Raw genomic sequence first — 72,056 nt, forward strand, 5'->3', positions numbered from 1 at the left:
CAGCTTTGGCCAAAAAGTTATAAAACGTATTGTGTGCAGCTTCTGGGGAAACCACTTTAAAAGCCAGCTGTCATGTGCCTTTTGATACCTTCTTGTTTCCTTCCTCAATCTGCTACCTAGAATGTGAATGTAAAGACTGGAGCTCTAGAAGCTACTTTGGACCATGAGAATGAGGACCACACCCTAAGAATGCTGGAGGGGAGAGCTAGAAATAGATGGGTTGTGATCACTTTGGAGGCACCATACAAGCTGTAGACAGCCTGTCGCTGGACATTTTTATATTAGAGAAATATCTTCCTTATTTACTATTTTATTTTATTTTATCATTTTTAAAATTTTGAATATCACTTTGTTTTTTAATTAATTAATTAATTTTTTATGGTGACATCAGTTAACAAAATCCAATAAGTTTCAGCTGTACACTTTAACAGTAAGGCATATATATATTTACACTGTGTGTTCACCTCCCATAGTTAGATTTCTTTCTGTCACCATATATTTGACCTCCTTTACCCTGTCTACTTATTTACTATTTTAAAATATTTTTCCCCTGGTAATTACAGCTGAAATGAATTCTGACTCACACAGTAGTTATCATTGGATTGTAGGAGTATCAGTAGTTTTTACCTTTTTAAAATATTTTTTGTATTATCTGGTTTTCCATTTATTACTTTTTTAGTCAGAAAAAGCTATTTACATGTAAATATATATGGTAATATTAATGTATACTAAAACATACACATATGTATTTAATATATAAGTATATAGATATAAAATACATATCATATTTGTATATATATTTATTCATAGACATTCATATACCTATATACATTTCCATCTTTTTATGTTTTGGAGGGTTGAAAGCTGTCTTATATATTATTTGGTCATACGTCAGATGGATGCAAATCAAGCAAATCAAGGATTCAGTCCCAAGACTTTGTTTCAATTGCTAGGGTAGGGAGAGGCAAAGATGAGCCAGAGCTGGAGATTATAATATGTGAGAGACAGAAGTGGATGGAGATTGGAGAAGTACATGCTGGTAAAATAAAGAGCACTGGCACATCGGAGGGAGGCAACCCATGCAGGTCCAGGGACTCTAATGTTATTTTAATGTTCATTGAATTTTTATCATAATTATTTTTCCTGCCTTCTCTGACTACTACATAATTACAACCAGGTAAGCCAGTTCTCCACCCAGAACCAGTAGGGAGGAGGCAGCCTGGAATCATCTTGAAAAAGAAATAAACATATGATTCAAGCTAGATGACTGTCATACTTGCCTCTGGGTAAAATATAAGAGAATATGGCTTAGCTGAGATTAGATACAAAAGATCAGAATAAGCATTTCTTTAATTTATTATGAGAATAAGAATTCTGAGCCTCTTTCTGGAACTTTCTATTACTCTCTCTCTAGAATGGCCATATCTTCCACTTTCTCTTTTCCTCATAGTTTGTTTTTATCAATTATATATGTACATTGTTAAGAATAAAATATTAAAAAGTTCAAAATCACCCCTCCTTGCCCTCCAATCCTTCTCTCTAAAAGCGACTACATTCAGTACTTTTATTTTATTCTTTTATTGGTTGCATATTTCTAAATAATATGCTTATTATGTTAATATTTGATTTGTCAAATTTAGACATAATTTATAGCCTTCTGAATCAGTCAGTTTCAAGTCAGAGAAATAAAACTGTCATCAGATTACTTAGTAGAATAAATATAATATACCTTTAAAGGGATTGGAACTATAATTCTCAGTTGGGGGTGATTTTGCTCCCAGGGAACATTTGCTAATATTCTGACAATGTCTGGACACATTTTGTTGTCACAACTGGGTGGAGGCTACTGGTATCTAGTGGATAGAGTCTCTCCAAGAATGTTGCTAATCATCTTGTAATACAAAGGACAAACCCCCACAACAAAGAATCATCCAGCCTGAAATGTCAATAGTGTTGAGGTTGAGAAATTTTGGATTATAAAGCCTGGAAAGATAACCAGGGGAGGGGGAAGCAACTCTAGGATTAGCAACTATAGGAAGCCACTATCACCTCCAGAGCCAACAGGTCAGTGGGAAAAGGCTGCATTAACAGAGGCCATCAGAGGAAGCAACGACCCAAGTAGGATGGTTTGGCAGGAGCAGGGAAGAGAATGTTCAGAGGAAGATGAAGCCATAGAAGAGAAACAGCCACCACCAGAGATGTTGCCCAAGGCAGAGAGAGTTGGAAGGAGAAATATCCTGGCTTCTCTTTCACTTCTACCCTCCAATTTCCTGACACTTGCATTGGCTGAACTCAGCCAGAAGCCAGTCATTGAGATCTGGGTAGTTTATAGAAGTAGCCCTGTGCAATAGGAGTCCAAGAGGGAAAAGGCAGGGAATGAATTAGAGAGTAAATAGGCAAATACCCAGCACACCTTCCCATTATGGAAGATGAGAATCAAACGCTATTTAATGGCCACTTCCTTTAGTACTTCTCTCTATATCTATATAGATATAGATACAGATATGGATAGATATACATATAATGTGTAAGAGATAAAACACATTTTATGTTTATATTTAGGTCACTGAAATGTAGAATGCTTAGTCATATTAATGTTGTTAATTATAACATAATGAGTAAATGTTATTTGTGTTGTAAATGTTGTTAATCATAGTTATGTTTCCTTTCTTATACAACCTTTTGATTTTTTTTTTTGGAGTTAATCATAGTTTCTTTTATAAACAATTTAAAAAAATTTTTCAATTACAGTTGACATACGTTATATTAGATTCCTTGCCTCTTTTTTGTTTGCTTAGTTTTCTATGCATAAAGCACTAATCATTTTCAAATTCCCCATTAGGTCTATAAGGCTTCTTTAATATATATATTTTTTTGATTCATTTCTTCAAACTCACTGTCTATTAGTTTTTGTTTTCTTTTTGTGATCTCTTTCCCATTATCCTCTCTCCTTTAGCCTCTGTCCTTTGAATATATCCATAAGTTTCCATATCTTTTTCTTTTAAAGAAAAGGTGATCTCTTTTTGCCTTAGCCTGCTTCTGGGAACCCAACCTAAAACAAAGGTCAACATTAGACATTTTTTGGCTTCCTAGCATTCATTCCCTGTTTCTACCAGCACCAGAGTTTCTTTTTGGGAAATGACCTCCCCGCCACTTAACTGTGGATAGTCTTGATGTGACTGTAAATCTAGGTACCTGCCCTCCTATCATAAAAGCTGAAGGGGGCTGTGGAAGCTCCTTCTAGTAGACACTTCCTCTCACTTCCTTAGTACAACAGACTCAGGCATGTGACCTAAACTCTGCCAATTTGACATACTCTCCAGGGATTATGACTGTTGAATGAGTAATTCAGATAGAATGGCTCACTGAAGTTTATTTATCTCATCACAGTCTCCTGGTAGCCTATTTCTCCTTCTTGACCTTACTGTGGTCTCTGCCTCTTAGCTTCCAACACCTTGGTTTTTGTCCATTTCTAAGGTATTTGGTTGGCCTTTTGTCAATGCTCCAAATCGTTCCAGTAATTTCCTTTTTGTGTAAGGTCTCTCACTCAGGTTCTCCTGCTTATAACCTAAAGAATCACGCATAGTACAGTTGTCTTACTTTCTTTTGTCTAAATGCCGAGTGAAAAAGGATCTGTGACTGGATTACTAATTCAGAAGAATTCAGGGCTTCTAGAGTTTAAGAGCCTACCTGGACAATTCTCCTCTTCAATGAAAAGGCAGGAGTTTACAAAGCATCTCTCAAATGAGTAATTTACATTTTGATCTTATGTGAGATGTTAATTAGTTTCTCCTCTTAGAAAGCTGGTGTCTGGCTTTCAGCCTCAAAACTATACATCTCAATCTAAAATCTCCTCTCAGTTGGCACTTTTCCTTTTCTTATATGTGGATGCATTTTTTCCATTTCTTGTCCTATATATTTATGCAACAATCTTGAAAATAGAGAAATTCAATTGCATGAATACAGCTCTACTTCCTAATAAAAATATCTTCTGGAGGAAAAGAGTCTTTCTTATCAGTGGAATTTTAACCCCAAAATTGTTCAGTTTTTTTATTGTAGTGAAGGAAATGAGTTCAACAGGAATCTAAAGACCACCTTCTGGCCTGAGTTACCAAGCAACTTTCTCTCTAAGAATGCCATCATTTTGATTTTATAGAATAAACAGGTGCCTGAATTTCTAACTCAAGAGATCATAGGAAAATAATGAATTCATATTTTATGATTTAAAAAATATATAAGCAGAAACCTCTGTCTTGTTTGGTACACATTTTGCTATTTTTTCTTTCATAGTTTCTTTATTCTGTGTCTTCAAAGCAAATAGGTTTTCATCTATTTGGGATGTTTTTGTTAGTTCCTGCTGAAAGTGGGAATGGATGGATGACCACTCAAGGTGCTGATTTTTAGCCACTTAGAATTCTGATTTTATGGTTATTAAGACATTTAATCTACAAGGAGCTAAAGAAAAAATTGCACATAAACATCACCTACAACAATAGTCATAGAAAATTCACCCTTATGCTTAGAAGCAAGGTCACTGCTTCTAAGTAGACAAACTATTATAGGGTAAAAAGCTGGACAAAGAAACAGTACATAAAAGAGCATTTTCATCAATATTTGGGGGGGAAAAGAAAAAAAAGAAGACTTGCAGTAACACAGTTGTCAGTTTGGGTACTTGTATATAAAATCTCAGAATAGAGTTTTAGAAAAAAAAACTGCATGCTAAATTTCCATTTTCTTTTTGTCTGTATCATGGTGTTACTTTTTATTCATTTCTCATTAGTGAAAGCCTAATTTGTGTAAAGGTCTCTGCTAGACACAAGTCTACTCCAGTGGAAGAGTCCACAGTCTCAGCCTTCAAGGCATTTACTCTCAAGAGATAGTAACTCTTGACTAACGATACTGGAGTAAAAATAGGATCTACAAGTAGCCCACTATCTAAGGCTTTTTGAAGTTGTTAAATATATTATTTATAGTGTGAGCTTGTTGTATTTTATCAGTCAGTGTTCTTGGCTGCAAATGGTGGAAACTAGCTAAGCAGAAACTAACTCCTCTAGTAACTACAAAAGAAGGATGTTAGGGGAATCAAGTCAGTATGGCCAGGCATGGAAAAGATACAACCTAAGAGACTCCAGGGGATTGTGTGTTGGAACCCCGGTGGCAGACACATTCTAGAAGAGTATAGACAGCAAGCTACTACTGCCTGTAAGGCATGACCTCCAAATCATCTCTACCTGCAGGTGTCAGTGTCATTCATTCCAAATCTCAAATGCTAGGAGAGAACACCTCATTGATCCAGAATGTCCAGCCCCTCTATCTGTGTTAGGCGATCAGGGAGGATCTTCCCTTTAGGAAGCTGTTGCTACTTTCCACCAAGACCACACATGTGGGGCATTGCCCAATAGAGATCAACAAATAGGAGGGTGAGATTAGATTCCAGAAACAAACAAAAAAAAAGCCAATTGTCCACTATGTGTATTATTTACCTCTGAATCTGCAAGTCTAGGTACAATCTAGACACAATGAAGACATTCTTAATGTTATTATGGGAGAAATTATAGATTAGAGGTAAAATCATCTACCTCAAATCTTTTATTTTATAGTTATGGAAACTAATGCCTTAGATAACTGTGACTTTCTACTGACATCCAGTTAGTTGGCTGAATAAAATGGATTACTACTCAGACTGTCTCACTCTCTGGTTGCCGTACGCTTCACTCCAACATATTCAGAGCTGACACATACTGGTTTGGCTGTATTGGTTGTTAAAATGTTGAAATACTTCTGAACCAATTGGTGAGCAGCCACTACCCCAATTCCACCAGTGTAGACGATAACAGTGTTCCCTGTGCCATCCCATTTTCTAGGTGGTTTTACCTCCAATAGCCAATACTTGCAGCTCTTCAGCAGCTGCTCAAACACAGGAGAGCTGGAAGCACTTAAGGAGTTATATCCTTGCCCGCTGAGGCCTTTAAACAGTGACTAAGAGGTGCTGGGAGATGACAGCCCAGGTCCCTTGCCTCTGGATGGGAGAAATCTGTAGCATAGCTTACACGCCAGAGCTCCTCTGTCGGATCAGGCCGAAGTTACCCTCTGTGAGACTTTACGTGTCAACTTGACTGAGACATGGGGTACCCGATATTTGGTTAAATACTATTCTGGGTATGTCTGCAAGGGAATTTCCAGATGAGATTAGCATTTGAATAGGTAGACTGAGTAAAGCAGAGGGCCCTGCCCAATGTGGCTGGGCATCATCCAATTTGCTGAGGGCTCGAATAGAACAAAAAGATGGAGAAAGGGAAAATTCAATTTCTCTGTCTCATTGCTTGAGCTGGGACATCCACCTTCTCTTGTCCATGGACCGGGACTAACACCATCAATGCTTCTGGTTCTCAGGCCTTCAGACTTTGACTAGAACTCATACCATCCATTCTCTGGGTTCTCAGGTCTTCGGATTTGGACTAGAACTACATCATTGGCTTTCCTGGGTCTCCTGCTTGCAGACAGCAGATAATGGCACTTCTCAGTCCTTATAATCATGTGAGTTAATCCTATCTATCTATCTATCTATCTATCTATCTATCTATCTATCTAACCATCCGTCCGTCATCTATCTATATCCCATTGGTTCTGCTTCTCTGGAGAACCATGTCTAATACGGCATCCTTGCTTGGTTTCCTCTCCTTTCCTGTTCTGCTTTGTATACTACTTCCCTAGGAACGTTTCCTTAGTAAGTCACTTCCATATGAAAATGCATCTCAGAGTCTGCTTCTAGGGCACCTGACCTTCTAGGAAAATTCCCCAAAGTCCTACTTCTCCAAGGCTACCCTGGCCCCTCCCATAGGATGTCCCATATCTCCCCATGATCTAGTAACTAGAGGGTTAAGGTCTAGTCCAGCAGGGGTCTTCTCAGAAGCTGCTGAATTGGTGGGGAGGGGGCGATACAGCAAATGTCAGTCCCTGTGTCATGGCAATTGTCAAATATTTTGACTATTAACCCTGAGCCTATTTAACTGTTAGGACTATATAATATAAAAACTAAACTAGAGTGTCTGCTCCATTTACAAAATCTCCCAGTTTCTGGGAAGACTCAAATATGTCAGGGCAGATCCTTCTTGGCCATGTTTGAGCTATTCGAACCTGCCATTTTGGCCATGGTTGCTTGGACTGGGGATGGACACCTCACCCAAGCTGGGCCAATCAGGTTCTTTCCCTAGAAATGTAAAACTTGAACAGCAGTTGAGTCACCATAATGGCATCATCACCCTAAGGGGAAGTCCATGAACACCTGGCCCTGCTCTGTCCAAGGCTTAGATATTTAACTCTTTCAGTAGCAGTTTTCCAATAAGTTCCCATTTTTTCTTACATTTGCTATAGTAAATGTCTATATTAACATCTGATAGCAAGCACTACTTGTTTGTCTGGTTCCCAGCCTCCAGCACCTGGCATAGTGCCCAACACAGATTAGGCACTTGGTAAATAAACAGCTCACTATAGGAAACAGAAAATTACCATGATTTGGGTACATATACAGTCTTGAAAATGGGAAAATTTAGGCAATAGACAGATTGAATTTAGATAGTTTTCCTTTTGATGACAAAAAAAAAAAAAAAAACCCCAAGTGATTTGTGTTTTTCAACAGTGTTATGGTCAGGAAAGATTTTAAAAAAGAGGAAAAGATGAAGAATTGTTGCAAATTAAAGGAGGCTAAAGTGTATGATCATGGACTTGATCATGAATGAGGGGAGAAGATTATTGCAAAGGACATTACAGGGCAATTTGAAAAATCTGAATATGTGCTGCATATTAGATAATATTGTTTCAATGTTACATTTCTGGAATTTGATTGTTATATTGTGGTTATTTGAGAGAATGTCCTTGTTCTTGGGAACTACACACTGAAGTTTTTAGGGGGAAAGCTGCATAATGTTGGCAATTTACTCTCAAATGGTTTATCAAAATTACTACTACTAGTAGTAATAATAATAGTAATAATAACCAATGTATATTTCATAGCTATATATGTGCATAGAAAGAGAGAAAGCAAATGAAACAAATGTTAATAGTTGGCGAACATAGTTAAAAAGTGTACAGAAGTTCTCTACTATTTCAATTTTTCTGTAAGTGGTATCATTTCAAAATAAAAGTTAAAAATGACCATTTGCAATGACATGGATGGACCTAGAGGTTATTATGCTGAGTGAAATAAGTCAGACAGAGAAAGATAAATACCATATGATTTCACTTATATGTGGAATCTAAGGAAAAAAAATAAAAACTAATCAAAAACAGACAAATACAGTGGACAATTTGGTGATGGACAGAGGGGACAGAGATTAGGGGGCTGGGAGAATGGGGTTAAGGGTTAAAGAAGTACAAATTAATAGTTGACAGTTGGTCACGGGGATGGGGAGCACAGCATAGGGAATGCAGTTAGCATCAAAATGATGGCTAGGTGGAAGGCCAGGGGAGGAAGGGAGCAATTGGGGGAATTGTTTTATGAACTATATAGATGTCTAACCAGTGTATTGTATACTTGAAACTAATTTAAATAAATTTTTAGAAATAAAAATAAAATAAAAGTTAAAAATGAAAAAAAGACTGTCTTCTAAGAGAGATCTCATTAGGGTGATAGAAATATTCTGAAACTGGATTGTGGGGATGATAGAACAACTTAGTAAATTTACTAAAAATCACTGAATTGTATACTCAAAGTGAGTAAAATTTATGGTATGTAAATTTTATTTTAATAAAGTTATTTTTATAAAAAGATTGCCTTTATCTCTCTTCCTTCCACCAGCCATTAATTCTGGAGCTTCTCACTAGAATTAGTCTCACTGATTAGTCACCTGTTGCACTGGACACTAAAATGATCTCTGATCATTGGTAGGCAGACCCGTAGCTGGACATTCTCATAGCAGTGCTTAGCCTTGACCCTTCTTAGAGACATCCATGGAAGCCTGTATTCCTGCTGCTGAATTTAGATCGTCTTCCTTTGGATGATATTAAAAAAAAAAATCCCACTCCTGAGCAATAGCTTTCTGATTGGCCTACCCACATCTACTCGGATGCCCTCCAACTCATCTTCTATACTGCAGTCTTCTGATCTTAGCACTCTCTTGCCTCAAAACTTTAATGCTTTCCATTTATATTTGCAGAAAACTGACTTAAAGCTATTTTAAACAAAAAAGGATTTAATACAGAGGAGTAGGACGGGCTAGGGGAAGTGGGTTCTAGGCTGGGCCCCCTTGAATGACTCTCAGAACATGATAGAATTGGCCTATCAAGAGAGTTGTCATCTCTACCATAAAGTGGGGAAACAAGGAGCTGCCACTGGTACTCTGGTACCCCATAACACACTCCCTTGGATGCAATCCAGGGATGAGAACATTACTACTACTTCACTTGGCTCAAGAGTAACTCTGTACCTGCTAGAACTACAATGACAAGGACCAAAAAAAAAAAAAAAAAAAAAGCTCCACACCTTCTTAAAACCTTGGACCTCTGGACACCAGAGTACCTCCTAGACCATGCTCCTAACCATACTTACTACCAGAAACTGCAGGAAAAGACAACATATGGTCTTACCTCAACTCTACCTTCCAAATCTCACATAAACGAATCTGATCGGCTGAACCTAAATTGCATCTATTACCCTGGTTGCAAGGGTGTTTGGAAGATGTAGGTTTTAGCTTTTTAGCTTCAGGAGTTCAGAGAGATACATTAAAGGGTACAGTGAATATTGAGCACTGATCTGTCACACTGTTGCTCTCAGTTTAGACATAGTTTGTAAGGCTTTTCATGGTGGGGCCTCTATCTACCTACTGCTTGGCCTACCTTTGCCCACGTTCCCCTTGCTCTCTTTACTCTGCCTTTCAGTCTATTATAGGGACCATTCTCCCACCACAGGGCCTTTGTGCATGCTGTTTTCCTTCCTGAAATACTCTTCACTCCCCCCTACACCCCACTTCCTGTGCCTCTTGACCTAGCTTATTCCTCTCTCTCCTCTGGTTTTCAGCTCAAGTGTCACTTCATTTTGGAAACCTTTCCAGCCTCCCCACCCCCTGGTCAGGTACTCCAGCAATAGGATCTCATACCACCTTGTACTTTCCTTGGTAGGCACTTTCCACAACTGCAATGTTATAATTGTTTGATCATTTTATTAATAATTGGCTCTTCTACTAGGCACTAGGCTCCATGAGGTCAGGAACCTTGTCTGATTCTGCTCCCTATATTCTAGAAATGTAGAGAAGAAACTCAACTTCCTTTGGGGAGAAGGTGAGGCGAGGAGGGAGGTGAAGGATTTTATGTTTCATTTTATATCTGTTTTACTTTTTTTTTCTTTTACCATGTGTATATATTTTAATATTAATCTTAAAATAAGTAATAGAATGGGGGGGGGCGGTATTTTCTTGGAGTGGTTTGGTTTCAGGGCCAGAATTAGATACTTTTGAAAATTTCAGAAGTTGAATTTAAAAGATTTATTGATTTATAGTAATTTATTTTCTGGAATTACCTAAGAGGAGCCTACAACAGTTATAATTTTCATAGGAGTCCTTCTCAGTGAAATTGAAACTTTTCTTGGGGTACTTCAAAGGGGTAGAATCTCAGTTAGAGAGAAATGTTGAAGAATGCTGCCAGCCCACTGTCTGTGAAATTCTACTAGAATAACAAAAATAACCCTCTACCTTAAGCACTAATGTTATTTTTGTCTTTACTATATTTTCTAATTACTCCGTAATAAATATGCACTAAAATAAGAAAAGTTAAAGTAAAAAGAGAGTTAATAACACCTATTCTAACATTTTTTTTCTATCAAATCCTTTGAAAAGCAATACATATAGATAGTAGCAAATGAAGGATGGGTCAGGAAGATAATAGTGAAACTACATAATTTACCTAATCTTACAAGTAGAGAGGTATGTGCTTCTCGGAGTTCTGGTGTTACTAGTCATATAAAATCACAATTCCAGGGAACAATAGGGAAGGACTTAGAATTTGCACTCAGTAGAAATATGGCCACTTCCTTTCATGAAAAGGAATGATTAATGTCAAAGCACCTTCTGGCCTCAGACCAGTAGCTCTGGTTAGAGGCAGCAAAATGAAAGGAACTGAGAACACCCCAGCACATCCGGGGCTGCACTCTAAACTGGAATGCTCAGGACTATGGGATAAAAAACCCAAGACCATTCTAAAGCCAAGGCTTTTGCTGAATCTTGAAGTTGGAAGGAAACTAGGGGGTCAGTATTCTAGTATAAACTGTCCCAATTTAGAAATGTCTTCCATCACATCCCCGCCAGATACTCATCCAGCACCACTGTAAACACTTAGAGCTCAAAGAACACAAGTCAAACAACCAGCATTAATAATAAACAAACACTTTAACAAGTTAATACTGAGGAGCATTTAAAAATTGGAAGTTGGAGGACTACCTGGGAGCGCTCAAATCAGAGAAAAGGACTCCAAGAATTCAGTAAAATTATGTCTTCCTTTGCTTTTCCTGTTGTACTGAATTTCTTCAATATCAATTGAGTATGTGTAGTCTCTGGAGGGAAAACAAATTTAAATGCCTCTTACTTTTGTTTATACTTTTTCTTCATCAAAGTTTCCTCCCAACTAATTAGCCTTTGTTTCCTAAATATAAAACATTAAATATACTAAAGCATTAAATAGCTTTAAAGTAAAAACTTTAATTCAACTTGAATTAGGAAGTCTTTGAGATATATATCAGGTTGGTGACCACATAGTCACAGCTGGTAAAGTGAACCATTTGGGTACCATCTCTGATTTCCCCAAGACATTATTCAGCCTTACTCCATTTATTTCCTTTCTTTCTTAACAATTCTATCCTCTACACCTCTCACTGCCTAATTTGGATCTAAGTTAGAAATTGTAGCAATTACGGTTTAAGAATTTTGCCTAAATGAAGAAAAAATGACTGCACTCAAGACACTAATTAAATGAATCGGTCCCATAAGTAAGAAGACACAAATCTGGGGATATAAGTAATGAATTAAACCATACACGCTGTTGCTACAACTCTTCCCAAGCATCTTGAGAGAGAAAGCCAGAAATTTCACCTCCAGAAATCAGGTTGTTGCCATCACCATATAAAATCAGGCCAGCAGAAAGGTGTTTTCAGGCACTAAACAACTGGTTTTGCTGGTGGTGGCTTCTGTTGTTGAATCATCAGGAAAAGTTAGACAACATGTGGGTGTAAACTGTAGCAGTCAAAACAGGCAAAAACCCAAAGGAAAAAGGTTGAGTATGTTTATCTCCTGCTTGTCAGCAGAGCAGCCTGTAGTTATTTTGAAGTAATTTTGAAAATTCAAGCAAAAAGAATAAGTCTTTTAAAGGAGTTGCAGGTATTGCCACTTTATTAGGAAGTCTTGGAAACCCCGAAGTTTAGGAGTGGGGCACATGGACCCAAAGAAAATGCTTTTGAGTGTGTATGAGAAGAAAATGGACTTGAATCCATAAGAACTGTGACATGTTTTCACTTTCTGTTATTCGAGAAAGATCTGTGACAAAGGTGTCACATGAATTTAATAATAGAAAAAGAGCCTATGAAAGACACCTTAACATTTGAGGGTGTGATGGCTAAAGAGAAAGAGGCCTTCTCTCCACCATTCCTAAGCATTACCTCATTTTGCCCTAAGGTGGCTCAAATGTATCCATCGAAGCAGAGAAACAGTATGAATATGGGGTGCACACCCACCAACACTGCTGCTTATTAATTTTGGACCTGTGAAGACAAAGCCACGTCTTCAATTTGAATATGGAAAAGCTGAAGACAGCAGGCTCTTCATTAGGTTTCTCGATTCTATCCCTTGCAACAGGGAGACATGGCACCATTTACTGAGGGCCTAAATGTGTCAGGCACTCTTCTAGGCCATCATATGCACTGTGTCACAAAATCTCCTGGACAATTTGGTGGGGCCGGTATTAACCCCACTTAATTTTTTACAAACGAGGAGACACCCTCAGAGTGGTTAAATGACTTGCCCAACACCAGCCAGTGGGTGGAGAGCAAAGATCAGAACGCAACCCCGTCGGACCCCGAGCTCAGGCTCTTGGTTGCACGGAAATGCCTAGAAAAACTGAGAGTCGTTGGCTGCCCCTCGGAGTTGCAGGAAGATGTCCGCAGCCTGTCCCTCGCTTTCCTCACTGCTTAAAAGCATTTCTTAGCTAAATGTGGTTTCTAAATGAGCAGCATCAGCCTCAGCATCTCCTGGGAGCATCTCAGACATGCAGAAACTCAGGCCTCGCCTCAGACCAACTGAGCCAGGATCTGCCCTCTGAAGTTTGACTGATCACCTTTCTCACTGGTACATCTATTACAGGCATTTAATAGTGTGCTAATTATCCTGTGGCAAAGTGCAACTCCGAGAAACTATTTCTGTGCCCTTCTTCAAATCTTTGACTTTTAAAGGATTCCTCGTAACTCAAAAAGGGGTGTCACTTCTAATTGACTCCTTGCCAGAACGGAAATCTCCAATAAACCAGCAGGAGGAAGAAACAAGGGAGATATTTAAAAAGGTTTTGCAGATAAGCCTGGCCAGCTGCATTTACTAGCACCTGTGTAGTACAAGGTAATGCTAAAAATTAACACCTAAGAAGATTAGTGGATTGTAGAAGGAAGATTCCCATTGGGTAAAAGGTCATTTACTCACAAATCTCTTCAGTTCAAGGGAGCCTAAAACAGTCCTTGGGGAGGGGCCTCATAGTGGAAGTGACAGTCTATAATATACATCATGCCTGGAGTCCAAGTCTCCATTCCACAAAGAAAAAACTAACTTCCCTCACAAATACGCTTTGCCTTTCCCAGGGTGGTTTTCATTGACTCGCTCTGACACAATGGGCTGTGTTCCTTCTGGTTTATTTTTGCTCCTAGGCACTCCACCAAACCTCGTGATTCTTCTAAATGTAGGAAGAGAGATATTTTATCTTATGTATAGTCAGCTGATAGAGAAGGAGGTATCCTTTCAGGCTCCCAAGCACCAGAAGAGCATAGCCTCCCTTCTGGCTGGGGAGCCCATCGTCTGGATCTTCCATCTTCTGTGTCATGATGTAATTTAATTTCTAAAAACATCCCAAGTCTGGAGTCTGATGGGCTGGCCAAGTCTGGCTCCATTTGTGCTGTGCTGCTCTGAGGCCTGTCAAGGGCTTGCTTGTATATGTGCCAGGAGATGTGGTAAATAATTGCTGAACATTACAAGTGACTTAACCTCTTTGAGACTTAGTTTCCTTATCTGTAAAACAACAAAGACCAGGTGGGAGAAGATCACCTCTAGGGTGATCTGAAAGCTGGTGGACTTTGATCTTGTATGTTGGTAGGTCTGGCCTGCAACAGCCAAGGAGAGTTATGACTATGTGACACAGATTTCCAACAGGGAGTGCTGGTAGGAGGCAGCCCCTTAACTCTGTTCTCAGGCTTTGGCTTTGTTGCCTTTTGACTCTGTAATACCACACCCGAAAGTACATCTCGACGAAATTCCCAGAGGGTCAAGTGTTCACCACAAATTCACAAGGGAATGGACAAATGGTTTATGGCACATCCAGGTGATGGACTATGATTCATACGGCAAAAATATTCTGAAGAACTGTCAATGACATACAGAATATGTTTGAGGCCACTGTGAAAGAATTTTAATCTAAACTGAAACTGGAGGATATTAAATGGAGAATCTCATAATGTGCCCTCAGAAGAATGAAACTTAAAAACCAAGAGACTAATTTCCTATAAATATCTGATTTATAAAAGACAGAGACTTTTCCTGGCCAATGAATACTCACCAAGAATCCCTCCTCGTCTTCAAGCCAATGAACTTACTGCTTGGGCTCTGGCTGAACTAACCCCTCTTTACACTCCTTGTCCATGAATATAGCCCCCTTAATCCCAGTCTCCCACTATACCATCAACAGACTCACTTGTATCTTGCTATAGCATGAATTTCCCAAATTGCAATTACTCTGCTATTCCCAAATAAATAGCAATTTCTGGTTATTTGAGCTTGCTTCAGTTTACCTCTTTAGGTTGACATCATTATATGATATATGAAAAACAGGAAAAAACCATATGTGTAGAAACTCCAACTAGTCTTGGTATAAAATTATATTACGATATGAAAGATCTGAATTTTATTTATATATTTATAAGCCTGTCTACTTTGTTTCTATATTTATAAAAGATCAGAAAATAGAATAGTTGATTTTCCCCTTCTTTACCTTTTTCTGTATTTTCTACATTTTCTACAATTACCAGAAGTATTTATTATTTTTATAAAGAAAAGGAAAGCAAAAGTGTTCTTTCTTTTTTGGAAGAAGTATTAAAACAGTACATAGTTAGTCCTTCTTATTTATCTACAAGAGCTCTAAGGTAGGTAACAGACACTATGCTAGACATCTTATACTCATTGGATTTAATTGTCATGGCCATCATAGGTAATCAACATTGTCCTGCATTGTCTAGATATAGATGATGGAATCTGAGCCCTGTTCTTTCTTGTTTCTTGCAAATGCTGTTGTCTCAGTTTTCTGCTGAGTGTCGATGGCATCATCTTTTGCCCAGACTTGTGCTGACTCTACAGGGAGAGGGTGACCTCATTTACTCTGAGTACAGTTAGAGAACAAGGATGAGAATTGCCAATGGCGAAGGCTTCAATTTGCTCTTGCTCCACAGCCAGTAGCTATAGCTGGATTTTTTTGCCAGGCAAACAGACCTTGTAAGGCAAAAATGGTCTTTCAAAAAAACGTACTCTATATTTTAAATGAAGAATGCATGGCTTGTTTATAAATCTGACTTTGACTCATGTAGCAGATGCTGTCAGTGCCCCACCCATATGTCATTTGCCTACCTGGAGGACTTTCTATTTAAGGCCATTCTCTAACCTTGGGGGTAGGGTTGTTCAGTCCCCTCTAAAGGACAGGCCAGAAGTGTTAGACAGTTAACGTCCAGGAGCAACTTCAATCGTTGAGGGATGGGAATTGGACAGTTTTAAGGCATGTTATAGCAGACACTCAGAGTCCTCAGCAGGATTAAGCCCCAATTGCCTACAAGAGAAACCTGCTAATCAACATCTGCTTTACTGGCTCCCCACCCTTCCCTTCTCCCTTACTCATGCCCTCATTGTAGTTCTGAATAAACGAATTGCACCAAATTTGTCTCAGGGTCTCCTTTCGGGGGAATCCAAACTAACAGAACCTCACTTCTTATGTACCTGACAATGTTCTTGGGCCATTTGGAACAAAAGATAGCACCTTTACACCCTACCCCAAAACCAAGGTGGTATTAGGGATGTTAAGTTCATTAACTACATAGGCCATAAAGCATGAAGGTGCCTTAAATTCTAGTGGTTTGAAACTCTCTAAGTTGAGTATGTTTAGCACCACTTAAAACCCTTCATGCCAGTAAGCAGTGAATTGTTTCCTGTTACTACAAAGAAAGAACTCATTCTGGACACTGGCTGCAAAAGAAAAGACAGAACTCACTTCATTCCCCTAAAGCTATAAAGATATTTCCCCCCAGGCAAGCATGAGCTTTTAAATTATTGTGCCCTAAAAATAACATTCTCACTCCAGAACAGGTTATAAAAACTTAAATGGTGGGTTATTTTCATCCACCTCCAGAACAGCTGCTCAGGAACTCTGAATGCTGGAGGGGATTATGCAATGATTTACTGCTGTCTTCAGCTTGGCAAAGCAAATCAAATCATTGCTTTATGATGGGCTTCCAAGATAATATAATAGGACATTTGAGGCTGTATGCAGGGAGAGAAGGAAAAGGATGAAGAGTGGAAAAGATAAAGAGAGGAGTGGAAGTCTGGATTACACGCAAGGCCTGTCTGTGCTCTGTTTACCTTCACGAGCCTCCTACCCTTTCTGCCAGCACCATGCTCAGGAAGGCCTTAATCCCCTCTGCCTTGTTCTTCCTGTCTGTGATTTTCCCCATGCTACCTTCACAATTAATCCCTGACCTAAATGCCATCACTGACCTAAAGTTAACCACTACCTACTACTGTCAATCATTAACCTAGAGTTGACCACTAACCTAAAGAGTTTACCGTTGACCTTGAGTCGATCACTGACAGGTATGTGGAGAACACAAAGACTTTAGAATTATCTACTCAAGTGGAATCAAACACCACCAGCTTCGTGAAAGAAGTCACTGAGGCCATAGTCTATTACAATTCAATTCACAGAGTTTTTTTTAATGAAGATTATGTAGATTTGCTGCTGTTTATATAACTAGAACACCAAATCAGCCTAGCACCTGACAGGAAGCCAGGAGTCCTTTTCAATGCTTGTTTAAAATGAAGCAACATCTCCATTAGCTGTGACCATCTCTCTGCAAACCGCCACTTTCTAAGAAGATTCTGAGCTCCTGAACGAGCCCGCCATTACAGTACAGCAGACTGCATAATTATAGAAAACTAATAAGAACGTGTGATGTACCCAGTTAAGGAGAAAGTACAGAGTGGAGGGAATTGTATACAGAGGAAAGGCATCTCTTAACCATTTCCCATTTAATATGGGCTCAATAAATGTTCATTTGAACGAAAAAAAAAAAAAGGGTCTGGATGGAACTAGGGCTTTGTGAAGCCTAAGAATATTTTCCAAACTACAATGATGTATGACAATTAACATTTGTATTTTGCCCTTATGAACAAGCCACCAAAGAGATAATTTGAAGGTTTTATTTTTTCTCATGCCCCTCAGATCACAAACAATCTGATTTCAAGGAAGGCCAAAGAATTAGCAAACTCAAAACTTGAAAAGAAAAATTTTGGGGGAAAATTTGGGGGGAATCATGTCTTTTGACAGTGTGTACTGCACATGTAGAACATGCAAATCAGATGGTTGTCAATGAAAACCCAACCATCACTTAGGGGTTTTCTTACCCTTAAATGTTTAGAAAACTTGGGTTGAATTCTCCTTCCTGAGGTCAGGCAGCTCCAGAGCCTCTCTAGGATTTCGGACTCTACTTCTTCATGCTTGTTTGGATCCTGGTCTCAGTGGTTACAGGGCAGCTTCAGTTCTACTGTCCTTGAATCATGTCTGGATATAAAACTCCACCTCCCTAGCAGTTCCTGCAAAAATATCAATGAGACCAAGCATGTGATTGTTTTCTATTTTTACTAAAGACACCTTAAGATACATAAGGGGGATCATATCACAGATTATGCAGCCATCCACCCTCTCATAAGGTCCCTACCAGGTCCTCAGGTCATACCTCTTTCAAAAATTTTTACACTCTCGATACACAGAACTTCAGGCGGGCAGTCCCCCAGCTTTCGCTGATTCTCTCAAGAGGAACAAGCACATCAAGCCGTCTGTTTCTCTAGCTTTCAGCCGCCTTTTCTCTTAGAATTCTGATAAATTCAAATTTCTCTATCTTGTTATAGTAAGAAATATTAAGGAAAATGGTGAGCTAAGATAACCTGATTACCATTACCTCACAAGAAAATCTACTTATAGATTAGCTATTGGAATGAATAAAATAGTTCAGCAAAATTGGTGGATATAGGATTGACATACAAATATTAATAGCATGCCAATACACCAGCAACCAGCAATTACATAACTATTTATTATTACTTACTAACAAATAATAATAATAAATAAATGAATTAGAATATATTTACAAAGATTTGATTTAGACTATTTGCGAAAAATATAGGGCATCTAGTGATGAGTCTAACAGAAGATGTCCAATAGAACAATCTAACTGTTCCTCTGAAACTGAAAGAGAGTGAATTAAATAAACTGTGGTTTATTCATACAATAGAATTCTATATAGCAATTAAAATGAATGATCTAAGGTCCACCTATGTTTCTATATGGCTCAAACTTGAAAATATAACATTGAGTGAAATGCAAACTGTACACATCATATATAATTCACATAAACATTTAAAACATAGAAAACAATTGAATGTATGAACATACATCTACATAGAATAAAATTCATCTATATTTAAGACAGAGACTACCATTAAAAAAGAAAAAATTTAAAAGGGATGGGAGTAGGCTTTCTTTAAAAATTCCGAAAGGAAAAGACTTTCTATGGTGATATTGCATTATTTTTATATAATGTTTATATTATTAATGTATATTAATGTATTGATAGTCTATTACATTTTTGTATTAATATATTTGAAATATTTTATAATTAGAAATTGAAGTGAAAATTTTATATGGATTCAGAAAAGATTTCAATAATATTGACAAGCCTGTCATATTCTTCAATAATTTTTTTCTTTTTGCTCTAAACATGTCTGTTTTGAAATGTCCAAGAGGTTAGCCCTTAGCAGGAAGTTAGAGAGACTAACCAAATGTAGGAAAATAACAGACAAAACTCCTCGATTGAAGTTTTATGGTGAAAGAAAGGTCAAATTAGATGTGCAATACTTTGCCCTCAATTTGAGAGCTTTTTAGGTAATCATGAGACAAGGCAAGTCACTTAACACTCCTGACCCTCAGTTTTCATATCTAGTGGCTGAACTATGAAGTCCCTTCTAGCTATGGTGTTTTATGAGATCTTTGAATTCTAAGCTCTTTGTGAGAGCTTAGAACTCAGTTCGGTTTGCTAGGAGCGGCCTGCTTCTGGCAAAAGTTACAAACAGTCTTTTTTTGTTAGATGGAGAAAATGAAGTGGGGAAGGCTCGGAATACAGAGGACAATGTGGAGAGGAAATCGACACCTAGACTTGGCAGACAAATTAGGAACCGGCTGGAGCAGTGAAAGGAGGGATGCTGAGAACGTCAGCCCTGCTGATAAGACAATGATTGCTCTGCCCTCTTTGACAACAGCAATGTTTAGGGAACAAGTATATCTACCTTGTGTTTAATTGTTGGGCTATTTTGAATTCTACTTTACATGTATATCTCATCACCTGTAGTAAAAATTGGTAGTAATTTAAATATATACTATAAATTCTACAGTTGCATTATTGTTTGAAATGATTAGTAGAATGACATCATGGTTATGTTTTTTTAAGTAAAAGAGTCCTTATTTTTTAAAAGATATCTACTGAAATATTTATGGATGAAATCACACCATGTCTTGGATTTGCTTTAAGATAATTCAGAGATGAAGAGAGGGGGTGGGAGTCAAACTAAAATAAGATTGGCCATGTGCTCTTAATTACTAAAGTTGAGTGATGGGTATGTGGGGTTTATTATATCTTCTCTCTACTATGATGTGGGTTTAAAATTTTCCATACTAAAAAATGCAAAAGTAATGCTAGTAAAATAAAATGCTTCATGAGCTAGTTTCTTTTCTCAGTTAACTGTACTTGCTGAAATTCTGCCCCCTCTGCCTTAAGCCCTACAACTTGCCTGGGGCATTTCCCCAATTTATTCCCACAGTGTCTAGTATGAACTGATTTGCTTGCCAGGCAATGATAAACTTATAAGTCAATGTTGAAGTTGATTTCATAATGACAGAATTCTAAGGAATTTCCAAAGAAAATTGGAATTCTTGTCTTTTTCAGGAAGGGAAACTATCAGTCTCCCATAATGGATGGACCAGAAAATCATTTCTTTTAGGAAAACTGAACTTAGATTTGTTAAGCACCCACAATATGTCAGGTACTGTTTGAGTACACTATTTATTGAACAAAAATTGATTTGATTAGGAATAAATATTATTATCTCTATCTTAGAGTTGAGGAAGCTTGACCTTGCCAAGGTCATGTCGCTAACATGGATTGGAGCCAGGATTTCAGTCCACGGGTGGATAAATCCAAAGCCTGTATTTTTCTACTTCATAACCTTGGTGTGTGGTCCAGCAGTATGAAAACACACCTGGAAGCTTTAGAGATGCCCCATCTCCAGTCCTACTAAATTAGAATCAGCGTTTTAACAAGGACCCATGGAATTTACGTGTACATTTAAAGCATTTAAACACTGAGAAACCTTGCTATACTAAACATTTTATAAATTTATCTCAAATAGGAATAACAATAAACCTTTCTGCTAACATTTATTGAGTCCTTACTATATATCAGATTTTATTTGTTTATTTACTCCTCATAACTCTCTTAAGAGCTGAAGAAACTAACTTAGGCTCCAGTTAAATAACTCTAAGGTCACAAAGTTAATAAGTGGCAGAGTCTAGATTTGAACTCAGATTGGTCTGATTCTGGACCCATTACCCTAGGTACCTCACTCCAAACATTAAATCCAAACATTTTATTTCATCTAAATAAAGCAAATTAGCTGTCTATATCACTCAATTTATCATTAACACTATTTAATCCAATACTTATTTTTGATAATGTGAACAGAGTCTCAAATGTCAGACTTAACATGATATTGCTGCTATTTAAAACAAAATTTTAACCCAAGAGATCATATAGCCAATATACTTCTTAGAACCAGTGTAGCCAAATAAAAATATATCAGGGTGAAAATTATATCAGGTTTTCTTGCTAGTCCTCACTTATCAAAGGGTGAACTGAAATAGGAGCTCGACTCCTCAAAACAATCCTGAGATGTATTGAGGAAGGATCAGAAAGGACATTTTGCTTCTCGGTTTCACTTTTACATTACCTGGCTACTCTAACCTTATGTAGTAAAAGGTTTAGGATCATTAGAATCTCCTTATACACCTTCAAATAAACAATTCTTTAATTTTACACGGTATAAAATAACTGATTTGTTTTGCTTATAAGAAATTTCCCACTGGATAACTCCTTTGTCCTCTTTCATATGTGGGAGTAAAAAAGAAACATACGTAATGTTTCTGTTGGTGCAGAATATAATAGTTTATAATTCTAGGCTTACTTTAGGTAAAAGCAGTAAGAAACTGTAATTAAATCTAAAGTAGACTAAATTGTTATAAATATTAAATCACCTGCAGCTACAAAAGACAGTACACTTCTAAAAGTACCAAGAAATTTCATATTTTTTCCATTTTGCCTCACACAGAGACCCAAAAGCAGAAATCTTAATGACCTTTATGACCGAGTGTTGGCAGATCTCAATCTATAAAATCAGTTATTGGACATTGTCTCTTTTAGGAAGTAAGGAGGGTGGCAGAGTTTAACACTGGAAATCTAAGAAGAAAGCTGCATTAAAATCACTATTTTTTTTAAAAAAGGTAATGGACTTGAACTTGTATTTGATTACAAGGAAATAAGATCCTCCATAAATATGTGTAATAAATATTCAGCTAACAATACATTAACCAGTGAATCCTTTTCTTTCTTTTCAGTGGTAAAGAACAGATTAAAACAATGATGACACTAAGCATTCTAAAAATCCTATTTACTCTGTATTTAAAAATGTGTAAGTAGATAATTAAAACACTTAGATAAGGAATAAATAGTCTTCTAGCCTAAAGATAGTCTCTTTGTTTTCCCTGTGCATTTCACTGGTTGTCTACTTAAGCTGTGAATGTGAATTGATTTATAGGTTGTTACCCTTTCATTCATCACCTATTTTCCAGGAATGAATTATAGTGTGATGAGAAGCTCAGTCTGAAATGAAAAGACAATTCTAATTATTACCTCATCCAGGAATTTAAAAAATATTCAGGAGGGACTATTTTTCAATGATACATTTCTAAGCAAATAAAATCTTTTTTCTTTGTAAAATTTAATCCCAAAGTATGCTTACACACAAACACATATGCATACACATATGCATACACTTGATTTTTTTTAAGAAGCCCAGGAGTGGATTTCATTTTAGACCTACAAATAGAAGAGATTCTTTTTCTAGTGTTTTCTAGGAAGGGGGAAAAAAATGTACCAAAAAAAGCCTGTTGCTTTCTTCTGCCAGATATGTCTTTTCTCTTTCTTTCCCTCCCTCCCTCTCCCTCTCCCTCTCTCCTCTTCACAAGCATCATATTAATTAGAGGGCCATCAGCTTGCTTAGCCCAGAGAAAGAGCTGCCACCAAGGACTTTCTAGAAGCCAGGGACCTGCTCCCTGTGCCCCCTTCAGGAATCCGGGTCTGCAGGGCATAAGTTGAGTCCTGCCTGCTCAAAGTACTTGTGACAGGCAGATGTGAGTACAGCCACAAGCACTGAAGTCGACCTTGGAATCTCCGCTAGTGTCCAGGTCCTTCAGCAGCCTGTCTGCAATATTCTTGTCCTTTCCACTCTGCAGGAAGCCGGGAGCTCTTTCTCCACAAGTACCTTCAGCTCCCCCTTAGTCAGCATCTGCTTGTGGCCCTGGACACCCAAGTACCTGGCAAAGATGTCGATGATCATGTTCATGGCCATCTCCAGTTTTGCGATGATGCTGGATTTGGACCCACGTTCTTCCTGGCTGCTGGCGTTGCTGAGGAAATGCCTTTTTTTCCCCCTATCTAAGAAAATGAAGTTCTGTAAGGGCTCGCTTGATCAAAATTCTAGATGAGGAGTAGGAGAGAGATTAGGTCTGTAATTAAAGGGAGTAGCGACTGAAATTAGATATCTATCATTTCATTCATTCTAAGGAGGCACTTAGAATAAGATAAACAGGACTAAAAGGAAAGCCAAAATAAGGAACACTGAGAGTCTGTTTTCTCTCTAATTGGATCCCTGGATCTCCCATGGGGAGACATTGTAAGCAAGGACTCTGCCAATCCTAACCTTACAGTTTTATCTCAAATGTCAAGGATGTTAGTGCTGGCCCCCGCCACACACACAATTCAATGTATCATGTATGAGAGAGAGCTATTTAACCTCTAAAGTTCTTTCCTACACCATTTTATTATTTACTCATAAAGTCAAATGTTAATGGTCCACTCATCTCCTTATTTCCTTTTTCTTTTGGTTTTGGTTTTTCAGTGGGCATTTATATCAACTATGATTGCCAGCATTTGGCACAGTGGGTGAAGTAAATCTTATTTGAAAATCTGTTGGAGGCAGCCTTTGGGAACTGGTACAACAGGAAGCAGCTCGAAGGGTGGCTGCCTTGTCCCAGTTCTCAAACAGAAGGAGGCATCCCCAATAGAAAAGGGAAGTGGCCTGTATTCCCCACCTCAGCCCTACAGAAGATTCTCCTCCTAAACCAGTTTTCTGCAGAGCTCTTGCACCTGCCAAATGATTGCTTTTCTTCAGATAAAGAAATACCCAACTGTGGCCTTCATGAAGCTCATGAGTAAGCAGAGGATGATGGTCAACTGAGAGAGATGTATAGCTCCCAGGAGATGGAAAGCTGGAGAGGGGAAGGGCTGTCTTTCTTCTGCCTAGTGTTCCATTTCCCACTTCCAGGTCCCAAGGCTCAGCTGAATTAGAAACAAAGCTGAAAAAGACCTTTGGGGTACCCCTGCCCCGGGAGCATCCCAATCAGATCTAAGCACTTCTCCTTATAACAACTGGGGATTATTACTGATGAACCCAAGGAAGCCCAGAGCCTCCATTAAGATAAATCTGTATTCTTATAATGTATTAAAGTAGCAGGAGAATGAGTAATACATTTTAGAAGGATTTATTTCAAAAAATAGTTAAAATATTGTAAACAAGAGCTCCTGCTTTCAGGTGTTGGAGTGAAGAATTTCTTTGTACCCATTTCTTCTCTTAAAACACACACACACACACACACACAACACACACACACAATCATCATCATCATCATCACCATCATCATCATTCTGAAGTTTTAGAACCCTGGTGATAAGAAGTAAATCTGTTCATTCATTCATACCTTTAACAAAACATTACTGAATGTCTGCTATGTCCCAGGCACAAAGTGCTTGGTGTACATTAGTGAGGACTTCACAGAGCTTAAGTTCTAATAAATAATTGTATACTATGTTAGAAGGTAATAAATATTACAGGAAATAATAAGGCAAGCAAAAAGAATCTGGAATTCTAGGGATGAAGCTTCAAGTGGTAGTATTAAATAGGGTGGTCGGGATAGACCTCATGGAGAAGCTGGGAACTGAGCCAAGACATTGCAGGAGGAGAGGGAGTTAGCCAAGTGGCTATCTGGAAAAAGATATTGGTTTGGACAGTTCCTTACTGCCTTCAAGGAACAGCAAACAGCTAAAACAAAGGGATACACAATATGTTTAAGAAACAGTGGTGAGACCAGTGAGGCTGGATGGGAGAAATTGAGGGAGAGAGTGGAGCAGAAAAGTTCAGAGAGGCAGTGAAGCCAGATACTGTACAGCCTTGTGGGTCTTTGTAAGAATTTGGCTTTTTACTGATTAAAATGAGGAGCCACTGTAGGTTTTAGGTAGAAGAGTGACATGATCTGGCTTATACTTTAAAAAAATTCTTCTGGTTGCCATGTTGAAGTGCCTTTTACAGTAATTTAGGAAAGACAGCTCAGGCTAAGGGGGTACCAGTGGATGAATGATAAAAAGTTGGATTGTGGGTATATTTTGAAGGTAGACACAGGATTCCCAATGGATTCAATGTGGGGTATGAGAGAAATAGAGAAGTCAAGAAGAAAGACTTAGGCAACCCATGAGTTGCCACCTAGTGGGAAAGGCCATGAGTAGAGCAGCTGTTGCAGGGAAAAGTCAGTTCATTGTGAAGCACACTGAGTTTGAGGTGTGCTATTAGACATCCCTGTGGAAATATGGAATTAGCGGCTGGATTTATTAATCTGGATTTCCAAATGGAGCTCTTTGCAAGAGAGATAAATTTGGGAGTTTTTATCATATGGATGGAATTTAATAGAACTGGATGAGATCACCAAGGGAGTAAGTATAGATAGAGAAGAGGAACAAAGACTGAGCTCTTGAGTCCTTTAACTTTAATTGTTCAGGAAAAAATGAGGAAATGGTGAAGTAGACTGAGAAGAAGCAGCTAGTGAGGCAGGGTAAAATAAATAAATAAATAAATAAAAGACAACATGGTGACAAGGAAACCATGTAAAGGATATCCAGAACTGATTAACTATATCATGTGCTGCTGACAGGTGAAGAAAGACAAGGATGGAGAATTTATCATTAAATTTAGCAACAAAGAGGTCACTGATGACAAGGATTAGAGCAGAACCTGTGGAGTCATAGGGGTAAAAGTCTGACTGAAGGCAAGGGGGAAGAGGTATTGAAGATAGCCAATAAAGACAACTATTTTCGAGAGTTTTGTTGTTAAAAGGAGGAAAGAAATGTAGCAGTAGCTGGGGAAGGAGTAGGGTTAAGGGAAATTTCTTTTTTTTGAAGATGGGAGAATTAATAGCATATTTTTGTGCTAATGGAAATGATCCAGTGGAGATCAATAAATGATTAGAGAAAAGGGGGGAAGAATTGTTGGAGCAATATCTTTTGAGTTGAGGAGAGGAGATAAAATCTAGGGCATAAGTGGAGAGATTGCTTTAGTGTTAAGAGTATGGATTATTCTATGATAATTGGCAGGATAATTGGTATGAAAGCACAGATACTGAAATGGGGGTAAATGTGTTAGTGGAAATCTGTGGAAGTCCTGAAGGCCTCCAAGGAGGAAAAAAAACCCCACATACACACACAACAAAGGATTAGGAATCAGAATGGCTTTGGATTTCTCACTGGCAACACTAAAATCCAGGAGACAAGGGGTAGAATAAGGCCTTTAAAAACCTACAGGAAGATACTTTGCAACATAAGAATTCTATACCCACCTGCACTATAACTAAATGAATATAGACTAAATGCACGTTCAAACATACAAGGTGTACTGATATCATCTGTTTGCCTCTTCAGATCCACTCTACACCCTTCTCTAGCCTTTCTGCTCAGGGAGGTAGACCTGCATGGACTCTTTCACTTGAGTTCTTTTGCCCTCTGGCTTCTGGTTGGGTTTGGCCAATGTGAGACACTAGCAAGATATCAGGGGACAGAAGGAAAGAGGTCAGTCCTGTGTTCCTTCACTGAAAGCCACAGATCTTGTTGGGCAACTCTTTCCTATAGCTGCAGCTCTCTTTGGATTCTAGTAAACATTCCTTCCTCTTTCCCCTTCAGGCCTAAATCTTCCTGCTGTTGTGAGCTCCATATATTAACAATGTTCACACCATTATAAATAGTTCCTTCAGTAAGTTTTCATCTAGAATCCCCTTAATAATGCCTTTTTTTTTTTTTTCTGGCTAGACCTTGCCTGGATATGCAGGTCTCTAAAAATATGGCCAATACCTTTTCTCATAAAACTATTGGAGGAACTTCTCCGCTAAATAAGAAAAAAAGAAACGGATGACAGAGGAATGAGGCAAAGGGAACAACATGAAAGGAGATCCCAAGATGACACCTGTGTATTAGGTATACAGAACCACCGATTTAAGTTGGCACAGGCTAGAAAGTTCTTAAAGACGTCTTGAAGATGAAACTGTTAGACTATCTAATGAGGAATTTTACACAACTGGGATAAAAATTTGAGACTGAATTAGAGTTAAGGAAATAAAAATCTAAGGAAATGAAAACCAGACAGTTAATTTTAGTTTTAACAAAAAGTTGAGCCAGTAAGAAAGGTAATAATAACAGGAAAATAGCTCAACTGTAAACGGCATTTATGCAACAAAAATTTCAAGGAACTGCTAAATTCTTTCCTTTTATAGATGTCCTTATAATACATATTCTCTATTTTTGTTATGCAGAGATTTCCATAGAAAGTATTTATCTTAACAGCATCTAAAGCTACCAAAACTTTTATTCTAACTTGATTTAACCTGGGCCTTTAATACAGTGGAAAGTTAAAATCTCAGTTTCTACCTCTGAGCATGAGACCTGGGATAAATTACTTAATTTCAGAACCCTTACAAAGTATGGGTATTGCAAATCACACCACGTAGAGTGCCTGGCACATAGTAGGCACTCATAAATGACCACTCTTGTCAGCAATCTTAATGAAATAATGCTGGATAGAGATATTATAAAACCACAAGGAATACAACTTTGACCTCAATGTAAACGGGTAGTTAGGCACCTAGAAGTGATGAGGCATTGGAAGCCTGATCCTATTATAAAATTAATACTTCCCAGACTAAGTGAATATTATATGGAACTGACAACTCTGTATATAAACAAAACTAAGGAAAAAATGCTGAGGAAAAAAGATGAAAAAAGATGACTGAAGGGACAAAGTACAGAGAGTCAATCAACTCTTGGAGGGACCAAATGCTGTATATAAGTTCTCCTTTACAGTAGTGATTTAAAGTCCTAGATTCCTCTGGAAGTCCCTGTCCTGCTTGTCAACATAGAAAGTCTGGGATCCCAAGACAAGGTTCTGCCGCCTTTCCTAATCATACAAAAAAAAAAAAATGAAGCGTTTTAGCTGCATGATTTCTTTGCGCCCATCAAGTCCAGGGGTTGGTCAGATATTAATGGTTTGAAAGCTAAAGGAAAACATCAGCTATTAATAATAAACATGTATCGAACACTTACGATGTGTCCGTCCCTGTTCTAAGCCATTTTACCTGAATCATCCCATTTAATCTTCATAACAATTCTATGTCCTTTTATCCCCATCTTATCTATAAGTTAAGTGAGACTCAGAGAGGTTAACGAAATTGCCTAAGGTTACATAGCCAGTAAACTGATAGAGCTGAGTCTAAATTCAGATTTACCAGTCTCCAAAGCCATTTAGGCTTCTAACCGCAATGTTAATGTATAGCAAATAGTCTTTAGCTGTGGATTTTCTCACTAGCCTGACAGCGTTAATGACATCACATATGAGCAAGCGAGGTTCAGATAAGAGATGATTGCCATAATGGACAAAAGCCAGACCATTTTGAGCAACTGCTCTTGCAAGGTGTAATAAGATAGAGTCTTAAAACCGTCAGCTTTCTGGACATTGAGCTCAGACATTCAAACATACTTAACCAATAACGTTCTGACAGCAAAGGGGTTATTTTAGGTTATAAAATAACCTCCATTTGTGTATCCCAGTACCCACTGCACCTGCCATCTTAAGTGTTGAATATATGTCTGTTGATTGGATGGATGACTCACCTAGTGGGCCTTTTCAAATCTCATTCGGAGCATCTCATACAAAAGTCCAGAGCATTAAAGCAAGCCACATCAACACTTTTTTCTCAGGCAGCAGCTTAAGGAGTGGGAGAACCTGCCTCTGATGTGGGACAAAGATTTGAGAAACACGTCGCCACCTGAGAATGCAAAACGCAAGCCCAGAAATCGGGGGCTACAGTAACACTGCAGACCGGGATGCACAACGGCCTCTTCTGCAACGGAGATGTCTATTTCCATCTAGGCGCCTGTGAAGCGCCGTTGTAGGCGGGAGACCGGCGCTCAGACTGAACGGTGGGATTGCAATGACAGTGCAAGAATTCCCAGCCGGCTGCGGGGTATGCGGACCCGACAGAAGAGTGGGAGGGAGCACTCTTCACTTGACACACCCCAACCCGCCCTGCTGCAGCCCAAGGCTGTGGGTGGAGCAGTGGGAAGCGATTCAACACGCTGAGCGCTACCGAACTGGGGTTGCAGCACATCGGCCTACCATGCCGCCGGCGCAAGCGCACCCCCTCCGCGCCCGCCAGCCTGTGGCGCACGCGCAGTTCCTCCTCTCTCGCTCCGTCAGTCCCTGCAGGGCCCGGGGCTACGCCCCCGCAGACCCCGCCCCGCTCCCGTGCGCCGAACGCTCCATATCCGGGTTCCCGCTGCTGCTGCCGCGGCCGCCGCCTCGCTCATTCAGCTTTGCCGGGAGTGGTGTGATTCCCGACCAAGATGGCGGCCGTGGGGCGAGTCAGCTCCTTCGGCTCCTCTCCGCCGGGATTAGTTTCGACTTACACGGGCGGCCCCTTGGCCAACGAGCTAACGTCGGGCAACGGCGGCGCTGCAGCAGGCGACGACGAGGACGGGCAGAACCTTTGGTAACGACCCCATCCCTCCCTAGATCCCCGCAGGCACTCCCGGCCCTGCGGACGCCTTGGGATCCCGTGCCCGCCGGAGCTCGGCGCCGGGCCCAGGCCACCGGGTTTTCGGCAGCCCCCGCCCAGGCGCGCCGAAGCCATGTCCATCCCTCCCGCGCTGCGGCCCCGGTCCCTGGCCCCCGGCCTCAGCGTGCGCCTTGCTCCCCGTTAGGTCCTGCATCCTCAGCGAGGTCTCCACCCGCTCGCGCTCCAAGCTCCCCGCGGGGAAGAACGTACTGCTGTTGGGTAAGTGTCCCCTGCCTCGCCCCGCCCCGCCTGGCCTCCACTCCGGCCGGGGTCCGGGTCCGCCTGCCGGCTCGCCCGCTCGCTTTGTGCGGACTGAGGGCCCTGACCCCGCCCCGCCTTCTGACCTGTCGCTGACAGCTGGGCGAGAAGGGGAACCGGGATCCCTGCCCCAGGACCTGCAGGGACCCGCCCTCCCCAGAGCCCTTTCTCCTCCGCTGGATGTGGGGAGGACCTGACAGCCTCCCCTGGCAAGGACAGAATTCGATAGCCCATCTGAGGGATTCTAGTGGCTTGGGGTTTACTTAGAAAATAAGGACGATTTTTCTTTCATAACAAAAATTGGTAGCAGGAGGCTTTTTGCGAGAGCTCTAGTGCAAATGGTATGCCATTAATATTTAATAGCCGACTCTTTGTATAATTGACAGAGAATCTAGAAATGAGACCTGGTAGTCGTGATAAATGTTTTTATTTGATTCGGCTTTTTTGCGTACAAAGGGCTCGTGTTGCAGCTGCCTTTTTAACTGTCACATATTCTGAAATTTGTAAAGGGCAGTAGGATACCTTCCTAGTTAAGCCCCTTCGGCCTAATGTATGTAATGAGGAGAATGGTCCAGTGTCTCAGTTCTCCTGATCTATATCCCCTCTGCTCTCTGGAAGTTATACATTTTGTTAATTGATTCTAGGAATGAGAGTAGAGGACAGCAAGGGAGAACAATTCACAGGTTCATAATTTTTGTGGGCTTAGCTCCGGAGGCATTTACAGAAGTTTTTTTATTCTTTAAATGTGAGATGTTGCAGTTTGGCTTATACGATGATGGTTAAATTTTAAAACTTTGACATTTGTGTCTCAACTATTTTTGTTATGTACATGTAAGCATAAGAAAGAAAAAGTCAAATCTACTTGACAAGATCTGCTTTTAGTAGGCATGTTTAGGTAAAAACAAATTACTTATTTTTCATGAACTGCTGCCAATCTAAATGTGATTCTTGCCATTCTTTAAAGTCACATGGAGCTACTTGAAAATACTTTTATACCTTTGTTTTTAATGTGATTGAAAGTACCTACTGCAGATTAACCTGGATTCAGTCGTGGCTCTATCACATACTAGCTTGATGATCTTGAGCAAATTCCTTGACATCTATTATATTATAGAAATAATAATGCCTAGCTTCTAGAATTATGGGGAGGACTGAATGAGATGTTTGTAAAGTGATAACACCATAGTGACTTTTTTATGATGGATTTGTCTTAACTGGATTAGAAAATATTTGATCAGAACTCTCTTTAAAAATTGAATTAGCGCCTATGTAAGTGATACTTATAGGGCAAAGATAGATTAGGATCCAAAAGCAAAAAAATTTTAGAAAACCTTTGAAATTTATTAATTTAAACAAATTAGTATTAATTACTATACTAAAATGGACAAGACAGTGTGACCTTATTGAAATGAATTATATTTTAATTACTCCAAGTTAAGGCTTTTCAGGAATTGCCATTGTAAAAATAAGATTCCTTAATTTTGTTTTTATTTTATAAATTCCTCTCAACTATTCCTGTGCATTAAATATTAGGTGGTTCTATTTCTAGTGAAATAAAAGTGACAGTTTTGTTAATTTCTCGATGTATCTAATTTGCACTAAGGTTGCACCATGCTTTTTTTTTAACCTGCTTTGACACTGGGTCCGTTCACGTGACAGTGTACCAAGAGGCCCCAGGATCTTCCATCCCTCCATAGTAAAATAGATTAAATTTCCTTTTTTATGAGCTTAATATTCATAAAGCTCCATGTAGTATCAAGTTACATGAGCTTGAAATTAAAGTTTTTTATATGAGTACTGTTGGAATTTTCATCAAAGTCCTTTTTAGCTTTGGAAGAAGCAAATAACAGATTTTTATACTGATTGCATAAATAGGATTAATTTTCCAGAAAAGCTCTAAATATTTCTTAAGGATATCTAACCATCACATATTATGGCAGCATTCAGTCTGTGCTGGTTGAGGGAATAAATATATAAATAGAGATTGTGGTTTTCTTTGTTATGAGTTTGAAGCTGCTAGGCAGGAGGATGCTTAGCCTTAATATGCCTTTCATGAATTATGGTAATCTCTGGAGTTCCATATTTAAAAAAAAAAAAAATGAGACTTTAACAAGGTTTTACATTTCCAGAAATAACCTAGAATAGGAATGATCACAGCTTAATATACCTCAGACACAAATTGCAGTTTAACCTTAGCTTGCTGCATGTCTTCCCTACCCATTGCCTATGGGAGAAAAGGGCCAGGACTAGCAATGTGTCAGCCACTCTCAAAGCATTTTCATATAAATCTTAGTTTACCTCCTCTTCCCCCTCCCGTCACCCAAATGTAGGAGATAGATGCTAGCACCAATTTTTGGATGAGATAAATTTTTTAGACCTTATAAGTGAGTTTTTCAGGGTCACGCAGCTATAAAGATGCTGTGTTCTATGACTCTGGCATGTTCTTCCAACTTGATAGAATTTCCTGCAAGAGGGAAAATGCCGTGTACTCTTCCTACTGCATAATTTTTTTTAAAAAGCTACCTTTGAGTGAAAGTACTAGTAATTATTTTAAAATAAAATCCAAATACTTGTTAGAATTCTAGGATGTAGCTTTTTAAGAGACACCACTGTGTTTAAGTAATCATTTATCTGCTTAGGCCTGAACCTTCATGAAACCCAGAAACACTATGACATTAGTGTTTACCCATTCTCTTTCTTGAAACAGTTTGAGAATGAGCTTCAGCAAAGGTTTTTAATATTAAAGGCAAAAACTTCTTGTGCATGTTTGTGTGTGTGTGTGTGTGTGTGTGTGTGTGTGTGTGTATACAAGACGCTTGTGTATACGTTTTTAAATAGGATTTAACTCATGGATTGTTCCTTTAGGAACTATTTTTTTTCTTAAGCTTTATATTTAATCAATTTTTACTACAGTGATATTTGAATAGCTGCTTTTAAGGGCACTTTCTCTATATCTTGGTTACTTTCCCATGTTTCGATAAGAAAACTCCTAAGAATAATAATAACAAGAACAATTAATATTTATAGAAAATTTACATGTACCAGCCATTGTAAGATCGTTTATGTACTGCATTTATCCCTTAAACATCAGGAAACGGACACAGAGCTGTTAAGTAAATTGCTGTAGGGTTACACAGCCAGAAAGAGTCAATGTTAGAATTCTAAATTGTACAGCCTGGCCCCAGAGTCAGTATTCTTAACCTGTCCACTGGACTGTCTGCCTAGAGGAAAAAAGCTTTCTTAGTAGGAAAATTAAGAAGGTATTTAGCAATTATTAAGAAATTTTATCTGATTCTCCTAATGTATCTGTTTCATTACAGAACTCATTGATTTAGAGTAATTAATTGTCTCCTAAGATACTTATGTAAACGTGGCCCCCAGTACAGTCCCTGGCTTATAGATAGGACATCAGTATAACTTTCTTATTTGAGGTATGAATTAATGAAAGCTAGTTGGCTCTTTGCTAAGTCTTATAAGCCTCATTTTTCTCATCCGTAAATTAAGATATTTGGATTTAGTGATCACCAAAGTCTTGTCTGATCTGGCAGTCTATAATTTTTTTAAATTCTAAAGCTTGTGAGTTATTAAATATTTTTAAAGAAATGTTTTGAAGACATATCGTAATTGGGTTTAAATTAATAAAGTATTTCCTTTTAGATGTGGGCTGAGTTCACCCAGGGAAGAAATTTAGAGTCTCTATTTTCCCTGAAGGCACTAGTCCAGGATAGTGTACAGCCAAAAAAATCCAACATAATGCTGAGCATCATAAGGAAATATGTTTGAAACAGCCTTCTTTCTTATTCAGGAACAAAACTAGCTACTGTTATGCCTGAATTATTGCAAGTAGGAAACCTCAAGATATACACAGGGGAACTAGAGATCTGTTTAGAGAAATGACTTCTCAAGGAAGTAGATGGTTTTCCATGTGCAGGCTGACTCCGAAAATAATGAGATTGTTCAGTCTGAAACTATTAATCTTGTGAGAAGCTGAGATTAAAGACCATCAAAGTTACATGACTTGTGAGAAACAGATTTTATCAGTTGAAGTATGTTAATGCAGTTTTCTGGCATGATTGGTTAGAGATGCCAGGAATAGAATGTTATCACATATATGATATTGGATTGGTAATTTTCAAAGAATTAAAATTATTTACTGCATGTTATATGTTACTACTACTGAAAATATACCAAATATAAAATGTTTTGAGAGTCTAGTGGCACATTGGTATTTTATGATGGTCAGGGTTATTGACCTATTATGTAAAAGGCCAGATTCTAAATAATTTAGGGATTTTGAGCCATATGGTCTCTGTTGTAACTACTCGGCTCTGCTCTCGTAGCCCCCAAACAGCCATAAACAATACACAGTACATAAATGAATGGGTGGGACAGTGTTTAATAAAACTTTATTTACAAAAACCGGCAGCAGACTTGATTTGGCCTGTGGACTAAAGTTTGTGGACCCCCTCTTTAACTTATTATGGGCATTGATTTTATCAATAAGCACAGATGCTACATAATCGGTACTCAATAAATAAATGTTGGATGAATGATGACCAGCTTTTACTTAAAGTATCATTGTTATTCCAGCTAGAGGTGTAGTCCGAATATAGGTTTAAAAAGTATGAAGAGAAGTTCATGTATTTTTCCCAGTGCTTTTGTCAGAAACAGCTGGAAGAACCACAGATGTAGGCTGGTAGAGTGGTAATTCAGCTGACGTGAAGTCCACGTGAGAGAGAATGTCAGCAAAAGCACTTTGATAATGTAAAACTGAGAAAAGCCTTGAGCTAGGAAAAAGGAAGGACCCAAGCTCAGCATGAGACTTTTAATAAGTGAGTGACCATGAATTAACCTTTTTGGGCCTTATTTTATTTGCAAAGTCAGGGCAGTGGCTGTTAGAAAGTCCTCACAGTTTATCTCTTTATTCATTTGTTCATCAAACACTTATCTGAATGTGCTGTGTATAAAATACTTTGCTCAGTCATCTAGGGAAAACAGGGCTAAGATTCAGTCCCAGACCTCTAGGAGCTTATAAACTCCTATAGTAAAAATCAAATATGTCAGTATGAAATAATCGGTAAAAAGGTCACATGAGATTTTATGGAAAAAGATATCAGTAAAATTTTGCTAAGTAGGGTGAGGAGGAGAACACTGTGGGCTGTGCACTTAAGGAACTTGCTACAGTAGCTAAAACCTGGTGAAAAGGACCCAGGCAGCTCAAATTTGCTGGAGTTGGTATCTAGAGGTACCATGTCTGGGAGTCAGCCCTTCCTGCCTGTTGAAGCTGGGGGATTGTGGGCACATTACAATCTCCTGACTTGTTGAGATTCTTTCATACTTCATGGGATTAAGAGAACTAAAATTATGTCTAAAATACTTTCCTCTTGAAATTGGAAAACACTTTTAAATTATAAAAGCATTACATGTTTCTTGCCAGAGAGAGAGAAAAAAATTGACAAAGAAAATGAAAACGTGTGAAAACCAGTGTTCATTTTTTCTATTTCTGTATTTGTTTTTTAAACAAAATAGGCTCACACTCTATATACTATTTTTAAATCAGTTTTTTTTTTGTTTTTTGTTTTTTTTTAATCAGAGGGTTTTTGTTTTGTTTTGTTTTTTTTCATAGTAATAGATATGGTTTTCTCCCTTTCAGTGACTGGATAATGTATGTCTATACCATAATAAGAATTGATTGGCAAACAGATTATTATTATATCTCATTTTCCACTTGTCCAGTATTATCTTTGGGATAAATTCCTAGAAGTTGAATTGTTGAGTCAAAAGTATATATCTTTTAAGCCTTTCCATATATTACCAAACAGTTTTCTAGGAAAGTTGTACCATTTTACATTCCTACCATCAGTATGTGAGAATACTTGTTTGTCTAGAACCATTACCAATACAAAGGATTATTCATTTTAATCTTCCCCTGTCTGGTAGGTAGGTTAAAAATTGGCATCTTACTATAAAGGCAGTTTAATTGTAGAATATATACCATATTTGTTGATTAAGAACTATTGCTTTAGTATGATGTTGACCTTCTAGAGCATAGGAACCTTTAATGACCATTGGGATTAACATTTATTGGACTTCATAAATATTAAATTAAACTAATGGTTTTCAGTGTTGGTCTGCAGGAGTGAGGGAAATGATAAAGGATAAGTTCTTAAATTTTATAATATAATGTAAATTGCTGAATGATGATATTCAAAGGTAGGGCTTTGGCCAACCAATGGGATGGGAACATATGTATTATGCCTGTTACCTGGCTGTTCTGGTTGGTGCTTTATTATGTAGCATGTTCATTGTTTTCAAGAAGTGGGTTTTGAGCCCCAAGTTACACAACTGAGCTAGGATTCAAAAATTGGGTTTGTTTAACTTTCTGCTGTTTAGGTACTCCTTAACATTGGAGAGATATAGTCTTGAACAGCCGTGCATAAATGTTTATCTACAACCACAGGGTGCAGATACTGCAGCTGGTTAACAGTCTCCCCCTGCCTTACCTGCAGAGGCAAGGGAAGAGATGCTCCTTGTGAGATAGGAAGCAGATCAAAAGCCCCCACCCTGCCTGGGTGATCCAGATAACCTATGGAAGGCCATGCAGGAGGTCTGAGCCAAAAAGTAGTTCCAATGAAGACCCCTCATGGCTCTTATCACCAGAGCTTTCAGATGAAATAGGCTAATTTATTTTACATCATGCAAGGCCAAATCAAAAATGTCAACTTCACAATGTCGATATCTACTTTGGATAAAGGAATATGGTGGTTAGAATTCTCTCCGTTCTGATTATCATTATGCTGTGAACTATAATGTATCCAACAGAGGTGTGGAAATGTGAATCAAAGCTCTGCGTAGAATGCAGGTATCAGGCACACAAACCTGTGCAAAGCTAGAAAAGTACAGTACTTTAGCCTTCCATAACAACAGAAAAGATGGAGAAAAGGAAGGCAGAGTTCTTAAAGGTATGTCCTCTTTAAGGAAATTTAATATAGAAGTACAAATGTAGATAAAATATAGAGAATAATTTTAATACCATCACTAAAGTGTTCTTTATAGAAGGACTTTCATCTTAGTCTGTTTAAACAGAAACTCTCTACTTATATATAAGTATGTTTACAAATTATTAACTACTTGACTAGCACACTTAAAAGCTGGTGTGTCTGTTTCACTGCCAGTTTAAGGCCACAGAACTGAAGGTAAAGCTTTCTTAGAGTTTACATAGGTTACGTAGATGAATTCCTTCATCTTATCTTCCAATGTCATTCAGCTTGGCTGTGGCAGATCAGCTGAGTATCCACTGCTCAGTCCAATGACTAGAAAGTTTTCCTAAAAGTTTAGTGAAGGAGGTATGTATTATGAGCTTACACTATTAATTAATCTGTTATTGATGAGAGGCAGCCATTGAGTTTTATAAATATGAACAATGAATTGCTTTAATAGATTGTGGTGAAGGCCTGGGAAGGGCAGTTACAGATGAGGTATAGTTATGAAAATAGAGACTGTGGTTGTTTTTAAAGATAAGAATTTTGGTTAAGGATCTTCCATATATCGGATGGGTGCTGTAGAATGAATGTGTACCTCCAAAATTGATATATTGAAATCCTAACCTTCAGCTTAATGGCATGAGGAGGTGGGTCTTTGGTAGATGATTAGGTCATGAGGTCAAACCCTCATGAATGGGGTTAGGACCCTTATGAAAGAGACACCAGCGAGCTTACTGCCTTCTGCCAAGTGAGGGAGGACACAGTGATAAGATGGCTGTCTTTGAACCAGGAAGTGAGCCCTCTCTAGACACCAAATCTGCCAGTACCTTGATCTTGGACTTCCAGACTCCAGAACTGTTGAGAAATAAATGTCTTATTTAAAAGCCACCCATCCTGTGGTACATATTTTTGTCGTAGCAGTCTGAAAAACTAAGACAACATGGTTTCTGTTTCTGGTGAGCAAGCAGGGACAGTGTCTGTTAAGAATAGGCTAATGTCTTGTCTCTAAGCACTTAAAAAGCAAGGACTTTATATCCTGCTTACTGTTAAGAGAACTTGCCCAAAGAATATTGTTGAATGAAGGGACAGACATGATACACTTACAGTCTGCTGAAGGAAACAAATAAGCTGACACAGCACTGAAGTGTCTTAAGAGTATGGTGTGCTGTTGGGAATACAAAGAAGCGCGCTTAACCAGACTTGTGAAATCAAAGCTTCCTAGAGGGAACTAAATTGAGACTGAAAGGATAAGCTAGGGTTCTCCCTGCTGTGGTGAGAAGAGAAGAATATTCCAGAAAAAAGTGACAGCATGTGTGAAGATTTAGAGTTGGGAGAGGGGAATGCTTCTCTGCTGCACTGGAAAAAGTTGGGAATGACTGGAGTCTAGTATGGGGGCTGTGGGACATGGGGAGAGATGGGCAGGAAAGGCAAGGGGGCTTTTGTAAAGAACCGTGGCCTTTACAGTTTGTCCTGTACTGCAAGAGCAGCAGAAAGACCTTGAAGGGTTTTTTCTGACATCTTAGGAAAGTTCCAGACATATAGAAAGTTGAAGGAATTTTAGTTAATACTTGCACATAAACCTAGATTCTACCATTTACATTTAACTATATTTGCTTTATCACATGTCCCACTATGTGACCGTTTATTTAAAGGCATTTGAGAGTAAATTGCAGATATTAGTTTACTTCCCTCTGAATACTTCAGCTTGCGTATCATTAACTAGAATCTCCTGAAGGGTCTTCAAAGGGAGATGGACATAATGAGATTGTTTCTTGAAGATCTCTCAGTTGTAGGATGGGGAATGAATTGTAGTGTGAATGTTCCTTTTGAGTGGTATGTTTACATAGTGAGGAGAAGAGAACTGGGAGGAGGCCATGTGTTAAGTGCCTAAAGATATAAAAAGGGAAAAAAACAGCCTAACAAATAATGTGATTGGAAGATGTGTATAACCTTAGAGTAAGACTGCATCTTTGCAAATACGTCAGATAAGATTTCTGGAGGTAGTAGGTAACACATGAGATTTTGTTTACAGAATATGACTTCGTTAGCCTTTTCTGGGCCTTTTATAAAGTAGATCTATTTTCAGATGTCCACATTTGCCACTAAGACAAATCATGTAAGAGTTCATTTAGGTGAAGAAAAAGTGACAGCTGCAGTAAATGGTCATTATAATTGAGGCTTAAGACTTACGTAAAGAAGAAATGGGCTTAATATGTGTAAAATATGAATGTTCAATATTCAACCAACTATAACTTCCAACTGCTAATTAAAATTGAAGAGGGGAAAAGAGTAGTTGATAGAAATTTTGTTCCCAGAAAGATTTTTTCAATAAAATGCTTCTTTAAACATCTTGAGAATCTTTTTTCTGCCAACCACCGTTAGGTATTATAATATTCTTAGGATTAAGATATTCTGGTTTTTTCCCCTCATCCCTTTCTCTTTTGAGAACAAAGGGGAGTTGCCTTCTTGAGAAGGTTGACTTGGATTCTCTCGGGAGGCTTGGATGGATTATTGCCATGCTCCTACAATCTTTGTGATTGTGGCCTGGCTTCAGTTTCCTCATCTGTAAGTAGGGAGGATTTCATTAGAATTCTTTGTAGTCTGTGTGTGTGTACGAAATGTTCTTTTTTCTCAATGTGAACACTTTTAATTTGTTACCAGAAGTGAGAAATTTTGAAATCACAGGGAAGGAACAAATCTCACACTACCATATTTACCATGTTACATTTATTTGACAGTATACTCTTTTTCAAATTTAATCTTGTCATATTTATCTTACAATGGATCCCCAAGGCACTGAATGTTAAGAGGCACAACTATCTTTATCTAAAATTCCAGGAGAGAAGTTGCTGGTTTAGTAAAACGAACTTCATTCCTAGTCCTTAAAGCAGAATCAGGACAGGAACATAACCACCTATCACTCAGAGGCAGCCCACAGAGAAGAATGCATTAAATCATTTTTATTTTTCTTCTGAAAATAGCAGTGACGCCTAAAAGCAGAAATGCCTTTTTATTTTGTGAATCATATTACAAAAATAATAAATAGTATTGTTTTAATGACCTTTAAAGATAGCAGCACTTTGTATAATGGAAAGAGTATGCTTTGGAGTTAAATTCATGTGAATTCGGGTCCTGGCCCTATGAGACTTTGGATATGATATTTAGTTTTAACAATCCTAAGCCCCAGTATTCACATCTGCCAAATGGGAGATAATCATTGTTACCCCTTAAAGTTGTGTTAGAATTCCTGTGGCTTAAATGGATACAGTAGGCACTCCGCAAACATTTGCTGCTACCGCTGCTCCTATAGAGATAGAAGTGGAAGGCACTGATGGTTCTATTTCACCAGAATATGGGCAAAGGGAGACAAATTACAGTCCTTTAATTTTTATTTGTGGAAACACGTTGACAGACTTGAAATTTCATCATTTTTCTATCCTAATTTCTTAGGCTTTTGCATTTTAAACCCATTAATACACAGAGTTTTTAACTACTCCCAAACTTGGTAAGGGGATCAAATTTGAATCCTTTATTCAGGGATTTGTGACTCTCATATTAATGTTTTGACACTTTTTTTTGTCGTTTAAGATCTTTTAGTGGCTGCTCTGTAGGAGGCTCAGGACTATGCATTTCTCTGTGAAAGGAGCAGAGTTAATAGGCACTATAGTCACAGGCACTCTCAAGGTACTGGGGATGCAGCAGTAAGTAAAACACAAAGGCCTGTTCCTCTGGAGCTTTGATGCGAGTGGGGGTAGAGAATGACTAAGTAAAATACATATTATGTTAGTAATTTCAGTGAAGAAAAATAAAACAAGAAGGAATAGGAGTGTTGGGAGATTGAGATTTTAAATGAGGTGGTTAAGGGGTGGCCTACCTGAGGAAGTGATGATATTTGAGGGAAGGTGAGATGAAGGTTAGGTAACAGATTTCTGAAGATAGCGTGTTCTAGGCAGAGGGAACTGGGTATAAAGGCCTTGAGGTTGGAATCTTACATTAATAATTATATAAGAATGTTTGGGGGAAAGGTGGCAAATTAATAATATTGTTTTTGTGCATGTTGAAATGTGAAGTGTTTATGGAGAGGCTAAGGCTGGAAGGAAATCTGTGGGAGTCATGTGTGGAGATTCTCTTAGAATTACGTAAAGAGTGAGAAGAGTAGAGGACTGAAGAATGGACCCTGGGGAACACAAACCCCGGATAGAGCTGAAAGAGCATCCTGTAGGGAAGACTCAGGACCAGCCACCTCAGAGGTAGGTAGTAGAGCAGGAAAGGGCGGTAGTATTGAAGCTGTGGCAAGGGAGGGGTCTTCTCCCTTAGACGCGCTTCTGTGTCTTCATCTCTCTGCCAGCTCCCGTCCCAATCAGCCTTTGAGTACGGCTGTCTCCACTACCATGGCTAATAGTTTAGGTCAGGCCTACCTCATTTCCTGCTAGAACTCCAATAATAGCCTGTTACCTAGTTTCCTTACTCCTAAACTTACCCTTGTCAATCAGTCTTCCACACTTTGCCGTAGCAGTCTTTCTGCAACACCTAAACACTTCCGGTGGCTCTTCGTTATCTTCGGGATAAGGTAACCATCTCAGCTTGGTATGAGATGCCTTTCATGGTCTGGCATCTCCTGTCTGTTCTCACTGTCTGACTCCTTTCTCCCTCACATTGTAAATTTCATGCATTCAAATTTTTTGTTCTACCTAGAAGGACATTTCTTTCCCTCTGGGCCTCTGTGTATGCTTTCCTTACTTCCTGGAATGACTGCCTCTCCATGGTTCATTAATACTACAAGATTTGGCTAGTGTTTCCTTCTCTACAAAGCCCTTCTGACTTCCCAAGCAAAACTAGGATTTTTCCTTAAGGCCAGCTTCCTGGTTTGTTGCTTATCTCTAGTGTAGTCCTAATGACAGTACCTCGAAATTGTCTGCTCTTTGTTTTCCCACTCCAATTTACAAGCTCCTAGAGGATAGCAACTTTGACATATGGATATTTATATTCCTAGTGCTTGGTTTAGAGTAGTAGATATCTAATGCAGTGATTCTCAAAGTGTGGTCCTTAGACCAGCAACATCAGCAACACTGGGAACTTGTTAGAAATGCAGATTCTCTGGCCCCACCCCAGGCTAACTGAATCAGAAGCTCAGGAGGTGGAGCCCAGCAATGTGTGTTTTAACAAGCTCCACCGCCAGGTGAATCTGATACATTTTTGAGAACCATTAGGCCAGTGAAATGAATGATCGGCAACATTCACACAGAGGAACAACCTGCAGTCTCATAAGAGAGTATCTTGTATTCAATCCTTAGAAGGAAGCAGCCATACTCTAGTGATGGTTGCAAGAACTTAAAATGGTGAGCATATGTGGTTAATTTAAAATTGGCAATATTTTTTTTTGGCGTGCAATATTTTTTGTAAAATAAACATAATATTGATCATTTTAACCATTTATAAAGGTACAGTTCAATAATAGACATTCTAGTTGTTTCTTTTTTTAATTAAATTTATTGGGATGACATTGGTTAATAAAATTATGTAGATTTCAAGTGTACAGTTCTATAATACATCATCTGTATATTGTGTGTTCACCACCCAAAGTCAGATCTCCTTCCGTCACCATATATTTGACCCCCTTTACCCTTTTCTCCCTCCCCGCTCCTCTCTTTCCTTCTGGTAACCACTAAACTGTTCAGTGTCTATGAGTTTTTGTTTGTCTTGTTCATTTGTTGCTTTCAGTTTTATATCCCACACATGAGTGAAATCATATAGTTCTTGACTTTTTCTGAAGATTGACAATATTTTTGATGTCATGAATTTGGGCTCAAAATCTCTTCTGAGCTTATTGACTTAAACCTTTAAAATCAGATTAAAAGGAACATGCAAACATCATTTAAAGAATCATTAAATGTCACCATTAGAGATAACCAAATAATCAGTGATTTTTTTCTGTCTGATATTATTACGTTTTTTTCTTTTGCTTATGCTTAAGATTATCTATGAGTATATATATTTTTATTCAGAAACCTTTATATTTGAGTCACTTGAAATATTAAAAATAAGTTGAAATACACTGATCTGAAATTTTTTTTGTTCCAAAAGTGTGTATTTATCCTTCCTGCCTGCTTCTCTTCCTCCCTTCCTTTTTTTATTGAAGTATAGTTGATGTACAATATTACAGTAGTTTCAAGTGTACAGTATAGTGATTTGACATTTATATATCTTATGAAGTGATCACTATGATAAGTATAGTAACCAGCTGTCACCATACAAAGTTATTACAGTATTGACTATATTCCCTATGCTGTACATTACATCCTCATGACTTATTTATCTTATAACTGGAAGTTTATACATCTTAATCCCCTTCACCTTTTTTGTCCATCCCTACACTCCCCCTTCATCTAAATTTTTTGACTCTTTTTAAGGTTATCTTTACTTTCTAACATCTTAAGAGAATTAAAGAGAATTCCTGGGTCATATTAAATGAAGTTTTATCTAATTACTGCCTGTTTTTATGGATCTATATATACTTTAGAAAATTCTTATTGAACATTGTATTGTTTTAAGCTTCTGTCATAAGTCTGGGCACTAAGTTTTTGCTTATAATAAATACATTGTTTCTGTGGGATAAGCAGCTTTCAGTTGTCATTTTAACTTAAGAGGACTCCCTTCAGAGCAGGTTTAAGTTCACAGCAAAATGAAATGGGAAGTACAGAGAGTTTCCGAATATTCCCTGTCCCCACATGCACACCCTCCCCCACTGTTGGCATCCTGCACAGTGACTCAATTATTACTGTACTTGCAATCAGTGAACTGATAACTGACATGTTATCATCTAAAGTCCATAGTTTACATGAGAGTTTATTCTTGGTTTGTACATTATGCGGTTTCACAAATGTATAATGACACATATCTAGCATTGTAGTATTATACAGAATAGTCTCACTGCCCTGAAAACCCTCTGCTCTGCCTGTTCATACTCTTTAAAAGGCTTTCAGAGATCTCCTACATGGCGATTTAAATTATTTTTTACTATCTCTAATGCTCATGCCTGTTGAGGTGACTACATAACATTCTTTAAATTTTTTTGGTTTATGTAGTTCTTGAACAATTATAAAACCAAAACAAATTATAAATTAAATGTCGTAAAAACTATAGAACTGATAAAATTCAAATTAGTAGTCAATATAACAGTGACATTTTACTGAAATTAAATGCCAGTGTTGGGTTTAATAGTAGACATAAGTATTTACATATTTTATTTTTCACTGTTTATTATTTCCATTTTGAGCATGATGGATCATCTTGGGAATCATTGTCATTATCATAGATATTACTGTTTTCAACCCAATCTGTTATTTTGATGGGCCATTTTAATAATACACTGCAAAAATATTACTGAAAAATAAGTTTTCATTTAATGGCAAGCTCTTTAATGCCTATTTAAGGCTATACTTATTGCTGTTAAGTATTGGAAAATGGTTCCTAAAAAGAACCAATCTAGCCAGTACAATTGGTTGTAGAACTAACTGCTCTATGACACTTTTTTTTTTTTTTGAGTTTGGCATGCTCATTCTGCCTGGATTGCTAGGCTTCATCTTGGCACCAATAGGATTATAAACGCCAGTGCAGGGTGGGTACTGAAGTCTTGTGGCAGCACTTAGTTATATAAAGATGGTCATTCAGAAGATCTAAGACATCATTTTTTTTTAAACTTTGACATGAAAATGAACAGTTTTTAAATTCTCAGAGAACTCATTAATCTCCAGGAATGAGTCCTTGGATCTAAGAAACTATTATTAATGTGAATTGCCAACAAATAAATAAGTTTATGAAACAGTGACATGTAGTGTTTAAATAAATTCACAATATAAAAAAATCCTCACCAAAACATTGAATAGCTAGCCTAGTTTTAAATCTTTTAAACTCGTACCAAGTTTAAATCACATGATTTTTTTTGCTGTTAATATTTTTAAAGTCTACGTTTTATTTTTGTCTGTTCTGTATTCCCCCTACCCTTGTTCTTGCCCAACTTCCTACCCACAACTACCACCCCTCTTACTTGCGTATTTCTTATGGCTTCATGGTTTTGATGAGGCTACAGTCACAATTCCCTGTCCTGGTCAGTTTTGATGTACCATCTATCCTCTGTGAGTGGCCCGTGGGTAGGCACATGACCCAAACTGGGCCAATTAAGAGTGTTTACCTGAGATTTTTCAGACTGAAAGCCAAGAGAGTTCCTTGTACATTAAACTGTGATGACGTGAGAGTTGAACTTCCTGAAAAATACCCACAGAGGAAGCCATTTGTAATAGGCTAGAATAAGAGACTAAACGAGAGGAGCAGAGACAACAGGAGAGAAAATCTTGGAGGTGACATCAGTATCTTCAACTCTATAGCTACCTGGTTATCTTCCATGAAATTAACCTTCTGGTTGAAGTTGGTTCCAGTTAGGTCTCTCACTTGGCACTAGAAAGCATCCTTATTTATATCTATGTGTGTGTGTGTGTGTGTGTGTATATTCCATATTATTAAAAAGATTTGTCCTTTTTTTTACAGGTGAAGATGGAGCTGGGAAAACAAGCTTAATCAGAAAAATTCAGGGAATAGAGGAGTACAAGAAAGGAAGAGGATTGGAATATTTGTACTTAAATGTTCACGATGAAGACAGGGATGGTGAGTGTCATTTATTTATAACATAAATTTCTTGAAATCTTTCTGAGGTACACTGCTGCTCATATTAGTCTTCGACTTTTATTAGTATGTCATGTTCTGCTAGGAGTCCTGTGTCATGCCAATAGGTTAATAGTTATATTTAGGCATACTTTTATTAGTTTGGGATTGGGATTCATATAGAAACATTTTTAAACATCTTATGGTATTCTGGTGTGCAGACTTTAGTTTTCTTGCTATCCTTGAAGAATCTCAACTTTTCAGTTCATTTTCTCACAAATAGTGAAATAATAATATCCTGTGATTGTTTGCTGACTCCCTTTCAGCTTCTTTTCACTTTTTGTCATAAAAATGTCATCTCCAGCTTTTCTCATCTGATCAGCCATTTTTTTCCCGTATAGATCACTTGCCTTCCTATTTTTTTATATAATATCTTGGCTCTATCTATCGATGGTATGAATAGCAACATGTCATTTAGTCTGTGTTTCGGAATTGAGAAATATGAAGTAGAGGATGCTGGTGTTTCATGTTGGTAGTTAAATCATTTTTCTGAATATTTGTTGGGCCTTTACTAAATTGGTAGTTGTGACCTAAATAGTTGAACTTTGTTAAAGGATACATCTCCTATGGAGATGCCCTAAAATACCAAGTAATGTTGTTGGTCGAATGATGAAATAACTTAATCCCGTTGCTTTGGTAACTTTCCTTTGTCTACCGTAGATCAAACAAGATGTAATGTTTGGATATTAGATGGAGATCTGTATCACAAAGGCCTCCTTAAATTTTCACTGGATGCTGGTTCTCTGAAGGACACTCTAGTTATGCTGGTTGTTGATATGTCAAAGCCTTGGACTGCTTTGGATTCTTTACAGAAATGGGCAAGCGTTGTTAGGGAACATATTGACAAATTGAAAATTCCTCCTGAAGAAATGAAAGAAATGGAACAAAAGCGTGAGTAGTCTAAAAATATTAATATGGATTTCAAATACAAATTTTTTAGCTGTCATAATTGTTAGGAATTTTTGACTTTGAATAAGGTTTAAGGAAGGAAACATAATGTGAGTACCGTTTTTGAAATGATGTGCTAGGTTTTAATATAGTTTTTAATTGGAAACATACATAATAGCAGACTCTTTAGTAGAGGTGCCTTTATTCCTTTGCCAAGGCCATATGTGTTCATTTTGGAAAGTACTTTTTCAAGATAAAAAAAAGAAAAAATTTGAATCTTTCTTCAGCTGCTCATTTGCAGCAATATTAGTTGATAAGCAGAACAATCTTATCAGCCTTGTCAAAATGAAATATGTCCAAAAGGATGTTAATAACGTAAATATAAAGATATTAAGTTGGTTTTATGATTTACAAAGTACATAATATATTTTGTAAATGCCCATGTAAATTGGAAATTTTCATGGAAATTATGAAGATGATATGGGTCATTTCTAATAGATTATAAGCCAGTTGTCACAGTTCTTAAATTCACCAAGAGTGCTTCATTTGCCAATGTTGTACTTTTCTTAAGAAAATATACAGATGGAATACTGCTTTTATGTGTTATTGTTAGCTGATAATAACTTTTAGGGACGAATTGTTAGTGTACTGGAATTTATATGCAAGGAAACAGTGAAAAGTTAAGAGAATGTATATTCTAAGTCATTGAAAAAGATAGTTCTAACTGCTTTTAGTCTGTGCCTTTCTTTCCCTGTTGGCCATAGCCTGTGGGGTTTTTTTCCCCTCTAAATTTAAAGAGGTGGTTCTCAATGTCTGGTCCCAACACTAGCAGCATCAGTATCAGTAGCCAGGAGGAGCTTGTCAGAAATATAGTATCAGCCCCACCCTAGACTACTGAATCAGAAACTCTGGTGCATGCTCAAACTGGAGAACCATTGTTAGATTTCAGCCTCTGATTCGAAGGGTAGTAGCTACCAGAGCTGCTAAGGGTATATGTATGCCCCTGTGTTCTTGAAGGAACTGCACTTACGTGTTCAAGTTTCCCTCTTCCTCTTTATGACTCTGTATATTTCCTCATATACTGTTTTACACTATGCAGATTTGTTTTGCTTTTAAACGTGAAAAGTGGTCTTATATGGAAATCCCCGTGTGTGTGTGCATTAATGATTGTTTCCTTGAGAATTCCTGGAGGAGGATTACTGAGTCAAAGTATACATTATTAAAGCTCTTGATACATTCAGTTTAATTTAATTTTTAAGTGAAGGTTTAAACAGTCTTACAAATGAGTTCTAAAAATTTATCAGCATTGGTAATGTCTCATCAATTCTCATTAGGGTTACAGAATGAATGTGGCCCAAGATTGCATTTAGGTAAAAAGGAGAAGACCTGTATAAAGATTTTAGAGAAAGGAAGTTAATATTAGAAAGCCACCTAGGACTGTCTTTTAAGATGTGGGATTCTCCCAACACACACACACATTTATTTTTCTTTTATCTTTTTTCAGTACCCTTTGTGAATTAGAGAAGGTAGTGTGAGACAAAGCTAGATTGTGACTTGCCCAAAGTAATTCACAGAAACTAAACTGGGCTTATATTGAGCCCTACTCTTTGGAGCCATTCAGTGTTGTGCTCTGCCTCCTAATAATTAATTTGAGTCCAATGTTTCTGTACTGTCTTTGAAATAGATTCCTCAAATCTTTTTAGTTTTTTCTCTTATACAAGATGAAGTATAAACTCTAGTAAAATACATATTTAAATTAAGGCAGAAAAAGCTACCTGGTGAAATAAAGCAATTTCTAAACTATTAAATTATTTACTTTGATTTTCAGTGATTAGAGACTTCCAAGAATATGTAGAGCCAGGAGAAGATTTCCCAGCTTCTCCTCAGAGAAGAAATACTGTGTCACAGGAAGACAAAGACGACAGTGTGGTTCTGCCTCTGGGTGCAGATACACTTACACACAACTTGGGCATTCCAGTACTAGTAGTTTGCACGAAGGTTAGTTTGCTTCCTAGATGTTCTGCTACTGATATTAACCAAGGATGAACAACTATTTTGTTTCCCAGGCTCCTTTTGAAGTTGATACATTATTTTTCTTAGATATTTTTTCTTAACAAATAGAAATTATAATTTAAAATATTGATTTTCACATGTTGGTTTTGTGATCTTAATCATAGTTTCTTTGAAAGAAAATTGTTTCAAATATTCTATTTGTGATTGAATTTCATTTTCCTAATTCCAATTAGTTTTCATCGTACAGTCAATTTAGAAATAATTACAGGTAAGATGAGAATTTAATTACTAATTTTTTATAAAGTAAAATATTTTTCCACATTAAATTTTGATATACTAATGCCTAATATCAGAAGATTATATACTGAAAATAAAATAAATTTTAAACACCTACCAGTAGTCATTATATAAAGTTATCAGGGGCTTTTTATTTATTAAAAAGCTTTTTGGGAAGATTGCTAAAATCAAAATTCTGTTAATTGAGTTCTGTTACTGTATACACTTTATAATAAAATCTAATTTCCCTTAGAAACAATTTATAGTTCAAGTTTATCTTCTCCCTATATGGTCCTGAGTAGTATGCCTTTCCTATTTGTAAGTCATGGAATAGTAAGAAAAAGACCGTATAAACCCTTTCGAGATTTAAAATTTAGCTTAAGTTTTACTTTAAATACTACAAAAATTATCAATAACAAAGGGATTGGGGGTAGCTTTAAAATAATTAAGTCCAGTTTGTTATCCACTTTTTAAATGATGATTCTGGTTTAGTTAATTATTACATACCTTTTCTTTAAAACTGTTTTTAAACTAGAATCTTTTTGTGTGTGATTTGTTTATGTTTGTTGTTTGTTTTGTTTGGCAAAGAGCTATTTATTAGCAGATACTGCTCTGTTTTACACTACAGCTTGCCTCATAAATTTCTAAAGGAAAAAAGAGATCTGAATCAGTATCAGATGAGTCATAGATTCACAAATGTTTTAAGCCAGAAGAGGTCATCTACTGTATTTCACAAAATCTAAAATACCATCAGTTGTTCTTTAGTTTAAGAGCTTTTAAAACGTGCAGGAGGACGGGAGAATGTGAGTGTCAGGATGGGTGAAAATGGCGGTTCAACCCAGTTTAAAGATTGTGGAGATTGAGGTGTAGAGAGACTAAGTTTCTTGCCTTAGGTCCAGGTCCTCTTATTGCAGTTAAAAATTTCTCTGCTAAACTATCATGCTTCACCAAAAATGTTATAAGTCAACAGTATAATAATTATATGTAGCTTAAATAATTTGAAATTACTCTCTGTTTTAAAAATGGACAGATGTGTGCTACATCATTTTTATACAAGGATACTCTGTTCTATGATGTATAGATGCATAATAAAAATTATATCAAATTTGACTCCAAACTAATATTAGGGGTAATGAAAATTATTAAATGTTTATTTTTAGATTTTATACCCTCCGTTTAGAAAGATTTTGGTGAAGTTGTTGGGATATTGTGATGCTTGAACATGCCCCCCACTCTTTTTTTCTAACATTTTTCTGTAGCAAGCAGAATTCGGAATTCGTTTCATTGATTGTACAGGTGACATTTCAAAAATAGCCAGTAATTCCCCTTTTTGGCTATTGGTTAAATTGTAGTGAGAGTGAATAAAAGCACCAAAAGGTAATGAAAGCCAACTAAGAGTTATCAGATAAACAGAGGAACAAAGAGGAAGTAGTGAGAGCTGCAGAGTCCCTGGATGTAAAGAGTATTTTATAGAACAAGTATAGATTTTAGATCTTAAATTTTTTGTTCTAGAACATAAGTTGTTGAGGTAGCAAGTATTATAAGCTTGTCCTGTTCTTCTTTCCTTTATGTACTAAAACTTTCTCGTTGGTGTCTTTACCACATTCATTATAACATAGAGGTCAGCGCTTTTTAAAGAAAAAAATTATTCATTAGTCTTGAGACCTCAGTTAAATGTCTCCAGACAAATAGAAGTAACTGATATTCTAGGTACTAATGTTCAGTCACCCATCAGAGCTATAGTTTTGTTGATATTCTCCCACCCAAAATTGAACTGTTTAAATCATTATGTTTAATTTTGATTATTTAAAGTTAATGTTGTATTTTTTAAATCATTTCAACTCAACAGTGTGATGCCATTAGTGTATTGGAGAAAGAACATGACTACAGAGATGAACATTTTGATTTTATTCAGTCACATATCCGGAAGTTTTGTTTACAGTGTATCCTTTTAATACATTGATTGGTGCAATGTATGTTACCTGTTTGTATTCTTTTTTTTAAAGAAAGGAATTAAGGTTGATGAATTCCATAAACTTTTTTCTTCCTGCCTCTGGTTGCAAATTTCATTTTGGTTCCCAAATCAATTAGATCTGAGTATTTTGAGATATAAAAGCAAGTATCGGAAGTATATAACTTTGATTTCCTGTGTTTAAAGTACTATGCTTAAGAAAAATAATTTATCAGTCTTATGTGGAAAATTTTCATGAGTTGGCATTGTAAGCATTCTGATTAAAAAGTAGTATTTATACCACCAATATAATGTTTATATCTTAAAATGCTTAGGTGAAATTGATATCAAACCAATCTGTATTGTTAACTTTAAATAAAGCCCACTTCTAAGTTATATATAGAATAACTCAATATTCTTAGTATAATAATCTTTTAGCTGGCCATTATACCGTTGACATTCTATTTTAGAGTCTGAAAAAGTAAAACTAGATTCCCATCCCTGCCAAATCTGGTATGTATTGGGTGGTAGGGCAAGATCAATATTTGTATTTGTGTGTTTTAATATGTGTAGTATGTTATCCCTACATATAATCAAATGCAGTGGTTTCAAAATCTGGCTGTGCCTAAGACTTACTGAATTGGAACATTCCAAGGTGAGGCTGGAGAATCTATACTTTCATAATGCTTCCAGGTGATTTTGATGATCCCAAGGTTAGAAAACCTATCTTAAGGAATCTTGTCTAGTCTTAAATTGCAAGGATTAGGTGAGCCAATGAATAATACTTACAACTAATAGAAGGATAAAATGAGGGTTGTTAGTGAATGCTTTAAAGAGAGTTTACTGTTGAAAATTTCATCACAGCTTGAGTGCATTGAGGAGAGCTATTCTCACCCACCCCTCTTGGATCAGATATTTTGCAGTTGCATTCCCCAGCCAAAGTGTTTGAGTCTGAAAAGTGCAGAAATTACATTAGAAGTAAATAGGCGTAAGAGGTAATATATACATGTTTTTTATACTTTTGAAATTTTTGATTACCATATAAAATACCTTTAGCAATTATTTTGCATGAAACTATAGGAACTAATATGCATGTAGATGTGAATGTTACGCTGAGAACGCAGAATTTTATGTTGCCTGTTCATGGAATTTGTCCAAAAATTTCTTTAACGGTATTATTCAGATGGTGCAGCACTTATTTACACTTCAGTAAAAGAAAACAAAAATACAGATTTAGTATATAAATACATTGTTCAGAAACTATATGGATTCCCATATAAGATTCCTGCTGTTATTGTGGAAAAAGATGCAGTATTTATGTAAGTATACACTTAAATCTATTATTTTTATCATGTATTGTTGCTACGAGTTCACGGTGAGTCATTTTTTAGTTTTGAGGTGAGACCAGTAGACCTTTCTATAATGAAAAGGTGGGAATCTGTTTCTAGATTGTTTTATGTATAACCTGCCTTGATCTATTTCTCATTGCCTTTTTAGATTTACTGCTGGCCTGAGCCCTTTTCAAAAGGCCTTGCTTATATAGCTAAACTGTCTGTTGGGTGCATCTATCAGTATATCTATTTACTCTTTAATTGGTTAGAGCACTTTAACTGTATAGAGCACCTAATGTATGATCATGATATGCTTTTAAAAACTTATCTGAATAAAATTGGGACGTAATAATTACCACCACCATCCCCCAAAAAAATACAACGGCATTTTTAAAATCAGGAAGATTGATAATCATTTTAACTCTAAATTAGCAAACCATTACTTGAGTATTATAATTAAAAAACTGGTTAGTTTTCCATAATTGGTCAAATTTAACTTCATAAAAATGTTTCCGTAAATGTGATCATGGCTTGAAGAAAGAGTGGCTATATCAATGCTTGAGAATGTCTCATGCGTGTTTCTTTTCAGTCCAGCAGGGTGGGATAATGATAAGAAAATAGGAATATTACATGAAAATTTTCAAACTTTAAAAGCAGAAGATAATTTTGAAGACATTATAACTAAACCACCTGTCCGAAAGGTAACAGTTTTAGTATATAGTCTTAATATTTAGGCTTTTAAACCGAGAGGAAAGGCCATAATTTTAAGATTGTAAAGTAGAAAGGTAAAGGGGTTCTTACCTATAAAGGAGTTTTCAAGTATGATTTGGGTGTTTGTAATGTACCATTCAAAATAAAGATGTTTATCAAAATATAAATCAGCTATTCAGTTACTGACTCATAACTTAGCCTTTGGCATATGTAGATTAGAAATATCAGTGTAGATTTCGTATACTAATGGAAATCATGGATTGATATGAGTATGTGGATCTTGAACAGTATGAATAGATAGAAGCTGTGACCTTTCCAACCTAGAGCTCAGCCAAAAGCCGGGAAAACATTGCTAGAATGAAAATGAGTGTTTGCATATAGTACTTCTCACTGACTTTTAATATGGATATGTTTCAAGAAAAAGTAATTTTGATTTAACATATAATAAAATTCTCACTTAAGAATCCAAACATTTACATTGAACATTTGTCTTCTGTTTGTGGGTAATTAGAAATAAGAAAAGTAACGTAAAATGACAAATCAGTTGGTGTGGTGTTTGGTATGTCTGTTAAAAGAAATGCACACAACAAAAAAAAGACAACAGTTTTCCTCAGTCTCTTCTTTTACCAACAAACTGTGCTTCGTTTTAGTTGTCTTTTATTTATTCTACAAATATTCAATGAGCCATTGTTTAGGCACTAGGTGCTAGCTAGGAGAGTGATGCAATAGTATATCAATTCATATGCCATTTCTCGGGTGGTCAGAAGTGCTATGGAAATAAAGCAGAGAGGAGAGTGGGTAGAGAGGACTGGGGTCGGGAGGCATGCTGTTGTAGGAATGGTTAGGGAATGGCTCTGGTAAGACGGGAGAATGTTGAAGACACAGAGAACAAAGAGTGCACGTGCCCTAAGGCAGGAATGTGCAAAGGGGCCAGAGAGGCTGAAAAGGGCCTTGAGGAGGGCCAGAGTGGTAGGAGATGAAAGGCAGAGTTAAGATCTTGTAGAAAGGCAGAGTTAAATTAAGATCTTGTGGGGCCTCGCCCAGGCTGCAGTCAGAACTTTGAATTGCATTCTGAGTGTGATGGAAAGCGCTTGGAGAGGGAATTTGAGCAGAGGAGTGATGTAATCTGACCTAATGTTTTGAAAGAATCACTGGCTACTGGGTGGAAAATAGATTGTGGCATTTGCGAAAAGCAGCTTGCTCCCATTTCCCTGAAATAAAAATGTAATGGTTCTTCTTCTGCTGAATTATTAGGAAAAATGAGTTGCAAATGTCCCTTCTATTATTTCTAGACTTGCTCATTTATGCATTGCTATTGCTCATTTCAGTTTGTGCACGAGAAGGAAATTGTGGCAGAAGATGACCAAGTGTTTCTTATGAAGCTACAGGTATGAAATTATATCAGAAGCAGACTTAGTATGGTTAATGGGTAAACTGTTCTTGTATATATTTTCTTTCAAAATACAGCAATACATGGTGTGAATAACGTAGAATTCTTTTGTGTTTTTCAGTCCCTTTTGGCAAAACAACCACCAACTGCTGCTGGAAGGCCTGTGGTCAGTATTACAGATTTTGACAAAATTATTAAAATGTGGTGCATATTGCTTTAGTTCTTTTTTCCTTAATCATATACATGTCTCAGGTGGGAGTGCTTTGATATAAATTTGAATTAAGAATTCTTTGAAATTTGTGAGATTTTAAAAGATAAACTTCACTCCCTTTTAGATGACTTAAATTGTAAAGCTCTATTTTGCATTGTTTGTTGTGTATAATTTACTGTGCTGAACCATTCGTATATGTTATTTTATAAATCCCCACAATAGCTCTATGAGGCAGGTACTGTTATTAGCCCCATTTTGCAGATGGGAAAATGGAGGCATTAAAGAACATTATGGTTTACCTGAGATTACACAGCTGGTGAGATGTAAGTCCATATTGGGACCCAGATCTGACTCTCAGGCTTATATTCATAACCACACCTTATTATTAAATATGTTCTTTTTCCATTGAAGGGAAAATTAGTATTCTAAAATATGATGGGTCTCTAGTATTTTCTAATAATGAGGACATGATCTCTAAACATCTTTGTCAGTAGTTTATAGTGTAAAAGTACCAGTAGAACAGATAGGATACAGTTGCAAAGTAATTTCTTTTTATATAATAACTTTTGTGAAGTTGAAAGTTATCAGTTTTTCTAATTATGGTTTTCCCGTTCTTACACAGGATGCCTCACCAAGAGTCCCAGGAGGTTCCCCTCGAACACCAAACAGATCTGTGTCATCCAATGTTGCCAGTGTGTCACCCATCCCTGCTGGGTCAAAAAAAATTGATCCAAACATGAAAGGTACATTGCTCTCTTTCCTGGAGAAAACAACACAATACATTTTACAATAGAAAGAAATCTACCTAGAATCCTCTTTTACCATAGCTATTTTCATTTTCGTGCAATAGCTTCTAATCTTTTTCTTTGTAGATATAATCTCATAGTTAATCAGACTGAGAATCATTTTATATTATAGTCTTAATATGTCACTTCTATGTAAGCTTTATGAAAGATTTGCATTATAATCATTCTCCAATGGTAGGTCATTGAAAAAATTCATATTTTTACAGTAATAGGTTACCTGCAATTAATGATATGCATAGTAGCTATTTCTTTAGGAATAATTATTGAATGGGATAAGGACGTCAGAGTTTTTACATTTTTATGCATTTCGATAATGTTTTTCAAATAGATTGTTCAATTTACATGTCATCAATATTGAGTGTTGGCAATTTTGCCACAATCTAATCCGTAGCTCTTAAATACTAATAAGAGCTTTCTCCTTTAGTATTTCCTTTCTGTTTGCATTTCACTTCTGTGGATTGTTTATTGCTATCCTTTGCTCATTTATTTCTTGGAACTTATTTTGGTTTTCATGTAGGATTAGATAACTTTGTAATATTTGAGGCAGATATTTCTCAACAGTTATATTTTTGAAGAACTCCTTTCAAAGAGGAGATATTAGAATTTAACATCTGTTTAAAAATGCCTGTGGCCTTTTAAAAATAACATTCTAATTTTTAAATATTTTATAGGTTACTTGTATTTAGTTTTGTATATGAGTAGATTAGAGAAGTTACCCAGTCTCTAAAGATCAAACTAGACTTGAATTTGGAAGATACTGCTCTTAAGTTTTAAGTCTGTTATTCATTTTATGTGTGTGATTACTATAATAATTTATAGAAAAATTGAATATTTTGATTGAAAGTTTTTGCTTTTTGTTTTACAGCTGGAGCTACAAGTGAAGGTGTCCTGGCAAATTTCTTCAATAGTTTGCTGAGTAAAAAGACTGGTTCTCCAGGAGGCCCTGGTAGCCCTGGAGGTGGGGCTGGAGGTGGAAGCAGTGGTTTACCACCATCTGCCAAGAAGTCAGGTATAGTTTACCTAGAACTTAAAAAAAAAGCTTTATTAAGATAGAATTCACATAGCATGAAGTTTACTCATTTAAAGTATACAATTCAACAGTTTTAGAGTTATGCAAACTAATCTTAGAATATTTTCATCTCCCCTCAAAAAAACCACCAGCCTACTAACAGTTACTTCTTCCCTTCTCCTCAAACCTTCAGTCCTAGGTAACCACTAATCTGCTTTCTGCCTCTGTGGATTTGCCTATCTGGAGATTTCATATAAATGGAATCATACAGTATATGTCTTCCTTAACATAATGTTTTCAAGGTTCATCCATTTTTCAGTGTTTCATTTCTTTTTATTACTGAATAAAATTCCATTGTACGGATATGACACATTTTATTTATCCATTCATCAGTGGTAGACATTTAAATTGTTTCTACTTTCTGGCTTTTATGAATAGTCTTACTATAAACATTTTTGTGTATGTGGGCATATGTATTTATTTCTCTTGGATATATAACTGAATGCGGACTTGCTAGGTCATGTGGTAACTATGTTTTAAGTTTTTGAAGAACTGCCAGTGTTTTCCAAAACACAGCACCATTTTACTTTCCCCACAGCAGATATGAGGGTACCAATTTCTCCACATCCTCTCTAACATTTGTTATTGTCCATCTTTTTGATTAGAGCCATCCTAGTGTCTGTGAAGTTATATCTCATTGTGGTTTTGATTTGCATATGCCTGATGGCTAATGATATTGAGACTCTACATGTATTTATTGACCATTTGTATAGCTTCTTTGGGGAAATGTCTGTTTGAATCCTTTGCCCATTTTCAAATTGGGTTATTTGTCTTTTTTTTAATTTTTATATTTTTATTTGTTCAATTATAGTTAACATACAATATTATATTAGTTTCAGGTGTACAACACAGTGATAAGACATTTATATAACTGACAAAGTGATCACCTCAGTAGATCTAGTACCCATCTGACACCATACGCAGTTTTTACAGTACTAACTATATTCCCTATGCTGTACTCTACATCCCCGTGACTATTCTATAAACTACCAATTTGTATCTCTTAATGCCTTCTCCCAGCTATTTGTTTTTTTATATTTGAGTTTCAAGCATTCTTAAATATCTGTTTACTAGACCCGTATCAGATAAAGAATTTGCTGATGTTTTCTCCCATTGTGTTGATTGTCCTTTCACTTTCTTGATAGTGTCTTTTGTAGCACAACTTAAATTTTGATGGGTTAGTTTATTTTTCTTTTGTTGCTCTTTAAACAGACTTTTTAATCCATTCTTTTTAATCCCATCTTCTTGCCACCTTTGTCCCAAATACCTATAGCTATTGTTTTTGTTGTTTTAATCTTTTACAGGTTTCTGAATATGAATGGAAACTTCTTGGCTTTTCCATGGACAGTATAGACGATTAAGTTTCTCAGGACTGCTAATTTAGTTACCACTCATCTTCTTTCCATATTCCAAAATTTTCTCACTATTTTCTGTTATACTGTTCTTATTGTCCTATGCCTTTTTTGAAAATACTTTTACAAGATTAAATGATAGATGCTAGTTTTACTTCCATTTGGTAACAGATGTCACGATTTAAAATGAGGGAATTTATTTTTAATTTAGGATGTTTATATAAATTAGTGTTAACCTAAAAAGGCCAAAGTGAGAGGCAACAGCATTTATTTGATAACTTTAAAAGAATAGCTATTTGGAAAACACTGATTCAGGCAGAAACCCAAATAGTCTTAGGAAAGGGAAGAGAAACAATTACATCAATTATATCAGTAGAAGGAAGGCATTTCTGTAGGTACAGATAAGCTAACATAATGATGCTAATTTTAAATGCTTTTAATTTTCAGTCCTGTAGTCATAATAATCTAATTTCTTGTTGTCTTTACAAACAGTTGTTTGGGATACAGTGCCATTTTTGGCCTAGTCCAAGGTTATTTTGCCGTGTTTTAACATTCCAAAGGTTTGAGGCATCCTCTGGGATGGCAGCTTAGACTCCATTTTAAAGTGGCTCCGAATATATTATTTTTTACAGTAGTATGCTAAATAAAGTTAATGAAACCATTGGCAATTTTTAAATGAAGAGTCATTAGTATAAAAGATACTTTTTGACTTATGTCTAAATTTTGTTTCTTTTCCTTCAACATAGGCCAGAAGCCTGTCCTATCAGATGTTCACGCGGAACTAGACAGAATTACACGAAAACCAGTTACAGTTTCTCCTACAACACCCACATCTCCTACAGAAGGAGAAGCTTCTTGAAGATACCAAATAAAGCCATTTATTCAGTTTTCTGGGATAACGTAAACTTGCCTCTGCCTTTTCCTTCAAAAGTGGAATTAGGGGAGCTGGAGTACTTTTTCAGATGGACAAAATTTGTCTTTTTTTTTTTTGGTGGTTGCCCATTTTTATAAAAGCTATACAGAAGAAAAATGATTCTTTGCTATGTAGGCTTGCTGTTTTCACATTGCCACTTTGCATAAGGAAGCAATTTTGGATTTTGAAAAACTCAAAATTTATAGATCTGAAATAACAGCCATGTGATCTAAAGGCTATTTAAGACACGAGAGTTCAGGGAAGGGCAGAAAATAATATGTGTTGGGCATGTGACATGGAAGTCCAAGCTAATTTTAGTTAAGACTATCAAAATCATTTTTAAAAATTATGTGTTTTACTAGAAAAGAGAAGTAATTGTCACATTTTCCAAACCAACATAAATATATCACCACACATGGAATATACTGAGAAAACTACCAGAAAGCATTCGATATACTATTCATTGTTTAAATCCATGATCCTGTAGGTTGTTATCAACATATGATTTTGAAATATTGGTCAGGATTGATTTCTTTAACTGAGAAGAAAAGAAAGCACACTGCCTAAATGTGTAAAACAAAAATGCAGAGGTTGTTAAATGTAAAGAGGTAACGGTTTTTGGATTTGTCTATATATATATATGTCATTTATATGTATGTCATATATATATATATATATGGCTCTGCCTTAATATACCCCTTTTTTGTTTGTGACTTTCAACTGTAATCAGTTAATAAAATATTTATTCTCTGCATTCAGGTTCAAATAACTTGTTGCATTCTCTTAAATTTAAATTTGTATTTAAATAAGATTTGTTAGTAGTTTGAAGTGTTAGACTTAATAGGATTATTAAACATTCTGATCTTTCTTAAGAGACAATAAGTACATGTGATTCACTATTCTCTAAGTTTCCTTGAATTGGGAGTTTACCTTTATCAACACATTTTCCCCACATGTCTGGAACTGCGGAATCCAATGTCAGCATTCGTAGTAGATAAAAATACAGCCTTTTATCATTTAATGGGCAGAAGCTATTTTTAAAAGCTTGGTAAATGCACTGACATGTAGTTACTCTCAATACCTATTAGTAGTTCCACTTTTTGGGTAGTTTTCAATGCTCATTTTAGATCCTTCAGAAGAATTTGAAGTTCATCTAAAGAACACATGTACATTTTGACTTGAGTCAATTCAGATAATTGGAAAAATGTGGTTACTATACTTTTAAATTAGTCTTTGTTACTACTTTAAAATATCCAAAGATTTTTTTTTTCAACAAGATGGTTGAGGACAATACGTCTACTATCACATAATCCTTTCATTAGAACATTACAATCTGTTTATAGTTTTATAATAGTATTTGGCTCCTAATAGTTATATATAAAGGCTTAAAATATACAAGAGGGTCATAATTTGTTTCAATGTGGGAAAAACTTAGAGTTTTCATGGGTATGGAAAAATTAATTTGTAAAAACATTTGCTTGATAAAATATGAGGTGAAAAATGCCACCGATAAAATCTTTAGTCCAGAAAGGGTTTTACAATTATGGTGTTGTAAAGACCAGTTTTTCTAAACTACTACTTGATGAAGCAAGTGAAAGTAATGAAGGAAAGAATTACAGACTGCATCATGCTATACTTTGATATGTCTGCAGTGTTTGCATGTTTAGACCAACTCATCTATTTCTGTGTGACATCGGAGATGTAGTAGAAAATCCTTGCAAGCAATTGAGTTGTTACCTGAAATAACTGTAATTGTTCACTTTATCTGGGATTCAATTTTAATTAATCTAAAACTGTGTATACCATGTTTAAACCTTAAACCTTTTTTGTCTCAATTTTTGCAAGGTAATTGATTTTTAAAGTAATTATTTTAAACACTTTTTATTGAAGTACACAGTACAGAGAAGTGTACAAGTTACAGGTGTATGGTTTGAAATACCAAAAAGTGACTACATATAACCAGCACCAAGATCAAGAAAGACAACATCCCGGATGCCTCCCCATCAGTACCCCCACCCATCAAGTAACCACTGTCCTAATAACTTTTAAAGATACAGATAAGTTTTATTTTTAATCTTTATATAAAGGGAATCTTAAGAGTTTATATTCTTTTTGTGTCAGGCTTCTTTCAATATTCTGGTTCATTTTGCATATAGCAGTAGTTACCCATTGTTGCACCATCATGTTCCATTGTGCAAATGTACTATAATTTATCCATCGTGTTATTGATAAGTGTATATTTCCTCTTGCTACTGTATCAATTTACCAGAATTGAGTCGCTTAAAACAATACACTTAGATCAAAAGTCCAAACTCAGTCTTAACTGAGCTAAAAAGGTGTCAACAGGGCTGGTTTCTTTTGGAGGCTCCAAGAAGCATATTTCCTTCCTATCCAGCTTTCAGAGGCTGCCTACATTTCTTGGTTTGTGGCCCATTCTCCATCTTCAAAGCCAACAAACTCTGCTTGCATCACTTTGCTTCTCATTATGCCCTTGCTGCCTCCCTGGTAACAAGATCCATGTGACTAAATTGGGCGAAACCTGAGTAACCCAGTGACCACTCCCTTCACTTTCTCCTTGCTTTCATGGTCTATGGAGAGAAATTGGATATAAATTTTATCTTTTGTCCTCTATAATTGGTTTTTCTCCTCCTTTTGGCTTCTTTCAAGATTTTTTATTTTATGAAATCCAAATATGATATGTCCAGGTATAGTACTCTGGGATTTATTCTTAGATTTATTCTATGTCTCTGCTTACATTATCCATCTGTTCTTGCATATTGTCTCCTTTTTCTGTTAGAACCCTTAGCATATTAATAATCAGTTGTTTTCTATTCATGGTATGGTAATTACATCTCTGCCATTTCTGAATATGGTTCTGATGCTTTGCTGTGTTTTTTGCCTTTTATACCTTTGTCGTTTTCTGTTGATAGCTGGCATGATATAGTAGATAAATGGAACTCTAATGAATAGGCCTTTAGTAAGGTGTCGGGGGAGGGAAACATTCTAGAATCCTATGATTAGGTCTCAGGGAGCCTGTGCCCCTGGGCTGTGAAGTAAACAAATTCCCCATCCCACCCACTGCCCCTTAGGTAGGACAGGATGGCTAGAGGGAGCTGAATCGGCTGTTTCCTTTCCACCAGGTTGCTTAGGTTCTGATAAAACCCCAAAAGGTCAGGCTAGGTAAAATAATTTCTCTTGAGGGCAGGCCTTTTAAGAACAGAATTCTCTGGCGTTTTTGTGTATTTAAAAAAATGGTTATTTTCCTTCCCTGCCCCTGCCAGAAGCACCAGGGGATTTTTCTCTGATATTCCCTTTGAGAACCTATTAGAGTTCCTGGAGGTAAAACTCAAGAAAAGTGTGGGAGATCCTCCTAAAACTTTGTTTGTTTGTTTGTTTAACTCACAGACTTGTCCACTCTGAGCCTCCAACAATTAGTCAGTTACAGTTCAGTCTTTCCGCACCAGTACTGTCTCCCTCAGAAGTTACTGTTTTGTAGTTTCTGCTTCAGTAAGTTGTGATTTTCTCTGTCCACCTTCCTGTTTTTCCAATTTTGGAACAGCTCTGTGACCTCACGTCTCTGACAGATCAAAGGAGAGGTTTAGATTTCAGCTTGTTCACCTTTTTGTTAGGATGGAAAGATGACTTCCAAACTCCGTACTTGCTGGACTGTGGAAACTGGGAGTCTAATTCTCCGCGCCCCCCCCCTTAAAATCCTAATCACACCTGCAAAGTCCCTCTGCCAAGTAAAGTAGCATTTTCAGGTTCCAAGGATCAGAAGAACATAGACATCTATGGGAGACCATTATTCAGCCAACTACAGGATGTTTGGGTGGTTTTAAGTTTTTTAATTGCTATGAATTGTGCTGTTGTGAACACCGAAATGTTTTGTAGAAAACGTTCTCATTTCTTTTCGGTATATGTGTAGTCATGGATTGATGGGTCCAAGGGTTATCTGTATAATCAGCTTTAGTAGATAATGCCAAATGGTTTTTCCTAAGTGGTTATAAGTGGTTTCATTCCTGGGAGGAAATATCGCAAATTATATATCTGATAAGGGTCTAGTATCCTGAATACATAGCTCTTACATCTCGGTGGTAAGACAAGAAACTCAATGTTAATGTGGGCAAAGGATGTGAATAGACATTTGTCTGAAGAAGATATACAAATGACAAGCACTAAAAAGATGCTTGATATCATTAGTAATTGGGGAAGTGCAAGTCAAAACCACAATGAGATACCACTTCACAGCCCAAATAAAAAATGTGTTGGTGAAGATGCGGAGAAATTCCTCATACATTGCTAGTGGGAATGTAAAATGATGCAACCACTTTGGAAAACAGGTGGTTTCTCATGAGGTAAAATGCATACTTAGCATATGACCCAACATTTGCACTCCTACATTTATATACTCAACAGAAATGAGAACGTATGTCCTCAGAAAATTGTATACAAATGTTATAGCAGCATTATTTTTAATAGCAAAAAAATAGAAACAACCTAAATAAACATCTGTCAACAGACAAATGGATAAGCAAAATGTGGCATATCCATACAATGGCATGTTTTTCAGCTATAAGAAGGAATGAAGTATTCAAACATGCTACAATATGGATGAATCTTGAAAAGACATTAAGTGAAAGAAACCAGTCACAAAAAGTCACATTGTGTGATTCCATTTACATGAAATGTCCAGAATAGGCAAATCTATTGAGACAGAAAGGTTAGTGGTTGTCAGGAAAGAGGTAAATGAGAAGCGACTCATTTAATATGTATGGATTTTCTTTTGAAGATGATAAAAATGTTCTGGAATTATATAGTGATGATTCCATGGTCCTATGAATATACTAAAAACTGACTTGTACACTTCAGAAGAGTAAATTATGGTATGTGAATTATATATCAATTTTTTAAAAAATTTCCATTACTACCAGCAATATATGAGAGTTCCAAGTTGTTCCACATCTTTTGTCTACACTTGCTATTGGCTGTCTTTAGTTTTAAACACTGGCAGGTATACAGTAGGATCTCATTGTTTTAATTGTATTTTTTTGTTAAACATGTTTCATTGTTTATTAGCCATTTGGTACCATTATTAAGGGGAAATTATCCTTTAATACACTACAGTACCACCTTGGTCATACTTCAACTGTCCCTTTTTTTTTCACCTGTTGATTTTCACATGTGTTTGTTTCTTTTGTAAAATACCTGTTTAAGAGTCTTGTCCTTTTTTTAAAAAAAAAAATTTCCCTGCAGGAGAATTATCTGACTTTTTCTTACTGACTCATCTTTTATGTATTCAGGCTACTAGTCCTTGTGAGATAGGTACTGCAAATATATTCTCCAATTCTGTGGTTTGCCTTTTCACTCTCTTAACAGTATCTTTGGATGAGTAGAAGTTACTGATTTTAATATTCCATTGTCAGCTTTTCTTTATGGTTATTGATTTTATGACCTATTTTAAAGAAGTCTGTCTGTCTCAAGGTTACGAAGATATTCTATGATTTCTTTTTTCTAGTTTTATTGTTTTCCTTTTCTATAATCCATCTGGGATCGATTTCTATGCACGGTATGAAATAGGGACAAGAGTCAGTTTTTTATGTGGATCTTCAGTTAATCCAGCACCATGATTTGGGGAAAGTCATCCTTTATTGCATTGCACTGCCACCTTGGTCACGGTGAGACTGTCCATTCTTGCATGTGTCTGTTTCCACACTTTCTAGTCTCTTGCATTTGTCAGTTTGTCTATCCTATTCCAATACTACAGTCTTAATTTCAGTATTTTAAAAAAAGCCTTTATTTGGTAGGCTAAGTCTTCCATCATTGTTTATCCTTAAGATTGTTTTTGCTATTCATGACCTTTTGCATTTCCTTATAATCTTTAGAATCAACTGGTCAATTGCCACAAAAACAACAAAAAGCAGCCTGGCATTTTGATTGGGATTGTATTGAATTTACAGATCGATTTGGGGATAATTGTTACCTTTATGACATTTTCCAAACTATGCACAGGAGCTTCCTATTTATATAGGTCTTAAATTTCTAGCAATATTTGTAGTTTTCAAAGTATCATCTTACAGCTCCTTTGGATAGATTTTTTTCCCAGTGAATTTTTTTTTGGATGCTCCTGTAAATGGCATCTTTTTAAAATTTTATTTGTTGCTGGTATATAGAAATACATTTTTTCATAATGATCTTATCTGGCAACCTAACTCAAATCAATTTATTAATAGTTCATCTGTGGTTTATTTTGGATTTTTCTATATACAATTATGTCATCTGCAAGTAATGAGATTTATTTCTTCCTTTCTTGCTTTATGACACCTGTGCACCAGTATAGAATACTTGCTTTATGACACCTGTGCACCAGTATAGAATACTATGGAACCGATGAGAGAAAGCATCCTTATCTTGTTCCTCATCTCAGAGTGAAAGTTTCCAATATTTCACTATTAAGTATATTTGCTGCATGCTTTTTGTAGATACTCTGTCAAAGAAAGTCCCCTCCTTTCCTAGTTACTCTACTGTGAGTTTTATCATGAATGGTTGTTAAATTTTATAAAATGCTTTTTCTTCATCTACTGAGATAATCATATTCTTTCTCTTGATTTTCTGTTAATGGTATCCGTTATCCTACTTTTTAAAAATATTAAGCCATCTTTGTATTCATAAAGTAAATCTAACTTGATATTGATGTATTAGTTTTATTATATTGCTGGATATGGTTTTGAATACATTTTGTTAGGACTTTGCATTATGCTCCTTAGAAAGATTGGCCTGTAATTTTCACTTTTCATAATGTTTTTGTCAGTGTTTGTTATCAAGATTATGTTGACCTCATAAAACAAGTCGGGAAATATTCCCTCTGTTTTCTTTTTAAAGAGTTTGTGTAAGGTTGGTGTAATATTTGTCAATTTTGTTTCTTTAAAATGATCCTATATCAATTTATAAGTCCTTTTGTGGAACTTAACAATGACCACAATGGTAATATTCATTACCATCTTCTTATTGGGAGGTTATTTTTAGAGAGATTACTTTTTAAACTGGCAAAATGCCAGAGTATGGGGAGTTCCTCCTTTACTGATCTCCTTACTAAGTAGTTGTTCCCAATGCTGAAACAGGATTGTAGACAATGATGTCAGGGGATTCTTGCTGATCTAAGTTTTCCAAAATTCTTTTTTTTCTGGAAAGTTCAAATGTTATCAATGCAACAGATACTATCAGTTGTATTCCTTGTACTGGCAGACTCACTTCACTCATTTTTGAGAAAATATCTGCCAAATACTGAAGTCTGCAAAACCAGATGGTCTGTAAGTAGTCCTTTTAAGTAAACATGGCGGGGCGGGGGGGAGGGAATGTGGCTAGTTTAGCTTATAACTATAGCACAAATGCTTTCCTTCAAGACACTTTTGTACTTCAGTATGCAGCAGAAGTAATACATGTGTACTTCCCATTTCTTCACACAGACCTTTAAAGGGACCGGTACTAAATGATTGCAACTTAATAAACTTAATAATTTTCACTTCTTCAGGGGAATTCTTAAGTGAAAATGGCTTTATTTTTTCTCACATAGTAGTGAAGAATACAATGACTACAATTTCAATTGGGTCCCATTGCCTTACTTCATACTTCACCAGCAGTGCAAACAAATGTCCACCCAGTGAAAAATGTAAATGATCTCTTAGTGGTAGTTTGAGAATAGTTTTCACCTCACAGAACCCCTGCAAAGGGTCTCAAGAATCCCTAGGGGTCCTCTGATGGCACTTTGGGGACTCCTGTTACAATCCAGTCACTAAATTAGTCATTTGATTTTGCCACATTGTCGGAAGCCAGCCGACCAAGTCAAACCGGGTACCTGAATGGGGGAGCGGGGACTGAGAAAAAAGAGAAGACAGACAGGGTGCAGGAGGGAGAGCAGATCTCACAACTGTCTCTCCGAGTTTATTTCTTATCCTTCTTTTATACACAATCTGTTCCTTTGTGTATCCCAAAATAACATAATAAAAGTAACATCCTGAAGATCCAGGTACAATTGACACTTCCTTTGACACTCCCTTCGACACTCCCTTAGGCTATACTTAATCTTCTTCTTCCTGGAATTCCACAGAACCAGCCTTTTCTTTTTTATGCAAGCAGGCCTCCCGAGACAATCCATGCACTCTTTTGAATTTGGGGAGCTTTAGCTCCCTACACCACATGTTGGCTTAGAATTTAAAACAAAGCTTTGAATCAGAAATTTTTGATGTATGTACTGTAGAATGTGACTCTTCCAAGCATTTTCTGTTTGGTTTCTGTCTATAATGCTACAACTTCGCCATAGTTAACTGAGTCTTGTATTGTTCTGTGTCTTATGTGTGTGTTAATTGTGGTCTCTCCAAAGTATGCTCAGATGGGAAATACTATTTAAATGGTTGGTGATGACCACATCTTTTGCTGCTCTCCCAAAGCCTATTATAAACTGCTGCAGATGCTCAATATTTGGAGCACACAACTTTCGAGTAAAATAGTATTGTAATCTAGCCTTGCCTTGCAAGATGTCTGAGCATTTTAGCCACATCCTCCTCCCTGGGTTTTGTAAAGCCAGGAGACTCTTAACGTGCAAGATTTGCAGTGCCAAGATGCTGTGGAAGACAGTGGTCAGAGCCAGAAGAGCTGGGCTACTCCATTTACTAATCACATGACTGTGGAAAGGTCATCTGTTGTTCTGTAGCCTTAATTTCATCATCAGTATAGTGGCAAGGACAACCTGCTCAGGGACAGAGATATCAATGAGGATAAATGAGATTGAGGATGTGAGGGCGCTTTGTAACTTGTAAATGTTATAAAAATGTAAGTTTTTGCAGTCACCAGAGAAGGAATTTTAATTTACATAATTGTCTTAAATATTAGTCCCATGAGTAAATTATTTAAGCAAGCATATTTAGCTATCTATTCTAAATATTATTGTAATTAGACCACTTTTGAAAAGCCTCCTGCTTTGTGTGCTTGTTTCTACAAAACATATATAATATATATTGTATATTTATTGTATATAACATATATAACATATATTAGTATTAGACCAACATTTAGCTATTTGTAAAAATAAAACAGGATTCATACCTGACATCACACACAAGAATAAATTATAAATGTATCAGACCTAAATGTAAAATATAAAACCCTATAAGTACTAAAGGGAAACGTGGGTAAATTTATTTTTGTATCTGAGTAAAGATACAAAAAGACTTTCTAATTTTAATTTAATCCACATGCAATAAAAAAATTTAATTCAACTTCATAAAAATAATCGAAAAAAACAACAGGATGCCAAAAAGGACCATGAGCAAAGTCAAAGTCAAATAAAAAGTCAAAGTGAGATAAAATATGACATCACGGATAAAGGGCTAATATTCTTAATATATGAAGAACTCTTACAATAGAGGTGAGGGAACCAAAATCCCTATAGAATATAAGTAACTAGGCAGAAAACACAAACAGACAAGTCAAAAATAAAAATGCCCTTGAACATGTGAAAACATGTTCAACTTTCCTCACAGGGGAAATGCAAATTAAAACTACACCGAAGTATTATTTCTCACTATCTGAATAAAGGAATTTCAAAAGCTTGACAAGACATTTTGTTGGAGAGGTAATGGAGAAATGGGAGCATTCATTGCTCCTAAGAATGCAAAATTGTACAACCTGTATCAAGAAGAATTTGCAGTGTTTAATAAAACTACCCGCAAACTCAGTAATCACAGGCCTAGGAACTTACCCTAAAGATGCATATCTGACAATACTACGATAACATCACACAATATTCATTGTGGCATTATTTGTAACTGCAAAATATTGGAAACAAATGCCTGTACATAAGCAGTTGGTTAAATGGACTGTGGTCATTACACAATGGAGTTTTACGCAATTATTTTTTAAAAAGAAAAAAATCTGATTTCTATGAACTGATATGGAGCACTTCCAGATTAGTATCTGTCTCTTTCCACAAGGAACACAGGAAAGATAACCAGCAACAAAATCTATTAATATGCAGGGGGAGGTTGTGCGGGAATGAGATGGAAGGGATGGAGACTAAACGACATTTCTCTCAGTGCACGTCTTCGTAAGTTTTTACTTCTGGAACCTTCGTTAATGTTTCACATTTTCAAAAAAATTCAATCAACAATGAGGAAAAAAATCTAAAATTTTTTATATTTTTTTCTATAATCTTTAATGACATTCAGTATGAGGGAAGGCTTTGTCTTAAGGGTGGCCTGGTGTGACAGGATTCCCTGTAATCCAAACCCAAACTGGGCCCCACCCTCTCTCCTCCCCAGACCATCAGAAGCTTCTACCTTTCTTCCCCACATCTCTCACCCAATTAATCAGACTGTTCTGGACTAAAGGACAACTAATTGATTGTGGGAGCGAAGAGGCTAAATGAGCCACAGTCTCTCCCTGTTCCCCGCTGCCCTCCCCCCGCTCCCCCATGCCACTTTCCTGCAAAAAATCATTAGGAATTAACTTTCCATGTTGAGCACAGAAACTCTAGAACAAATGGCATTATTAACATTCCTTTTCCATCGAGGCCCTCTGCTGGTATAAATGAAATACGGAGATCGATGGTTTTCTTTGTTATCCTCAGGTCTAGTTTAGTTGGGAGAGGAGCTTTGAGAGACTATTATCCCTGGAGGATCTGTGATCCAAACTTCTTTTTGTTTGTCTGGCACCCTTGTCCACTCCGAGTTGTTTGTCAATGTCGACAAGGAAAACTTAAGACTTTTTCTTTGCCTTCCATCACACTACTTCCTGTGCTCCCCTCCAGCTCCCTAAACACTCCTTTATTTCTCTGGTTCCTCTTCCTCTCTCCTGTTCTCCTCAAAGTTCTAGTATAAATAGTCTTCTTTATGTAATTTCATCCCTTTCACTTTGTATGGTCCTGTGAGTTCTGTGAGTATTTCCCACATGCTGCTTCTCCTTCAATGCTCCAGATCCATATTTGAAATTACTCACCAAGGACTCCACCTGAAGCCCTTTGGCACTGCAAGCTCGATGTGTCCTAATCTGAGTTCATATTCCTTTTATGAAGATTAAGGATCCAAAACCTGGAAGTAAGGCGAAAGGATTACTGAGTGCCTTTTCAATGCCACCTTTTAGACTAGGGCAGTAGTTCTCAAAGTATAGTCCTGGACCAGCAGCACTCGCATCCCCTGGGAACTTAGAAATGCGGATGCTCGGGCTCTACCCAATGTCAGCTTAGTCAGAAACTTTAAGGGTGAGGCTCATAAATCTGTGGTTTCACAAGCCCTCCTGCTGATTCTGATGATCACTCAAATCAGAACTACTGAACTTGAGCCGGGATTGGCAAACTATGGCCTGTGGGTCAAATCCAGCTCAATGCCTGTTTATACAGTTTTGTTGGAACATGGCTGTATCGTGGCATTTATTTATGTGTTATTAATGGCCGCTTTCACTCTATGACAACAGAATTGAGCTGAGTAGTTGCAACAGAGACTGTGTGGCCCTCATGGCCTAAAATATTTACTATCTGACCCTTTTACAGAAAAAGCTTGCCCATCTCTGAACTAGAGCATCATCTACCAAACCCTCCTAAGGGGCACTGATGGTCTAATGACTTACTATTTATTATTGAGTTGGGCCTAGAGTCTGTAAGTTAGGTGTCAATTATAAAAGATTGATAAGTTGCAGATTATTTTTGTGTGATAGAGAATGATTTCCTTCTGCCTGAATTAATCACAAAGGCAGCAATTTTATTGTCCTGTAGAACGTTAGCTAGTTTTGAATCTAACCTAGCAATCACATACCTTTCCATTTTCTCCTTCTCATTATCACACACACACACACACACCATGGTCTCTCATATCCTCCTCTGAACCGGTTTTACATTCTCCTGGTTGCTAACAAGTTAAATAAATCTTTGAAGTATGCTCGCTATGTACCTCTAGAAGACCCATCTTTTTAACTTATTGAAATTTATACTTTGACACTGACTAAAGTTAATTCTTCCTATATTCACTGTATCCCATACACTTCAAACAAATTAGTCTCAAAATCTCACTGGTTTTTACCTCCCACAGCTTCTCCTGAAGCCATCCCCTCTATTTCTATGACTAATGCCAGAACCGAAGCCCCTATTCTCTCTTTCCTGAATTTTCACAACAGCCCCTATTTGGCTCTTTGTAATCAATCCAGTCTACACGAGGCTCCTGGAAAAATATGCCAATGAAGACTTCCGACCTTTTCACTCTCCTACTCAAAACCTTTTGGTGGTTCCTCATTTTTCAACAATAAAGGATAACTCCAGTTCCTTAGCCTGATTTTTCAGGCCCCCCAAAATTTGACCCCAAGCTTATCTTCCCTATTTGTCCTTCCTCCTCTCTGTAATCTGTGAGTATGTGCACTCTCATTGCCTTCCTTTATGTTACCCCTCTGCCTATAATACCCTCTGTCCTGTTTTCTCATCTCCAAACCTAAGTATTCGTTAAGCCCCAGATTGAAGCTCCCCCATCCATGCTGATGTTTTTAGCCAAAAGTCATTTCTCTGCTGTGAATTCCCAACATGTTTAATTTGTATCTCTTTTATGGCACATATCATTTTCTGTTTTGTGACATGGTCCTTTGTGGATGTTTCTGTGGTCTCATTATGGGACAGCCTCTAGGATCAACTTTGTATCTCCATTATTGCCTAACTGTGCTAATATGGATAAGAGAGCCAGTGAGAATTTTTGAGTAGGAGCTGCTGAAAAATTAAAATCTGAACGAGAAAAGTAGCACCAAATTATTTTTTGAATGTATAAAATCTCATCAAACTATATTTTCCTAAACTATCTTTTGTGAATATTTTATTTTTCTCATTTAAAAATATTAACTATTTACTATTAAAGGAGAAAAACGAACATTCTTCAAAAAGTTAAATGAATCTTCCTTTTTTCTGTTTGGTGTATTTTTTTTTTCTCCATAAATAAGAGTTCTTACTGCACTATGGCAACCTCTAGCATTTAACTATTCAGTATTGTTTATTCATTAATGAAGATGACAGTTTTCTGTGTGGACATACCCATAAAGGGACCCTTAATGCAAGTGTTTGTTGATGAAGTTCTAAAATCTTTATCTGGTCTTTTAATTGATTAAGAAAACATACGGATCACAAACTTTTTTTTTTTTTTTTAACCGGGAGGAATATTAGTGTCTACATCCTGGGTGCCACCAAATCAATCAGGGCAAAGGAAGTTATGGCACATCTGCTGTCTCCTACCTAATTTTTATTCACATCACATTACTAAACAGCGTTCCTCCACATGGGTGGGTTTTTCACCAGTATCACCTGGAGGGCTTGTTACAAAAGAATATTCCTAAGTCCTACCCAAATTCAGACCCTTCGGGG

General features: G+C 36.9%; 1 protein-coding gene across 1 annotated transcript; it reads left to right on the forward strand.

Moving 5' to 3' along the window:
• Nucleotides 1-29,494: 29,494 nt before the first annotated feature.
• DYNC1LI1 (dynein cytoplasmic 1 light intermediate chain 1) lies at nt 29,495-59,441 on the forward strand. The gene is made up of 13 exons (XM_039843454.1): nt 29,495-29,739; nt 29,951-30,024; nt 45,591-45,707; nt 46,425-46,655; nt 48,481-48,650; nt 50,791-50,884; nt 52,076-52,211; nt 52,813-52,924; nt 54,263-54,322; nt 54,446-54,490; nt 55,158-55,278; nt 56,207-56,350; nt 58,509-59,441. Exons 1-13 carry the CDS (start codon nt 29,594-29,596, stop codon nt 58,619-58,621), a joined length of 1,563 nt encoding a protein of 520 aa, XP_039699388.1. The 5' UTR covers nt 29,495-29,593; the 3' UTR covers nt 58,622-59,441.
• The last annotated feature ends 12,615 nt before the right edge of the window (nt 59,442-72,056 follow it).

The sequence above is a fragment of the Pteropus medius genome, unplaced genomic scaffold, assembly GCF_902729225.1.
Source record: "Pteropus medius unplaced genomic scaffold, Ma_sr-lr_union100, whole genome shotgun sequence".
Classification (NCBI taxonomy): domain Eukaryota; kingdom Metazoa; phylum Chordata; class Mammalia; order Chiroptera; family Pteropodidae; genus Pteropus; species Pteropus medius.

What these genes read in the sequence shown, in the direction of transcription:
- DYNC1LI1 (XM_039843454.1), top strand. Translation starts at nt 29,594, where the DNA reads ATGGCGGCCGTGGGGCGAGTCAGCTCCTTCGGCTCCTCTCCGCCGGGA. An exon ending in GAAGAACGTACTGCTGTTGG is followed by an intron (nt 30,025 to 45,590) that starts GTAAGTGTCCCC and finishes TTTTTTTTACAG; the next exon opens with GTGAAGATGGAGCTGGGAAA. An exon ending in TGTTTCTTATGAAGCTACAG is followed by an intron (nt 54,323 to 54,445) that starts GTATGAAATTAT and finishes TGTGTTTTTCAG; the next exon opens with TCCCTTTTGGCAAAACAACC.